The 72,089-nt window shown below is 38.3% G+C and overlaps 1 protein-coding gene across 1 annotated transcript; it reads right to left on the reverse strand.

Annotated features, from left to right (window-relative positions):
* Positions 1–17,778: 17,778 nt before the first annotated feature.
* LOC141586539 (uncharacterized) lies at positions 17,779–24,613 on the reverse strand. Its single transcript, XM_074407802.1, has 3 exons — positions 24,481–24,613; positions 19,930–20,027; positions 17,779–18,375 (listed from the first exon to the last, which is right to left on the reverse strand). Exons 1-3 carry the CDS (start codon positions 24,611–24,613, stop codon positions 17,779–17,781), a joined length of 828 nt encoding a protein of 275 aa, XP_074263903.1.
* Positions 24,614–72,089: the final 47,476 nt, after the last annotated feature.

Below are 72,089 nucleotides of genomic sequence, written 5' to 3' on the forward strand. Positions count from 1 at the left end.
AATCTAGTTAATTGGTTAGTAGTTTTAAGAGGGTTATCTTGATACAAATCCTTGAGAAGTAGATTCCAATATTGAATCTAAGTTCATCCTTGGAGCACTAGGATTTTCTTAAGAAGACTAATTTGGAAGGTGTCCAATTAGTATAACCATTCTGCCCTTTATGTAAGTTGATCGATTTCTTCTTACTTTATGTTATTTTGTTATGCATGCATAAGATCTAGTTAGTTTATGACTAAAATAAATTTTTATAGTTATTAAAAATATCTAATAAGAGATTAATGAATCTTACAATTGGTATCAGAGCAATGGTTGTTGAATGCATAATCGGTTATTGTTTTTCCGAGTTAAAATGTTAACATATAAAACTAATATTTTGTGATTTATGATGATAAAGGCCATGAAATTTTTGCATGAATAACATTCTGGTCCTAAATTGATTTTAGGTCATTTAGATAATTTATTGTATAAATATTGCTCTTTAATTTATTTTTAGTATTTTTATTACATTTTATTTGGTAAAATAACTTTTAAAATACTAAAATAAGTTAGACTATGATTCTGACCTTGAAATTTTTACACGACTGCACATGCATATTTTACTTATTGTATGTAAAATTTCGTATAAAAGTGTTTTATATTGCATGATTTGTGATTTTTACATGATAAAAATGGATTAAATGGAGGTATTTTGGTTAAAATTAGTTAGGCTTCGTCTCTACCCATAAAATTTTAGTATGTTGTCACATGCAATATTTACACACGGTATGTAAATTTTGAGGTAAAATGGTTTTATTTTGCATGATTTATAATTTTTAGATGTAAAAATCAATTAAATAGTGACTATTTTAGCAAAAATAGCTAAAATGAATTTTATGGCATGAAAATTTTTCCCAATGTTGTATATATGATATGAACATCAGATCTAAAGTTGCATGTCAAATTTCATTTGATTTGGATGATTATTGATTTTTATATTGTAAAATTGATAAATAGCAACTTTAAATAGTCATATTTGTAAATTCGATTTTTGAACCTAAAAATTTGTCTTTTCCAGGTTCTAGAAACTTATATAGAATATTCAAAATTTTAATTTTGATTTATTACATAATTTTATGTTTAATTTGGAATTAAAAGGGTTAAAGTTATTGATTTTTTCGAATTTTTGTGACTTTTTGGGAATTATTTCTTTTTATTATGAATAATAGTGTTTAAAGAGCAATAATAAAATATCAAGTTGAATTATTGTCAAATATTTAGTGAAGACTAAATTTTTGAGTCCTAAGAAGGTTGGGGTAATTAACTTGAACATAGATTTGATTTATGTAATATTGTGTGATTTTAATGAGTTAATTGTCACAATTATCCATAAAACCGGACCGAATATACGATATTAGCTTAAATAGGGCGATTTGGCACATCTCATGGCATGTTTCATACATATATGAATGCTGCATTTTTATTATGATTGTCATATTTTAATTTTATATAATTTTGAATTATGTAATTTGTACTTAGTATGGCCTTAGTTTTTTTAATTGATATTTCCCAAAATGAATGGGGATATCGATTCGGTTGTAATTAATGTGATCTCGTATCACTTTTATTTTTATTTTTGTTTTTTCTTTTTATAATGTATAAAGTAGAAAAGCTATGTAATTTATTTATCCCGGAGACCCTTGAAGACGGTGCCATTCGGAAAGGCGTTCCGATAAAGACGGTGTTGCCTTCGAGTGCGTGCCAAATCAAGTTCAAGGGACCAATGGAGTTGGTTTCCGAGTTTGTAAATAGTTTATTAGATTTACTATTTTAGGAAGGCCATACTAGGATTTTATTGTTTTGTTTTGCATTTGTTTTATATGTTTGCATGCATAGCCAAATCGCCATAACTACACATGCATATCATATTTTATCGAATCATCGACCGTATCAATTATAATTATCGCTAGTTCACCGCTTTAGTTCACTTAAAACGAGATAGATAATAAATTGACAAGACCTCTCACTAAATAATAATTGAGAAGTAGCCTTACCAAATAGTAGAACCATGAGTCCCAATTTCATAAGGAAGTAGGCTCGGCTCACCGGGGTGCTAAACTTGTTACATTGGGTAAGTGGGTGGTAAATTGTTACTACATCGAAATTTGGATTGAGCTCAACGGAAGTATTCGTGACCGTAGCCGCATGTATTCCGGGCTTAAGATAAATATTAAAGTAATTTTATCGACCGAGAGTTCTAGAAGTAGAATCGATTAAAAAGTTAATCCACCGAGTTATATTTATTAGGGATGAATCGGCTCACCGTTCCCGAGTTGATATGAATTTGGATCTCGGGATCATTTATTATAGTTGGGTAGAGGTCACTATATAAATGCTAAAACATTCTTAAATGTTTTTATATATAACGATGAATGTTTGATTTTCACACTATTTCGTTGTTTTATGTTCTTTATTATCGCTCCTAAACATATATGATATCAATTCGATTGTAACACGAGTCTCTGCTAAACCACTATTACTTACGACAAATAGAATCTCTTTCTAAAATGAACCGTATCATAGGTTGCAGACTAGATCCATAGGAATCGTTCTATTCCATAGAACTCGATAGGAATAGTCCTATGCAACTATAAGATTAACATCTTAAAATTCCTTACATACCTATATTCTCTTGTGAAGAATATGAATAGAAGTAGTACTTGATCAAAATATGTTTTGATAATATCTTATATGCATCAATGGTTCAAAAGTCTTATTGCTCAAACTAAACACTTGTCATCAAAGCACTTAAGTTGTTAAGCACATGACAATGTAAAATTGGTAAATTAATTTGTTAGAAATTTTGATTAACCAAATACCACAATAGAGTTCATCCTTGTAAAGGATTAACTAGGAATTTATATGAAGATAAGTCTTCATCAAGTAGAAATTCTTGAAGTGATTGAGAGCAGTAAGAACTAAAGTATCTATCTTAATTGTTAAGGATAGAACTAGGCTCGAAAGAGAAGGTGTTAGACACTAAAATAGAGACAAATCCCTAATAAGTAAAAATCAAGGAAGTTGGTCGTGTGACACCAACATATTCCTTCTTGAATATGTATGACATTGACATAGCCTTTTTGCGAATTATCACGTCATGAGTATTTGATACAAATTTGTGAACAATGTTAGGAAATACCACATTTCATGATTATGAAATATGGCAAAAGGATGTCAAAAACCACCTTTCTAAATGGGTATTTAGAGGAGGATGTGTTCATAACACAATCCAAGGGTTTTTTAAATCCTTAGAATCCTAACATTGAATTATCGTACGACGACTAGCAAGAATAAATTCAGAAATTTACATGAATTGAACTAGGGTAGTTACCATTTCATCCATGGACATATAAGTGTTATAGTGTATTCATTTTAGTTATGTATTTAGAATTGTACTTCAATAATTGTTATGATGTACACTAAGTCTAAATACGAATATAATTCAAGTTTTTGTAGAAAAACGTAAAGGGTTTCACTATTGTGCAATTAAAACAAGTGTTGTGCCCTTACATATCACGATTAAGGTTATGGTAAAACCATACATATCTAGGTAATTATATTCAAACTAAAATAAATGTCATATATATTGTATAAGACTCAAATTGGTGAACCCCATTATTTCTCGATTCTCGATTGAAATTGCTCAAAGAGACTAGTTTTGACTAGTGTCCCAAACTATTTGATAGGAAATCTCTTGGTATGTGTGAATCTTGTATTCAAAGCAAGATTAATTCATGACTTCTTTCTAGAAAAGAATTATGAATATAGCAAGATATTCGCCCTATTTACACTTTGATGTGTATGGTTGAATACAATTCAATCAGAAAGGGTTATTACTTCTTCATCTCTTTTACCAACGAACTAGGTAGATACTTGGTATCCACTTAATGAGGTAAGAAGAGAAATTCTTTGAATAAGTTCAATGAATGTTTGAAAGTATCAAAACCCAGAGATTACGACCAAAGTATAAGTACTTTGTTAAAATTGGGAACAATAAAGTGAAGACTTTTATGCACCAAAAGAAGTGTGATATGGATTAGAAAGTGACAAAGAATCCTATACGATATGATTGAATCTTTACTATAAAGTCGGAAGTAGACTCTATCACAATTTGTCTAGTATTTATTTATTCCCCTAAAACAAAACATAGTTAAAGCAATCAAGTACAAATCATATATGATATGATTAGGCATGGTACCTAAGTTGTAGCTTATTTCGAAAGAAAGCATGCGGCTTTCTAACCCAACTATCACGAGAACAACATGTTTGTGGCTCCTGATGTTGTCTATCAAAGAAATGAGGATTATTTCTTAAAGACAGAGTGGGAGAAAATGTTCAAGAGCCACAAACTGAGAATAAGACGTAGGAAGACGTTCCTTCCTGGTCAAAATCAGTAAATATTTCTTCGAAATCTAAGTGGACAGGAGTTATGTTATTTTTAATTTAAAAAAAAATAACAAACCTGTAACTTATTGTGATGCTTTATCTAGTTCCAACTCCGGAAAAGTCCGAAGCAAGCATAAACATGAAAATGTTTATTTAGCTTGGTTGGTTGGTGGCAAGGTTTTTGCTTGCAACAATAATGCTTCATTGTATTCGGATATGATTTGATATAGTTGGATTTTAATTGTAACACCCCTGATTTTCGGCTAAATTAAAACTTACATTTACATACAAACTGGCCGAAATACAAGGATATTATAATTAATATACAAAGTCTCTTAATACAAATCTCTTTTAAATATAAAATAATACAAATGGAACCAAAATTTTACAAAGCTTTAATAAAAATCTTCTCTTGAAATAAAAATCCTTTTGAACTGCAGCGGAAGTAACCTGAAATAAAACCAGAAGACAGAAAGGAACTACCCCCATGACGAGTAGCCCAGAAGGGAGAAAACACGTCAGCCGAAAAGCAGAGTAACAGATAATACCTCAATAGAAGCAGCTTAGTTTTTGGTCATGGCGTGGAAACATACACACGTAAAAATAAAAATAAACATAGAGAATAATAAAAACACTCCCCATAAACTAATCTGAACCTCTAACTTATTCCATACTATTCCTTTATAAATCTCTTATCTCATTGCTCCACAATTAACCAAGTTTCGTCTCACTACTCTGTCTCACTCATTACTCCGTCTCATAATATAATACTCCATAGTAACCAGATATCGTATTCTCATCGTCGACCCTAAGACCAGTGACAAGGGGTGAGTGAACTGGCGGATAAAACCGCGAAACAATACTTCCATCTCCATATCGATTTCAAACTCAAATAACTCAATAACCATGGTCACTCTGGACCGTAAACATAACTCGGCACAAAGGCCTCATAACTCAATACCAGTAACCAATATTCATCTCAATTTCAATATCAATATTGTCAAAGGTTCAAAGAACCGTGCTCAACACTTAAAGTACAAGACTTTAAGCTACTCACCCACGAGTCATGATCAAAGGAATTAACAATAAAAACACAATACATTAAACTCGTTCCATTCAATCATAACCAAAAGAGTCGTTGCCAAAATAAATGCCTCAATATAGTATAATGACTCTTATGACTTCGTGCTCACAATCGCATGTACTCTCACATGAGCTCTTATGAAAATAGGAGCATGTTGCGCAATATTCAGTACCACGCCATCACTAACGAAAGCTATATTCTCATATGATCACAAAATCTAAATCTCTCAATTCCATAACCAACACGTTGACTCATAAAATCTATCCTAAACTTTTGAGTGTTAAAAGTCCCACCACACAAACATCTTAATAACATACATAAAATATAGTTAATATAAGTAATGACGGCCAAAGCAATTCACCATGAATTAAATTTGAACACAGCCACACAGATAACACGTAATCAAACAACCCCAAACAATAATATAATAATAGGATCGGTAGAATCGTGTTACCTTCCGACGCAACGAAAATCAATCCATGAGGACAAGAACACTGACTCCATGAGGACAAGGGGCGTGAATTTAGATCAAGCACAAGGTGATTGAAGGCAGGGATATATTGTATGCAGAAGACTAATGGAAAATTAGGCGGAGTCTTTTGACGGAAGCGATAGAGGCTGTGTGTTATATAATAAGAATATGAAAGGGGTTTAATAGGAGTCCCAAGTGATAAGGGTAATTTGCAAAGCTAAACAAACCGACTTAGAAAAAGAGATGACCAACGCTTATGTTCCGAATTTTGGATTTTCTTTCTTTTGTTCTTTTTCCAAAAGACTAAGTATTACATTTATTGTTTTTTTTCAAGACGACTTAAAATTGTACGAATAAGAATATTTGGGATATTACATTAATATCATCTTGCATGAGTTTTGTAAATCGCAACTATCCTAAAGTAGGATGCGAACTTAAGAGGAAGTCTTAAGTAGATGTCAAAGAGTTGAATTGTATGTTTTGATCATGCGATAAACATTTCTCGAATTATCGAGTTGTTCTGTTTATACATGGAGTTTAGTGGGAGTAATGTGGTGTTACTAGTCTTATATGTAAGGGGCATATTGATCATTGTGAATGATGGAAGACTTAGGAGAAGGATAATACATCTCTAAGGTATCCAGACCTATAAAGATAGTTCTGAGAGGATATTAGCGTTAAATGAATATTCATATATTGATAAGAATCTAATCATGTTCAAAGGTATTGAACAGGTAGAAATTGAATCCACTTGCTTCCGCTGCGGGATTAATTCATTACGCTAAGATGTATCACCATTCTTAAATTTCGCATACTTGGAGTATGACGAAAAGTTACAAATCAAATTTTTGAGAAGAAGTCTCTGTATAGCCATATAGTTCATTGGTTAGTACTCTTGGAGCACTAAAGATATGAAGCTAAGCATTTAGAATTGAGATGGATTTATGTTCAAGGAGTTACACATAAAACCATGTTCTAAACTCATAAGGATGGTTAGAGAACCATCTTGGCTATATTATTTAAGGAGCAGAATTGCTGGAAACGTTCTAGGCAGTAGAACAATGAGAGATTTACAACGAAAATTGAGTACACTTGCAATAATGAGATATGCAAGAAGGAAGGGATGATATTAGGATTTGGTTTTATGAATTGGAGGAACCATGATAATTCGTTCCAACAACCGAAGGTCCTATCCCTACACACTGTGAGGACAGTGGGAGTTATTCCAATGCTAAGGAACCTATCTCTAGATTGGATCTGGACATGTACTCAAAAGGTTGTTATAATAAAGATTATACAGAAGGGAATATGGATTATAGATTATGTAGTAATTGATATTGTATCAATTTTACATATGTGATAATGCATTCATCGTTTGAGTTTTATATTAAACTCTATTATTATTTTGTCATATCCAAATGGGTTGTTGAGACAATATTGAACTCCATTAAAGTGAACTAGATTAACATAGTAATCGCCCCTAGTTACTTATATGAGGTGACATCTCGAAGTGACTAGAGTGTGATGCGATTGATGGCAAGTTCAAGTGCCATAAAGTCATAAGAGATGACTAGTCGATCACATAGACAGACTGTATGGGACACTCTGTTGGGCTTATGACCGCTTATAGAGTTCTGGAAATTTTTATAGCCTGGACGTGGCGAGAGCTACTATAGTATTCTTATGAGTCGATTCTTTGACTAAAGACTGTTCGCCTAAGATGGCACAGTTTCAGAGTGACTTTGATTTACGTTCTACGACCTTCATAATTGGGGTCAAATGGGCACATTTTAGGTCATGATGAGCTGTGGCTATTCGAAGGGAAGAGTGCAATAGGAATTGTCCATCCCTGTCAGGGTTATTTTATATCTCAAGGCCACTCGAGGAGTAATGAACTGGAAATGCGTGGCCACGCTCGGAAGGCATCTACGGTAGATAATTCCGGTCAGACAGTTATTCTCTAGGTCGAGAAAACCACTCATGATATGATCAAGTGCAAGTACGGCTTGCAAGACACCTTGCATTGAGTGGGAGATAGTAATAGGACAAGAGAATTGGTGACGCACACTTATCGTGGACAAGTGGGAGATTGTTGGAGTATGTGTCCTCGACAATAATGCGATCACATGTTTAAATCTCATAATAAGAATATATGAGGGAAAGTAATTTTTTATTGTCAACTGATCCACATTAATCGGTAATGATTGGCTGACTAGAGTTTGACATTACTGTCATATGACGGTGGTGATCAGTTGACCCCTTAAGGTCATACCTCTAGCGTAACACTCTTAATTGATTAATTAATTAAATTGTATGTTGATACAGATTAATTAATTCCTTAAAAGGGAACAAATCATGAATGTGACTAAGAATATGAATCTTATTGTAATTCGATTAAATAAGATTCATTTTAGTAATTAAGATGTTATATTACTAAAATTTTGTTTATGATACAATTATATTAAGAATGAACAGATAATGATAATTGCAATATGTTGTAGATTATATTAGCATGGACTATTTTATTTACTTGTAATTGGGAATTACTAGTCAATTATTGTATATAATTAAATTAATATATTTAATGATATTTAATTGTTAACTATGCATTAATATTATTAATTACATGTTATAGTCACATGTCACACATTATATGACAATATGACAAATTGACAAAAATAAAATGGACTCCATATTACATGAAAACCGGCTTTATATGTAGTAAGTGGGCTTTGATGGTTTTGTTATTTAAATAATAAAATAGACATCATGATGACACCTACTACTAGCTAGCTTTTCTTGTGAAGAACAAAAGAAAAATTGGGAAGATTAATTAGTCTACCCCATGCCACTACCACCGGTTTTTCCACCCCCTTGATAGAATAAGAATTGTTCTTATTTTTGTGGGGATTCATTCTTACACCTTACACAATTTACTCTTCCTTCCTTTTCTCAAAAGAACAAGTTTTGAGAAAATAATTTTTGTTCCAAAATCTAATATATTCAAGTTACTAGAAGTAGTAATAGAAAATAATAATTAGATTATTTTTAAGGTTGGCTACTAATGTAATCTAGTTAATTAGTTAGTAGTTTTAAGAGGGTTATCTTGGTACAAATCCTTGAGGAGTAGATTCCAATATTGAATCTAAGTTCATCCTTGGAGCACTAGGATTTTCTTAAGAAGTCTAATTTAAAAGGCGTCCAATTAGTATAACCATTCGGCCCTTTATGTAAGTTGATCGATTTCTTCTTACTTTATGTTATTTTGTTATGCATGCATAAGATCTAGTTAGTTTATGACTAAACTAAATTTATATAGTTATTAGAAATGTCTAATAAGAGATTTACGAATCTTACAAAGCGGTCACTCACGGTAGCTTGTGAGGCTGTGTACATGGCCCACAGATCAACACAGGTCCTTTCCAGCGCATTCTGTCCTCACTCATGCGCATCCTGGGAACCTTCCCAGGAGGTCACTCATCCTAAGACTACTCTCAGCCAAGCACGCTTAACTGTGGAGTTCTTTCGCATGGATAATCAGTAAGTAAAGTGCACTTTGTTCATATGAGTAGTACTTTTAATCCCATTCAGCCCTAGTCAGATTTTCAGCCTATCAATGGACCTCTTCAAGGGGGTACCTCACCCGAATAACGTCTTCGGTTTAGTAGAGTATTACACACCCCCACTTGAAGAACACAATGTCCTCATTGCGCCTGGAAGCATCTGACCGCAGCCGAGCCAAACCCAAAATCCTCCCCCGCTAGGTTGGTGACCCGGGTACTCCAGACTATAAGCTCACCAGACGGTCGCAGGGTTGCTCTGATACCACTTGTAACACCCAGGCTCAAACCTAAGGTCGGGAGCGGTCATTCACGGTAGCTTGACAGGCTGTGTACATGGCCCATAGATCAACACAGGTCCGTTCCAGCCCATTTTATCCTCACTCATGCGCATCCTAGGAACCTTCCTAGGAGGTCACCCATCCTAAGACTACTCTCAGCCAAGCACGCTAAACTGTGGACTTCTTTCGCATGGATAACCAGAAAAGAAAGTGCAGTTTGTTGATATGAGTAGTACTTTCAATCCCTTTAAGCACTAGTCAGATTTTAAGCCTATCAATGGACCTCTTAAAGGAGGTACCCCACCCGAATAACGTCTTCGGTTCAGTAGAGTATTACATAGAATATTCCTAATATTATAATATTATACTATTCCCATCTCAACTTATTATTATTATTATTATTATTATTATTATTATTATTATTATTATTTTATTTTTTTCTTTATTATGAAGGGATGCGCGCAGCTTTCATTAAAATAAAAATAAAAGTTTACATGAAATTGGTGGGGAGCCGAGAGACAATCTGGGCTCCCACACCCTTATCAATAGCAAAGCTAAGTCTAGTAAAAATGTAAGCGGCCACCCGAGCCCCCGCATCCTGAGATACCGAGAATTTCTGGATCCGCTTGAGCAAGGCAACAGCATCCGAACCTAGCTCCCCAAGTGAAGAGAAAGAGAAAGGTAGGAAACCATAACCCGCTACCGCGCACAAATCCCCATACATAGCACACTTTCGCTGAGCAAAGATCGGCCGACAACCCGCCCGCACAAAAATCGCAAACCCAGTCTGAGTTAAAGGTGAAGAACCTGTCAGGTCGACGCACACATCACGCCCCCTGTCCCAAGAATAAAGCAATAAGTCCGCAGGACGAAGAGAGCCACCATGCCCATCAACCAAACCGATATCAACCTCCTTCCCCGCAGTAATACCAGATCTATAGCAGATGTCGAAAAGAGTGTCCCGGACAAGGTTATGCCGATGTTTAATGCCCACAAGATGCAAAGATAAGAAACAACGTGGTCCCCAAAAACATCCCCAAAGAAAAAACCCGAGAGCAAGCGGACGGGGCCTAGATACCGTGAATAACGGAACACCCGGCGATACCCCAAAGACACTACTACGGTAAGTCCTCCCGTTCATAGTCTGACCCAACCCCGAGATAGGAACCGCACGTAACCAATCAGAGGAGTGAGAACCCTGCTGAGACTGCCATAAAGCAAGTTGGCGTGGTGTCAAAGAGAAAACAGACTCTGAGGCGGCAAGAAAGAACCGTCGTGAAATAAATATCCGCCAATTTCTTCATAAGTTTGGGGGCGCAATTTCACTAGGGTGACCTAATATACGAACCTCGTAGTCGCAGAAAAACACACCAACGGCATCATCAAAAGCGGGGCCAGCCACTACAATACCGGAAGGGCCGAGGAGCTTAGCCTCGCAAACCAAATGATCGCAAGCGGGACGCAATAAAAGCATAAAATAAAACATCTCCCGCCGCATAGACACCAAGACCACCAAGATGAAAAGGGAATGTAGCAAGGCGCCACTGCCAATCCCCAAAACCCGGCCCCGACGCGGTGACAATACGTTCCAAGCTAGAACGAAGAGCGGCATCAAAAGGAAGATGGACAGACCCAAAAACACCAGGGGAGCAAGTACGAAGGGAGAAGTAAAGCTTAGAAATACCAGTACAAGCTCGAAGAAGAAGCAACTCACATTGCGGGTAACCGGCTACCTATTTATTATTATTATTATTATTATTATTATTATTATTATTATTATTATTATTATTATTATTATTATTATTATTATTATTATTATTATTATTATTATTATTATTATTATTATTATTATTATTATTATTATTATTTTATTATTATACTCTGAACATTAATTTAACTCAGAATAAACTATAGTATTAGCCCATTCTTCTCGGATTATACTCGGGTAACCGGCTACCTATTTAGCAAGTCACCTAATTATAATCCTTACAAAGTACAAACCCACCTTTATTATCCTTACTAACCAGCCCTACCACTATCATTAACAACTCGCCAACACCACAATTAGCAACTCACCAACACCACAACCGCCGCTGTCCTCCCACACCCAGGTACGCACAAATCACGGACCGTCTAAGCCCAATCCCAACCGTCATAGTGATACCACCCACGACCTCCCAAACAACCCCAATTTAATATTTACCCCCAATTGATTTAGGGATCTAGGGTTTCATAATTTTATCTCAACGGTGAAGATAGTGGTGGTCGAAGCTGGAGATGGCGGTTTCTCTTTTTTCTCTCTATCTTGTTATGCTTTGTCGATCTCACTGCCATATATCTCCTCTCAGAAGCAACCAACAATATAGCTCAACACACCCTTACCCAACTCTCTTCATTTTTACTCTGAATTTGAAAAAGCAAATAGAAAACTAAGTAAAAAAAGAAATGTCTTCGTCAAATCCCAAAAGTGTTCAAGAGATCTTCAAGGATTTCAGTTCTCGTCGTTCTGCTATTGTTCGTGCATTCACCGCAATACGAGTGGCCACGGTGAATGATGGTCGACGGCTGAAGATGGCTACAAAATGTGTGTGGCCGCAGTGAATGGTGGTCGGCGGCTGAAGATGGCAATAAAATGTCGGTGGCCGCAGTGAATGATGGTTGAAAATGTTATAAATAATGGGTAGTGGATGATTGTGGATGGTGGTTGGGAATTGGGGGAGTGAAGTATGGGTGGTAATAGGGCCCATTTAGCCTTATGACATGATATTACAAGTTGAAAATAAGCCAAGTATAATACACGAAGGGACTAATAGTATGGTTTATTCTTAGTTAAATTAATGTTTGAAGTATTTTGAGAAGGGGGGTCATAGTTTGGAGTATTGTTTTTAAATAACCCTTATTATTATTATTATTATTATTATTATTATTATTATTATTATTATTATTATTATTATTATTATTATTATTATTATTATTATTATTATTATTATTATTATTATTATTATTATTTATTCCACCTACCTTAGATATTTTATTATTTTATTATTATATCTTATAACCTAGAAACTTCCTAAAACCTTCCCTTGTCACTATATATATACTCCCTTCACCTATCACCTTATATTTTAGTGCTCACAATTACAAATCACAAAATATATATAGAGAGAGAGAGTTTAAGAGGAAGAAAGAAAGCTAAGGAGGGGTTGTTCATGTTTTCATCATCTTAGGATCTAAAGGTAAGTAAGTCACAAAACCATTTTATAATCAATTAATCTTATTTATTTAACACCATTGATCAACCCCTTAACCATCGTGACCACCGTTGACCGGTCAGTTTGACCACCATTTGACCGTCATGAAATGGGGTTCTTATGGAGCGGTTGTGGGGTATTTGTTGGGTAGTTTTTACATCTTAATTTAAGTAATATTATTATATTGTAATTATATGTAATTTATATTGATTAGGAGAAGATTTGGTGGAGGAACACTTGTAATTCCTTAAATTCTTAAGTTACTTGATTATTTAAGATTTGCTTAAAAAGTAGGATTTCTACTCAGCTAGACCATCATAATGTGTTGCATTTATGTTATGAGTAATATATGGTGGTTGAGAAATAGCTTTTGGATGCATTGCGGTGTGAATTATATTCTGTATTCAATTATATTGAATTGTGAGTGTTTAACAGGTTTATTAAATGAATATGATTGAGTATTGTTGGAAGCCTCCAGGCTTAGTCTCTTGTGGATAATGTGAGTGTTGGAAGGCCCCGGGCTTAGTCTCCGGTGAATAATGTGAGTATGGGAAGGCCCCAAGCTGTGAGTCTCTGGTTGATAATATGGGTATTGGAAGGCCCCAAGCTGTGAGTCTCTAATGAATAATGTGAATATTGATTGGAAGGCCCCAAGGTGTGAGTCTCTGGTCGATAATGTGATTGAGCTCAGTGGTTGTGATATTTACATTTGTGGTTATATACATGTGGTGCTTGTTATTTCTACTGTTTATATATCCTACTCGACCATTGGTTGACGTGTGTTGTGTCTTGTCAAATAAAATTGATGCCTTCTTTAATTGATGGCGTCCTGTGGTGAACCAATTAATATTTCCGGTTAATTAAGGAGCAGATTTAAAAAGCAGGTAGTTGAGACTATCTGATTGAGAGCTTTGGGACGTGAGGACGGATGACGAACTACATAGTTGTCTATTTTTTTTTGGGGAAATGTAAGTAAATATCATTAATCAGAAAAATTGTCCCATTACAACATTTTTAATAAGACCTAAACTAGGTAAGGAAGCTATGAAGCTGGGAACCTCATAACTCCTTCACCCACTCAATGACAGTCCTATTTTTACATTGTAATTCAATCAATTGCAGCCGAACTCTAACATCTTGCTTCAACCTCTGAACAAGTAACGCAGGTTTCAGAACAACTTGGTCTATCCTACAAGTATTACGGTGTTGCCAAAGATGATACATGAGACTTGCTAGAATGACCCCAATAACCTTCTTTTTAGTAGCAGAATGAGTCCTCCATGTGATCCACCAGGGTATACAATCTTGTGCAGGCAAAAGTACCTTGCACCAGAGTTGTACCAATAATAGACATTGCTTACTGAATGCACAGCCAAAAAAGAGGTGACTGTGATCCTCAGCCATAACTCCACAGACTTCACAACAATTATTATCCAGAATGCCCATCTTTACCAATCTATCCTGCGTAAGTAGCTTGTTCTGTGCTACTAACCAACATAATAAAGAGTGCTTGGGACAAATCCAATTGTTTAATATCAAAGGATACTAGGTAACCTTATCAGTGAGAGGTTTCAGAAATCCATACCCTTTCTGAATTGTATAAGGCTCACCCGTGGACATTAAAGGCTTGAGCTTGTTCTTGACCTGGCAGATTTTCCTCCAAGCCCAGCTAGCTCCACTATGAGGTTCATACTCCATCCAATGAGCAGATTTGATATAGACTGCATGCACCCAACGAACCCAGAGATGATCAGTTTTTTGTTGCACCCACCAGACATACATTCCTATGGTAGCTATGTTCCATGTATGAAGGTCCCTGAAACCAAGCCCCCCCTGCTTCTTAGGTCTTCAAATCTTCTCCCAAGCAACCAGGGCAGGATTCTCCTTGGGATCCTTTCCATACCAGAGATATTGTCTACAAATCTTCTCAATTGCATCAATGACAGTCTTAGGCAAGATAAAAATGCGAGCCCAATAACAGTGCAACGTGCTGAGAACAGATTGGATCAACATAACTCTACCAGCATAAGACAGTTTTCTGGACCCCAGGGCTCTAATTTTTGCAACCACATTATCAATCAAACAGTTGCAGTCCATGACAGACAGCCGTTTAGGGGAGACAGTAACACCTAAATATCTGAAAGGGACTGCATTTCTTTTCATTCCAGTGATCTGCTCAATCTCCTGGACTAGACTAGCAGGAACTCCCTTAGTGTAGAAATTGGACTTACCACTATTCATCACCAACCCAGAAGCCTTAGAGAAATATTTGAAGGCTTGAAGCAAGAGCTCAATAGAACCTCTCTCTCCCTTACAAAACATGATAAGATCATCAGCAAAGCATAGATGAGTGAGATTAATCCTCTTACACAAAGGATGGTGCCTGAAATTTTTATGTTTCTGTACTATCATCAAAACTCTACTAAGATAGTCCAAGCAAAGAGTGAATAAGAGGGCGGAGAGAGGATCCCCCTGTCTTAGTCCCCTTTGTCCTTTAAAGAATCCAAAAGTTTCTCCATTGAGGGATAGAGAATATGAAGGAGATGTAACACAATTCATCAACACCTCAGTGAATTTCTTAGGAAAACCAGTAGCCTCAAGCATCTCAGAAACAAAAGACCACTCAATGGAGTCATATGCTTTTTGAAGGTCAAGTTTCAGTAACACTCTAGGAGAACAGCTCTTCCTATTGTACAATCTAATAAGATCCTGGCATATCAGAATGTTGCCAACAATGTCTCTCCCTTTGATAAATGCCCCCTGAGAAGGACTAATAATATCAGGAAGAATACGGCTCATTCTAGCACAGATCACTTTAGAAAGACACTTATAAATAGTGTTACAACACGCAATAGGTCTGAAGTGCATCACAGTTTCAGGCATCTCCATCTTTGGGATCAAGGTGATGATAGTATTATTAACTTGCTTCAAGAGCTTTCCAGTTTCATAAGCATTCTTAACAGCAGTAATCACATCACCACCTACAATAGGCCAATTGTCCTTGAAAAATTGGCTACTGTAACCATCTGGGCCAGGGGCTTTGTTTCCTGGAATGGCAAACATAGCAGCCCTGACCTCTTTTCCAGTAATCTCAGCATTCAGAATAGCACAATGCTCTTGTGTGAGACAGGCACCCTGCTGAACAATCTTTCTATTAATTGGTTTGACAGGAGTAGAGGTCCCCAGTAGGTGCATATAATATTCCTCAAAAGCCTGTTGTATCACCTTGGAGTCAGAACAAAGGCTTCCCCTCATGTCCTTGACCTGAAAAACCCTATTCCTTGCCCTTCTCTTCTTGATGGCTGCATGAAAAAAAGCAGTATTCTCATCCCCAGACTTCATCCACTCACATTTAGCCTTTTGTTTCAAGAACTGATCCCTAGATTTTACCATATCAGTAAGCTCCTGAGCACAAGCTCTCTCATTCTCAATCCACTCCTTGTTATAGGGATCAGAAACAAGGAGGGACTGAAAATGCTTCAGGGAAAGTTCAGTCAAATTTGTTAAGTTTTCAATATCCTCAAAATTATCCTTATTAAGATTCAGCAATCCCTTCTTCAATCCTTTTAATTTACTAACAATTCTGAACATGGGTGTGCCTTGCACATCCCTGCTCCAACCATCAATCACCACCTCCTTGTAATCCTTGGCCATAGACCACATATTGTAATATTTGAATGAGCTACCCCTCCTTTGCCTCTCTTCCTCAAAGTGAACCAGACCAGGACAATGGTCAAACAGTCCCTCAGGGAGAAAATGAGCAAAACTATCAGGATATTGCTCAAGCCACTCCTCATTGATGAAAACCCTATCAATTCTGCTATAAATCAAAGAGTCAGTCCCTTGTTTGTTATTCCAAGTGTAAAACGCCCCTCTAGCCTTCATATCAGTCAACTGACAGTCCCTTATAGCATCAGCCATAGGTCTAATTTCAGCATTTGTGATCTCAGCACCCCCAATCCTCTCATTTCTCTCCATGATGGCATTGAAATCACCACACAAGAGCCAAGGAGCATTAAGTTGCAGATGGTAAGATCTAATACTTTGCCACAGAGGCTCTCTGTCCCCCAGAGAGTTTAAACCATATACCACAGTATAATAGAAATCCTTCCTCCTAGCTTTATCAAACACTTTTGTGTGAATACACTGAATAGTGACATCCAATATATCAACCTCAAACAAAACAGGGTCCCAAATGATCCAAATCCTACCTCCAGAATGAAGATGAGAATTAGTACAGATGGCCCAATTAGAGCAAATATTATTAGTAACCTTATTCCAGTTCCTACTTTTTATTTTTGTTTCTAAAATTCCAAACAAGCCAACTTTATTCATAGCTAAGAATCTTTTTATTTCATTTTGCTTGCTTGGATTATTCATCCCTCTAATGTTCCAAGTACCACAGCTACCCATGATCAGCTATAGCAGTACTGGGACCCCGTTTTTCAAACAACTTGCTATCCAACAATCCCCTTCCAGTCTTCTGTAATGAGTGAGACAAGGAGTCCATGAAGGAGAGCCCTCCTGGAGTAAACTTCCTTCGTTCTCCATTGTCCTGCCTCATCAATTTTGTTATTATCCTCCTAGGAAAAGAATTCTCAACAACAGGAGTTTTTGGCACCATAACTGGAGTGACCACCAGATTCCTGGGAGTCTGCATCACATCGATCTTTGCACCACAAAGTTGTTGTGCCCCCGCACCGCTTCCTCACGGTGGTTGCTTTGCAGGTTCCTTCAGTTTAGGATCATTGTTCCTAGGTTTCCAGACTTTTTTTGTAACAGGTTGTTTTTCCACTCCCTTCCTACATTTTTCAGCTGTATGTCCCACCCCTTTACAGGCAGTACAGGACACAGGTAACCAATCATACTCAATTCTAACAGACTGATTCTTCCCATTCTCATCTAAGAATTCCACTACAGAAGGAAACTGTTGGTCGACATCAACTTCAACCATGATACGGGCAAATCCAAGGAACTGTTTATGAAGAGTAGGGTCATCACATTTTATGAATTTCCCAACTCCACCACTGAGCTTCCTGAGACTCTCACCGCCCCAGTATTTGACATCTAGACCAAAAATTTTCATCCAAATAGGGACCCTAGTGACTTCATGTTTCACAAGTTCCATATCCGGTGTCCATTCTTTTATAATAATAGGTTTATTATCAAAAAGAAGGTGACCATTACTAAGAACAGATTGTTGTTGAGCTTTGGTCTTAAACCTTACTAAAAACAAACCATTGGGAAGGAAAGCAACCTTATCAACACCATTCGCTTGCCATACTCTCTTGACAAACCCTAGGAGCTACATAGTTGTCTAGCTGACTTAGTTCAGACAGTTTATTTATATTCTTCACTTATTTAATTTCCGCCGCGAGATTGTAATTTAATAATCTTTATTCAGTTGTTTAGTTAAGTAATTTGCAATAAGGTGTTGTGATAAATCTTAAAACATATTTCCTCATAAGTGTAAGAGGGTGTCGTGTGTATATGTGAGGGTCGAACCCAAAGGACGAAGATTATGGTTCTAGGATTGTTTGTCTAGACACTAGTTTAGTTCAATTTAATGTGATGGATTGATTTTAGGACTAACTAAGGAGATTAAGACTAAAGTGATTAAAAGACTAGTGATTACTAAAACGATAAGAGACAATGATAGAGAAAACAAGGATGTTCGGGTTCACTTTTATAGATAAGGAGGAAGTACACATAGATTAACAACATCCAAAAGCAAATGCAAAGGAAAGACCCAATCTCTCGACGTAAGACTAACCCTAGGCTAAGATCGATTAAGTTCTCACTCAATTAACCAAACCCATAGTTTTATCATGTAATTCCTAGATACTAGTCAAGCTCTCACCCAATAAGTAGAAAAGATAGTGTAAACACCTAAACTCTCATTCAAGCATTTTCACAAACACCTTATGTGGATGATAGAACTAACAAGCATATACTCAAGGATTGTAGTTTTCCTATGTCATAATCCAACCTTATAACTCTATATAAGATTCCCCTCCCCCCCCCCCCCCCCCCAATCCTAGTATGAAACTACTCACACATGTTCACACTAACAAAGATGAAAAATGAAGACTTTAGCATGAAACAAGTAAGGGAAATCATGTTTGCAAGATAACTAATTAAGCAACTTGAAATGTAAACAAATGAAAGATGAAAAATAGTAAGAAAGGAATTATACCAATATTGAAGACAAAGTTGCAATCTTTGATTAAATAGAAGAATAATCTTTACCTATCTTCAATTAACCACCCAATACTAAATGTAAACAATTGATAACAACTAAATCTAAGCTAATTTATGAAGTACTTAAGATTTGATTAAGGAAATATTAAAGCTTGCTTAAGAGAGTTTTCATAAGATTAAGGAAATAATTTCAGATCTAGACTTGTGTGTACAATTGATTAAGGAAGGGGGTATATATAGTTTACACGGAATTAGGGTGAGGATTACAAGTAAAGTTAAAGTGCGGAAATGAGGTCCCAGCCGGTAGACCGGCCGCCGGTGGTCCGACCGGTTGGGAGTTCTCTGTAAGAATTAAGTTTGAAAATGTCATCAGGTGTGTCTGGCCGGTGGTCCACCGGCTGGGAGTCCTCTTTGACTTTTCCTTCTTTTCTTGACTTTTGTGCTTCAACACGGATTCCCAGCCGGACGGCCGGCTGCCGGTGCCTTGCCCGGCTGGGAGTTCCCTATAAGTTTGTCAAGTTCTTCCTTCTTCCTGTGCTCCCATCCGGGTGACCGGCTGCCGTGCCTGACCGACTGGGAGTTCTCTATAACTCCTTCCCTTTTTCCTTGGTGCTAAGTGTTGGGGGAGTCCCAGCCGGGTGACCGGCTGTCGGCCTACCGGCTGGGAGCTCCTCTCAGCATCCCTTCCTCCTATCTTCATACTTAGCCTGTCAAATTGTCTCTCTTGCTCTGATTCCTCCATTTCTGCCTCAAAAACTACAAGATGGACATAATATCATAGACTAGGGAATTGGGGTACAAAATGTAAAGCAAGACACATAAAACCGACTAAAATGGAGTCGGAATGCATGAAAATAGGGACGAAAGTTGGGGTAAATGAACACTATATAAAACCTTCCCACACTTGATCATTACTCGTCCCCGAGTAAGTGGGTGAGTCAAAACGAGAGCCTTATTCAACTATAGCCTAACTACACTAATAATATCCGATGGAAGGCAATTAACGGGCCTCCTCCGTCCCTTCAACTCATAATGAAGTGCAATGAGGTATGCACTCCTTTGCAAGGCAAGTGGGGGCTTGCGGAAAATCCAGACACATCCACCATTTAAGCACGTAATCAAGCATAGGATGCATGAATAAAAAAGTCAACCGTTTTCCTGATCTAAGCGGAGGGTTTTCTTTTGAGAAAAACAACGGTTTTGATCGGGAGATACCGTCTCATAGTCTTAGCGGGGTGTCAACTCCTTAGTGATGGCTCAAGCAACCTACATGTGACGACCAAATGCCTAGGATACAAATTCAAAGGCGGGGAAAGGGGGAAACGAAGCCTAACCTTCAAGATTGACATGAAACACACGAGATTCGACCAAGTTGACCCATGACTAAGAGGACCTAGACTACCGACTTCCTCACATTTTTCAATAGTCGCTCATTTTTGAAGGGCAGGTGATTTATGTGCCAACAAGTAACCAAAATCACTCAACTACTCGACTCGTGAGACATGCCCACAATCTAACGTGGAATCTCCTCCTACATGACCATACATGAGATGCAAAAAGGAAAATGTGTATAAAGAGAAACAAGGGTTGTAACGGGGCTAGGTGACAGGTCGAAACGGCGTTGGTGCAAGCGCCATTTTGGAAAAATGTGGAGGTACACATCAAGAAGTTGCCAAAATTCTATTTCTTCCACTTTATTACAACAAAAGAGCAACATCTACATCCTATCAAAAATTGGTTTCCCAAATTTATGCAAAAATTGTGCAAACCCGACACATTTTGGAAAAACATGAAAATCATCACCTTATTGCAACAATTGAGTAACGTCTACACCCTAACATGAACTAGGCTTGCCAAATTCAAGAAAACATTGTGTAAACCCGACTCACATTGGAAAAAAATCATATGCCCCTTTTATTTTGCAACGCCCTTTTCTACTCCTTGATGACGAATGAGGAGTGTTGCATGGCTTTTTCACATCAAACAAAGTACAAGTAGTAAATTTTTTTTCTTTTTGTTTCACATTTTCTTCTTTTCTATTTTCTTTTCTTTTCTTTATCAAAACCTCTTTATTCAAACGAACCAAATGAAACCATTATTCCGACTCAACTCATCAACTAGGACTCAAATACCCATCTACATACAACTGACAACAAGTAGAGAACTTTCTTGATCAAGGAAGGTTGTTTATGGTATGTAGTTGGTTTTGTAGGTGCCAAATGAAAGGCTAAAGCTTAAAAGGGGTAAACAAAATAGGCTCTAGTCTAAGGCTTATTTGGCAATGTGAGGTTCAAAAATGATATGCAACGAATTGTTTCAAGTTATGCACACAAATGAACATCTCATGGTCAAAAAGCAAAAGATGCCACGCTTATGCGTAGTGATGTGACATGCCACGCAAGGAGCCTACTTACAACCTAAGGGGGACCGGGTATGGATGCACCGGTCCCAAGGAGGCTCTAAATCTCACATGTAAGTACCTATGTCGAAATCTAAGCCTAGACTATGGTCTATGGTCTCACAAGGTGGTCAATACTCTTCGGTCAAGCCTCATTTCCCGGGTATTTGCAAGCAAACACCCTAACAAGGAGGTCACAAGGTGCAAGCCACTAAGAGGGGAAAGACATGGCTAAGGCAATATCATCATAGAGGGTATCATGCTCCCTTCCTATACCACATTTTGTTCCAATGTACAAACTAGATGCAAACGGAATTTTAAAACACAAACAAACATTTACAAGTTACGAGATGCAATTCTAAACTAGCAACAAGAGTAAACATGCAAACAGTTTTTCTAACCTAGCAGCACATAAGCACACAAACCAAGTTCTAAAATGGAACATCCTCATCAACATTGCCCATTCTCTTTCAAAATTACAAAAATGTAAAAGAAGAGGAATGAAAAAGGAGAAAGGGATCGAAAAGATTATAGCAATCGGTCTTCTAGTCTCCTAATGCTTCAAATGTTCCACGTGTACCTGCGCCACTTGTTAGACAAACATATATATACACAATGCAATATTTTTTATTTTTGAAGGTTTATTTATTTATTTATTTTTTGAAAATTTTGAAATTTTATCAAATATACAAACTTATTTACAAATATATACAAAGTAGATATTTCCCTCCTCACACTTAAGATTTACATCATCCTCGATAGAACGAAATTTAGGGAGGAAATAGGAAAAATGAAAGACATATTTTTGTATTTTTGAGTTTTTTTGATTGGAAAGCATATTTTTGGTGTTTTTTAAAATTATTGGAATCAAACAACTTTTTTTTTGTTTTTTTGGGCCTCCTCCCCACACTTATTATATACAATATCCGATGACGCGTGGAGTGTGTGAAGGAGGCATGGTGAAAATAAAAGCATGTTTTTGTGAGATTTTCGATTTCATGCTCTAACTAAGTGCATAAATTGAAATACGATGCAAGCTAGCATGTATGAATGCAATCCTGTATGTGACGTATTTTATAAATATTTGAATCTAATGCAACTATTTGAAATACAACTATATGTCATACATTCTACATATTTTACAACTAACTAAATGCATACAAAAATTAAATATGAATGGGAAATTTGGATTAAGGGATCATACTTGTCATTTGGATTGAAAGGGAGTGAGGATGGCCATCATTACTAGGCCTCCTGGGTCTCGGTGTCCGCACCGTCATCATCATCATCATCATCATCATCATCATCATCATCGTCATTATTCCCGGCCCCAAACTCGGATTCACGGATGAAATCATCCGTGCTCATGTGCATCGAGCCACTCATATCAAACCCCTCGACCGTTAGTTTGATATCTACTTCCCGGCCTACCCCTGAGCCGCTGGCGTCACCTCCCTCATTGAAGATGGAAGGGGTCCCCCCAAACCATCGAGTATCATGCCCTTCCCTATCAGTAGAAGCCGTGGTAGGGAAAACGGGAGCACTAAAGTAGCCCGGGCGCATTTTAATGTCGCTGTAGACAAAAATGCCGTCCGTCGGATGCCCACCATCCGCAGCGAGGTAGTAAGAAGGGTGAAGGCCGAAAGGGTGACAGTATTGCCGCCTCATGAAATCGTCATAAACCGAGAATTGGCCCACCGATTGGTCAAAATAGAGGCGGTCCATTCGTTGTTGCAAACGGAGCCTCTCACTTGCGGCCGTTTGCATTCCCAAGTTCATGTTCTCAATGAACATCATTAAGTCGGGGTGAAGGGGGAGTTATTGGGGTTGTTGACTAGAGGACCCTTCCCTTTGTTGGATGGGACCGGGAAAGAAAGAAGAGGCGCGTAGACTAGGTTGGGGTTTTGGGCTTGGGCAGTGGTGGTGTCTTCAGCCGCCTCAATCTCAAGTAACTAGTGCGGTGAATTTGCACTACTCTCATTTTGTCGGGATTGGGGAGTGGAATTGAATTCCTATCCACTCCCTTTACTCGGATTTGCCAATAATTTTGCTTGTCTCAGGGGTTCTTCTTTATCCAATTAAGAGTGTATTGGATGTAGTCTTTGGTTAGCATTGTTTCCCCGGAAATAAAGCGCATTCCATTCAAGTTGAGCTTTCGGATTAGGCGCTTGGCAATGTGGGTGATGAGGCCACCTACCACAATTGGGGTCGATTGCCCCGGAGAATTACTCAAACGGTGAAGATGGAGGGTTATATGGTCAGCCACGTCAATTTTGAAGGTGGTGGGGTTGGAACAAAGGTAAGAGCCGGGAATTTCCAACTCCTCCATTCGGAAGTTGTGATTCTCATCACGGCCATAAACAGTCCACCCCTTATATCGATGTCAAATTCAGATTGCGGCATTGTGACAAGTGTTTGCCGCTCTCTTCAACCGTGGGTTGTCATCAAGGCCGGTAAGGGCCTTCCAAAGTGCACTATGATCAAAGTTGTCGGGGGCTTTCTTAGGTGAGCTCGGGTCTAGCCCAAAGTGCTTTGCAAAGGTCGGCAAGGTCAAAGAATAGTCTTTATTCATAAGACGGAAGTGCAAAAAGGCGACCTTTTGGTTTTGTCGATGCTTATAGATTCTCAAGGAGCTAAGAAATTCCCAAGTGAGATGGGAATAGGTCTTCTCATGGATATCATACATAAACTTCATACCAACTCCGTCAAATAACTCAAGGGTGACTCGGTCTAACCCTAGGTCTCGCATAGATTGGCGGTCAATAAATCTAGTCGGGTTGAGGGGGCGTTGTTTGAACAATACAAACTTACCTTTCATAGTTACGGAACTTAAATGCAGGTCCGGGAATGCCCGATCGGGGCTCATGTCACTAACCGCGGCCGCCACAAGTTCCGCTTGTTGAAGTGCCAAATCCCCTTTGCGGACTCTCTTTTTTGGTGCCATGGTCGATTTTGTGAGAGGTTTTTGAAGGGGAGGGAGTTGGTGGTTGATTGGTGGTGTTTGATGGTGGAATGGTGGTGTTTGGGGGTGTTTTGATGGAGAAAGGAAGGGTTTAGAGGGAGAGTTGTCGAGTGATTGTGTTTGTTTTTGGTGTTTTAAATCCCGCAGTATACTACCAGTCGGTCCAAGTACCGGCCGCCAGTTCCCCGGCTGGGAGTACAAGGTATTTTCGAAAAATCATCAAAAGGATCAAAGAATGCCCAGCCGGTCGAGGGACCGGCTGCTGGTGCCCGGGCTGGGAATACACCCCAAATCACAAATTGCTCTTAGCTGTTCTCCCAACCGGTGGGCCGGCTACCGGCCTGCCGGCAGGGAGTACTCTTCCTCAGTTTCCTCGTGTTTTTCTCAATGGGGGTGTTCCCATCCGGTGGACCGGCTGCCGGCCTACCGGTTCACACCCCCCCCTTCCCCGTCTTTTTCACCGAAGTCTCAATAGATGAACTCCCAGCCGATGGGTCGGATGTCGGCCTGCTATCTGGGAGTACACTCCTCAATAATCCTCCAAATTTGCCTTGAAATTATCAGAAACTTCATAGTCGGTCCATGCACCGGCGGCTGGTGGGCAGGCTGGGAGTATAGGCCTTCCTGTTTTGTTCATTTTCCTTCAAGTCTAAAAACCTCTTCTTCAATTGGCCTTGAGTTGCGTGTTTTCCGCTTTCTTAGCCGACTCATCAAGCCGGGACTTGACCAATTGAAGGTTGTGTCTTTGTTCAACATTAATCCCCAATTCTCCTCATAATGACAACCCGTCATCAATCCAAATTGCCAAGTATCAATGTTCCAAATTCCCATTGCCTATTGAGATGCATGCTATGTACAAATGGTGGTTCTTGTGGAACTCCACCAAACCGTTGCTCGTTCATGTTCGAAATTACTCATCCCCCAAGGATGGGGGGGGGGGGGTCTTCCAACTCAATTTCACCTCGGGTCTCAACAGACTGACCCTCATAAAAGAATTTCACTCGTTGTCCATTCACTTTGAAGCACTCACCTTTGTTATTCTTCAATTCAAAGGAGCTATAGAGAAACACGGTCACTACCTCAAAGGGTCCTGACCATCGGGATATCAACTTTCCGGGAAACAATTGGAACCGGGAGTTGAAGAGTAGGACCTTGTCCCCTAGACCAATTTATTTTCTTGTAATCTTTGAATGGTGCCATTGCTTAGTCCGCTCCTTGTAAAGTTTGGCATTCTCATAAGCATCCAACCTCAACTCATCAAGCTCATTAAGTTGAAGGAACCGCTTATTTCCCGCAACATCTAAGTCATAGTTGAGGTCCTTATGAGCCCATCTTGCCCGGTGTTCGAAATCAAGAGGTAGATGACAAGACTTGCCAAAGACCAAGCGATAGGGAGTAGTGCCTATCGAGGTCTTGTAGGCGGTCCTTAAAGCCCATAGCACATCATTTAGTTTGGTGCTCCAATCCTTTCTAGACCTATTCACCAAGCGCTCTAGAATAGCCTTAATTCGCCGATTTGACACCTCCACTTACCCATTGGTTTGGGGGTAGTAGACAAGAGCCACTTTATGTCGGACACCGTATTTCTTGAGTAGAGCATAGATGATGCGGTTAATGAAGTGTGACCCACCATCGCTTATAACGGCCCGAGGTACTCCAAAGCGGGGAAATATGTACTCCTTGAAAAGCTTAGAAACCACTCTTGAATCATTAGTAGGGGCGGCGATTGCTTCTATCAATTTAGACACGTAGTCCACCGCGACCAATATGTATTGGTTGGTAAATGATGACGGAAACGGTCCCATAAAGTCCACACCCCATACATCAAAGAGTTCCACTTCCAAGATATTGTTCAAAAGCATCTCATCACGCCTTCCAATGTTGCATCTTTTTTGGCAAAAATCACATGAATGGACCAAGGCATAAGCATCCTTAAATAGAGAATGCCAATAAAATCCACAATGAAGAACCCGAGCTTGGGTCCTACAGGTAGACAAATGGCCTCCATATGTCGTAGCATGGCAAGCTTGAAGGATTGCTTTCCCTTCCTCATGAGTGACACATCTTCTATAAATCCCATCATTGCATCTCTTATATAGGAAAAGAGCTTCCCATACATACCGCCTAGACTCATATCTCAACTTCTTCCTAGCTTGGTTGTCAAATTCCTCCGGAATAAAGCTAGAGCTCAAATAGTTAGCAATATCCGCATACCAAGGGTCGGAGTGGGTGGTAGCTAAAATAGAGTCATCGGGCAACCACTCATCAATATGAATCCCATTATCAACATCTCCGCGGGCTTCTTTAGTCAACCTTGATAAGTGGTCCACAACAAGGTTTTCGGAACCCGGTTTATCTTTGATTGTGACATCGAATTCTTACAATAACAATACCCAATGGATTAATCTCGGCTTGGCATCCTTCTTGACCATAAGTTCCTTTATGGCGGTGTGATCCGTGTAGACAACGACTTTGGAACATAAAAGGTAAGGCCGGAACTTCTCAAAAGCATACACCATCGCCAACATTTCTTTCTCCGTGGTGGTGTAATTGCATTGAGAATTATCCAAGGTTTTGCTTGAATAGGCTATCACATGGAGTTTCTTGTCTTGTTTGTGACCCAATACCGCCCCCAATGCAAAGTCACTTGCATCACACATCAATTAGAAGGGGAGGTCCCAATTGGGTGGTTGTACTATTGGAGCCGATATCAAGGCTTGCTTTAGCCTACAAAAGCTTTCAACACAAGATTCATCAAATATGAAGGGAATGTCCTTAGCCAAAAGTAAGGTGAGGGGTTTAGCGATTTTTGCAAAATCTTTGATAAACCTTCGGTAAAACCCCGCATTACCTAAGAAACTCCTCACACCCTTGACATTTGTGGGTGGGGGAAGTTTCTCAATCACCTCTACCTTTTCTTTGTCCACTTGGATACCCTCCTTAGAAATAACATGTCCTAGAACCAGTCCCTTTTGCACCATGAAATGGCATTTCTCCCAATTCAATTTTAAATTGTATTGGATGCACGTTTGGAGCACAAGGTAGAGATTCTTTAAGCAATCATCGAATGAGGTGCCATGGATACTAAAATAGTCCATGAACACCTCCACAGACTTCTCAGTGTACTCGGAAAAGATAGACATCATGGCCCAGTGAAATGTCCCGGGAGCGTTGCAAAGGCCGAACGACATTCTTCGATATGCGAAGACTCCTTAGGGACAAGTAAAGCTAGTCTTTGCTTGATCATCCGGGTGGATGGGTATTTGAAAAACCCGGAGTACCCGTCAAGGAAGCAAAAATACTCGTGGTTTGCAAGTCTTTCGAGCATTTGGTCGATGAATGGTAAGGGAAAGTGATCTTTGATTGAGGCGGAATTAAGCTTTCTATAATCAATGCACATCCTCCATCTCGTGACCGGTCGAGTGGAGGTAAGTTCACCTTCCTCATTCTCAACCACGGTCATACCGTCCTTTTGGGGACGATTTGAACCCGGCTCACCCAATCACTCCCAGAGATAGAGTAGATAATTCCAGCCTCAAGAAACTTATCAACGTCCTTCCTTAACACCTCCTTCAATTTCTCATTTAACCTTCTCAAAGATTGGGCGGAAGGAGTGAATCCATCCTCAAGTGTGATGCGGTGCATGCATACTCGAGGATCGATTCCCGTGAGATTATCAAGGCTATACCCAATGGCTTTCTTGTTGTCTTTAAGGACTTTTAAAAGTTTTTCCTTTTAAGATGCCATTAGGTCCATATTGATGATCACGGGGAAGGAGTTTGCCTCATCAAGATAGGCATACTCAAGGGAAGGGGGGGGGGGGGGATAAAGGTTTAGGGTCTACCTTTAGAGGGTTCTTAACCTCAACTTCATCAATGATCGGTGGTAGAGTTTCATAATCTTCCTCCAAATGCTCCCCCGAGTATTTATCCTTAGCATCTTCAATAGCCTCTTCTAACATGTCTATGGAGTAGACATTCTCAAACATAGGTTGTGACATTGCCCCGGTCAACGAAAATTCGACCGCATTTCCTCCCACTTTGAAAGTGAGCTTCCCTTCCTTGACACTTATGTTGACATCCCCGGTTGCCAAGAAGGGTCTTCCGAGTATAATAGGAGTTTGTTGGTCTTCCGGAATGTCAAGAACCACAAAGTCCGCCGGGATATAAAAATTGCCCTCTTTGACCGGCACATCTTCAATAACACCCATTGGTCTTTGTACCGACCTATCGGCTAGTTGTAGGGTTATGGAAGTAGGAATAATGTCATGCAACCCAACTTTCCTTGCAATAGGGAGCGGAAGTATGCTAACACTAGCACCAAGATCACAAAGTGCCTTCTTGATACTCACATTACCCACCATGCATGGAATAGAAAAACTACCTGGATCTTGTAGTTTCTCCGGCATAGGATTGAGTAAGACCGCGCTACATTTCCCCCTAAGAGCCACTAGAACATCTCCTCCAATGCTTCTCTTCTTTGTCAACACATCCTTCAAGAATTTTGTGTAGAGTGGCATTTGTGTCACTACCTCATTGAAAGGTAGTGAAACTTCGAAGTTCTTCAACATATCCAAGAATTTGGAGAATTTCCTCTCCTCATTCATTACTCTACTTCTATTAGGAAATGGTATTGGAGGGTTGTTGGCCTTTTCGGAAGTTGAGGGTTGCTTGGTGATAACCACTTCATTTGTTTCTTTTCCTTTCCCTTGGTCTCTTTCAACCATATTTTCTTGGTCTCTTTCAACCACTAGTTCTTCCAAAACAAATTTCTCATCATCTTCAATATAGTCACTCACCTTCCCCTTCTTAGTGTTGTCAACTCTACTTGTGGGTGAGAGAGGTGGACTCTCCTCACTGTCTCTCATCACATCTCTCTTTCTCTTTGGTTTATAGTCCTTGTAAGGGTCATCTAAGTCTTTCCCGCTCCTCAAGGTCACCACATGAGCTTGTTCGTGTGGTGGTGGTCCATCCCTAGGGTGAGAATCTTGAGGAGTCAATGAATGTGGAGCTCTTTGTGAGGAAGAGGGGCTTTGGTTGGCCATATATGAGTTAAATGTCCTTTGATGTGCTTGGACATTTGAGAGCTCAGTCTTCAAACTTTTGAATTGTTGGTCTACTTGAGCCTCCCTTCTCTTGGCCTTGGCATCCATTTCCCTTAACAATTTCTCAAGAGAGGAGGTGAGGTTGGGTGGTTCTATGTATTGTTATTGATTTTGTAGAGGTAGGTAGGAGTTTTGTTGTTGTTGATACCCTTGTTGGTATCCTTGTTATTGGTTGAATGGTTGTTGAGATGGTGGGTTTTGTTGATACCCTTGTTGTTGGTATGGAGGGTTTTGGTGTTGGTTGCAGTAGTTGTCTCTTTGATGAGGTGGGATGTAGCTTGTGTTGTCATGTTTTCTTTGACCCCGGTAGTTGGAGCCTTGGCCTTGGTTTTGATTGTATTGCCTAGAATGATCAGGCTTTGGTGGAGGTATGTATTGTGGTTGTTGGTACTTGGGGTACAATGGTTGCCCCGCATAGGAAAGTTTCGGATCTTGGTTAGGAAAGGCATGGTAGAAGGTGTCATGGCATTGGTAAGAGACCCTCGGTGCACCTTGTCCTTGAAGAGCAAAACACTCTTGTTGGTCATCTTGTATAATAGATGAACAATACTCAATGGTATGCCCCACACCGCCACAATAGTCACAATGCATTTGAGGAGAATAATGCCTAGGAGGAGACCTAGGCTCTTGGAAGTAATAGACCTTTGAATGGCTAGGTCCGACTTCATTGACATTCTTTAAGTCCCCATGCTTCTTCTCCATTTTAAACTCTTCAAATTTCTTTGCCAAGTCATCCAATTTTGTCTTGTATTCCACCTCTATCTTAGATGTTCCTTCACTTTTGTAGTCCACGTCTCTAGCATAACTACTCTCCATCTCAGAAATGTTTTGAATCATTTCTGTGATTTGAGCGTTGTTTATACTGTCAAAATTTCCACCGGATGCCGCCACGATCATGTCCCGGAACCTTTGTTCAAGAGTTTGGAAAAAGGTTTAGGTGGTCATCCATTTTGGGATACCAATGTATGGACAAGATGATAGGAGATCTTTAAAACGTTCCCAAGCTTCACTTAGAATTTTCATAGGTTTTTGTTTGAAGGTTTGAATCTCATGGCGAATTCTTGCGGTCTTGGATGGTGGGTAGAACTTGTTGATGAAAGCCTTGGATAAAGCTTCCCAAGTGGTAAATGTACCCGGTTATGAGAGTTCAACCACTTCTTAGCATTGTATTTCAAGGTGATAGGGAAGAGAATCAAGAGTATTTGCTCTTCGGTGACCCCATTGTGCTTGATAGAACCCGCTTTCTCTATGAATGTTTTGAGATGTTGATGAGCATCCTTACTTTTCATCCCATGGTAGACATCTTGTTGCATGTAATTTATCACATGGTGTCGAAGGTCAAAGGTGTTGGGAGCAAGAGCTCCATAATCAATTGCCGAACAAGCACGGTTGGGATCCGGCCTATTATAATATCCCATAGGTTGATACGCCATATCGTCGTTTATGAGGTTGTTTCATGGTCACTCGGTATCGTTGGTATGTGTGTAATGTTGTGAGTGTGTTGGTGAATTTTGTGGAGAGTTGGTTGGAGAGTTATGTGGAATGTGAAGAGGTCATAGGGTGGAGGAAGAGGGTAGTTGGTTTGGATTCTCAATTGTGGAAATTTGGGTGGTTGGAGGGCTCGCAATGGGTGGAGATCCTCGAATTGCCGAAAGAGCTAATCTTCTTCTTGCCCGGAATGTTTTGTCGATCTCACGATCAAGTGGGAGAAGAGGTCCGATGTAGCACCTATTCATGCACTTAACAAAAGTTCAAATAGTCCTAATGCAAAAATTGCACTAGGACAAAGGGCAGAAAACAAACAAACAACAAATAAAGGAACTAAGCCTAGATAAAAAGAAATAATCCTATCCAATATTGCCGTCCCCGGCAATGGCGCCAAAAAATTGTTATGATAAATCTTAATACTTATTTCCTCACAAGTGTATGAGGGTGTCGTGTGTATGTGAGGGTCGAACCCAAAGGACGGTGATTATGGTTCTAGGATTGTATGTCTAGACACTAGTTTAGTTCAATCTAATGTGATGGATTGTGTTGTAACAGAAGCAAGAAAGAACAAATAAAGAACAATAAAGAACAATAACGTACAGATTTACGTGGTTCACTAACGGTGTATTAGCTACGTCCACAGGGCAGAAGGGAAAGAGTTTTATTGATATGTGAAGAGTTTTCAGATTACAGATTCAGACGGTATGATAAGCATGACTACTAGGTAGAGGCTTAGAGGGTTTATATAATACTCTCTAAGACCTAATACAGACTTGTTGACCGGGCAGCGAGACCCCCGCATAGTCGTTCGAAGCGGCGACTAACAGAATCAAGGCACAAACCCAACAGATTGATTTTAGGACTAATTAAGAAGATTAAGACTAAAGTGATTAAAAGACGAGTGATTACTAAAACGATAAGAGAAAATGATAGAGAAAACTTGGATGTTCGGGTTCACTTATATAGATAAGGAGGAAGTACACATAGATTAAAAAAATCTAAAAGCAAATTCAAAGGAAAGACCCAATCTCTCGACGTAAGACTAACCCTAGGCTAAGATCGATTAAGTTCTCACCCAATTAACCAAACCCATAGTTTCATCATGTAATTCCTAGATACTAGTCATGCTCTCACACAATAAGTAGAAAAGATAGTGTAAACACCTAAACTCTCATTCAAGCATTTTCACAAACACCTTATGTGCATGATAAAACTAACAAGCATATACTCAAGGATTGTAGTTTTCCTATGTCATAATCCAACCTTATATCTCTATATAAGATCCCCCTCCATCCTAGTATGAAACTACTCACACATGTTCGCAATAACAAAGATGATAGATGAAGACTTTAGCATGAAACAAGTAAGGGAAATCATGTTTGCAAGTTAACTAATTAAGCAACTTGAAATGTAAACAAATGAAAGATGAACAATAGTAAGAAAGGAATTATACCAATATTGAAGACAAAGTTGCAATCTTTGATTAAATAGAAGAATAATCTTCGCCAATCTTCAATTAACAACCCAATACTAAATGTAAACAATTGATAACAACTAAATCTAACCTAATTTATAAAGTACTTAAGGTTTGATTAAGGAAAGATTAAAGCTTGCTTAAGAGGGTTTGCATAAGATTAAGGAAATAATTTCAGATCTAGGTTTGTGTGTACAAATGATTAAGGAAGGGGGTATATATAGTTTACACGGAATTAGGGTGAGGATTACAAGTAAAGTTAAAGTGCGGAAATGAGGTCCCAGCCGGTGGAACGGCCGCCGGTGGTCTGACCGGCCACTGGTGGTATGACCGTATGGGAGTTCTCTGTAAGAATTAAGTTGGAAAATGTCATCAGGTGTGTCTGGCCGGTGGACCAGCTGCCGGTGGTCCACCGTTGGGAGTCCTCTTTAACTTTTCCTTCTTTTCTTGACTTTTGTGCTTCAACACGCATTCCCAGCCGGCCGGCCGGCTGCTGTACCTTGCCCGGTTGGGAGTTCCCTGTAAGTTTGTCAAGTTCTTCCTTTTTCTTGTGCTCCCAGCCGGCTGACCCGCTGCCGGTGGCCTAACCGGCTGGGAGTTCTCTGTAACTCCTTCCCTTTTTCCTTGGTTCTAAGTGTTGGGGGAGTCCCAGCCGGCTGACGGGCTGCTGGCCTACCGGCTGGGAGATCCTCTTAGCATCCCTTCCTCCTATCTTCATGCTTAGCTTATCAAATCGTCTCTCTTGCTCCGATTCCTCCATTTCCGCCTCAAAACCTGCAAGACGGACATAATATCATAGACTAGGGAATCGGGGTACAAAATGCAAGGCAAGACACATAAAACCGACTCAAATGGAGTTGGAATGCATGAAAATAGGGAGGAAAGTTGGTGTAAATGAATACTATATCATAAAACCGACTTCTAGTGGCTAGCTTGAGGATTTGGCAAGATAAGCTTGAGTTAGAGTTTTCCCTACTTAGCTATAATGATATGGGTGTTTAATTGTGCATTTATTGTCATTAATTACATTTGTCTCATGGTAGTTGCATTATAACATCTTCTTGATAATTAGGGTTTCTCACATAATATGGCTTTATGATAATTATGTGAAGGTAAATATGGTGATCAATGGTCACTAGGTCGGGTACATTGCATTATAACATGCTAAGGAGCAATTAAATAAGAAGAAATGAATTAATGAAGAATTGAGCATGATTATATTTGTTGTGTTAATATGGTTGCATTATTGCCTTGGTTGGACTTGTTTGGCTTGATTGTGGTTTGGTTAACAAAGGAAGATGTTGGAGGATCCTTGGTTACAATTTTGGAGACGGAAGGCGGTTGGGAAACCGTCTTCCGCTCAAGTCACCCTTGGAGCTTTCCGTTGCAAGGGGGATGTGCACATTTAGTACTTCGGTTATAGAGGGACTCGTGTGGTTAAGGCACGACGTCTAGCAGGGGACTCGAGTCGCTCTCCGGCCCGGTAACCACGGACGTGTTCCAAGTATCTTGTGTTGGTTGTGGCGTCTTGAGCGTGTCCCAGCCGCCGGTTTATGGAGTTGTGTGTAGGAGGATGATTGTCATGCATTTTCATACCTTGTTGGAATGATGGTTATTGTATTTACATTGTCATATGAGTAAGTAGGCCTAGTTATTGCATTTATTGAACATTTATGTTGTTAAGCTAACACTTGGGTTTAAATGTGTGTGGTGAACCATATGGTGATTTATGTAACACCCCCATATACCAAGGTGCCTTACCAAGACTACCTAATGCATGGAAGTGCTACCATCTCGGTTACCCGAGGCATAGTAATCAAAAGTGAGCATCAAGAAACGTACTTTAACTAAATAGTGTAAAGTGTTACATCAAAACCAAACTGAGAAATACGATAAAATTGTTCCACACCAAAATCCAACTAAAGTAAACAAAATGCTATGACACTACAGCAGAAGTCTACTACTTGGACTCGTGGTGACTCATCCCTAGCTAACCCGCGCGCATCCAAGCCATACCTGCTAAAAACTGCTCACCATCCCCGAATGGATCACCACAGCTTTCAAAATATTTAACGGGGTCAGTTACTGCATAAACAATACTCCCTCCTATTCTTAATAACCCTCCCCTTTCACGGAGGGCACATAAATTAAGGGAGGGGAGTATTATATGGTAAAGTATTGTAGTGGGGTAGGAGATTGGAGAGAGGGAAGGTATTGTGTGATTAAAATAAGTATTTTTGTGGGGTAAGGTGATTAAAATAAGTATTATTGTGGGGTAAGGTGATTAAAATAAGATAAAGTATGAGTATTGTGGGGTATTGTTGTGGGGTGGGGTGATTAAAATAAGTATAAAAGATTGCCAAATAAGGAAATAGGGAGAGTATTGTGAATAGACGAAAAAGGAAATAGGGAGAGTTATTTAGAATAGGAGGGAGTATAAGATAATCAACAAACAGAAACACAATCACAATTCCCCAACACTGTCACATCATCAATCATCTGACTACACACTAAAGTGTGTAGCCCTGCCAGTATACCCATCGCAATAGGTATTCCACACCGCCAGTGGGGGACCGCAGCCGTTCCCACCTAAGCGCCGCTGATCTCCATCGAGCGAATAACCCAAGTCCATTAATGTGCACATCCCTCTTGTGATGGGAACCACAAGGGGCGAATCAAGGGCGTGAAGCCACTCCCGCAAGTGACTCCACTCAGCTGAGGGCACTCCTCGCGAACCATAGATAATCAACAGCAACCAATTAAAACATCAACAATTGATGAACGTGTCGTTGTACGCTCTCAAACACATTTATACCCAACTACTAGCATAGCAAGCAAGTCGGGGTCGAAACCAAAGGATGGGCGTACTCAAATTATTCAATCTAATTGTAGTTGTACTAGGTTTGTCACAATTGGTTGACTTGGTGATTCTAAACTAATTAAAGTAATAAAAAGCAATGAAAGGTAAAACAAGCAATAAGAACAAGGATGTGAACAAATGATTAACAATACTAGGGAATCATGGGATCATAGAGGAATCATGGTGAGACCAAACAAAAAAGTTTCATAGATGCAAGAAATTATTATTGTTGGAATCCAATTAGTGTATATCTTACAATTCCTAGGGAAACTTAGATTTCGGAGCCGAGTCGGTCAAAACTTTACAATACCTACAAGTCGACTTGGTTTTCCCTATTCATGGTGAGATAACATAAATGAGTCCTAGGAAGGTTTGGGTCCCGGAGCCGAGTCGGTCAAGACATTACAACACCTACAATCGACTTAATTCTTCCTAATCAACTATATGCATGGTCTAACAAGCCTTGAGTTGATTTATGTATTACAAGTCTTGTTGAAAGGATAAGAGAATCAAGCTAGGTTGTCAATCAAGCAATTCATCAAACATGACATGTGCATAAGTTGAGAATACAATAAGCAAGCATTCATATGAACTCATAAATCATAAATCTTCCCCATGATTAACTCCCCTAATCCCCCACTAATCCCTAATTAGGAAACTACTCACTCATTGTCATGGAAAACATGTTAACAATGGTGTCAATCATCTTAACAAGCCTAAACATGATGGAAGAGTAAAATACTTAAACAAGGATTAAGTAAAGAGTTAGGCAATTGTCTTAGGATGATCAGAATAGAATGCAAAGGATAATAGAAGAAAACTTGATTGATGATAAAGAGTTGTCAATTCTCCAATAATCCCAAAATAATATTCAAATTACCCAACTAGATCTAAAGTTCTTGAACAATAATTAAGGAAGGATTAAAATGTAATTAAGCTAATTGATCTCTAATCTACTCTAATGACGTGATGCTAATCTTCTATTACAAGAGGGTATTTATACTGTGTACAAGTATTAGGTTAACTATGTTAGAATTCATTAAACTCATAAGTTTACATATTCATATATGAATTAATTTATTTGGTCATAAAATAAATACAAGATCTTATGCATGCAAACAAAACAAGATTAGAGAAGAAATCGTCACTTCTTACATTTGTGTTTCGGATTTTGGGCACCAACAAGATCTCATTCTTGTTAGTTCTTGAGCTTTCCAACAATGGATGAACAAAGGTTCAAATTAGAACCTCTCCCAAAAGCTTATACCCAAGGAACACCCTTAATAACTAATATTATTATGAGCTAGTAATAATACTAATCTTACTTAAAATTAGGACACAAAATATTAATTTTGTTCTCTCTTATTTCGGTCAAGAGAGAAGAGTTTTGTGAGGTTTTATTTCTCTAAAATGTTTCACAAATTGTAGAGAGAATAATATGATTTTCTTACACTAGAAAAATAGAATAGTAGTGAATGAATAATTAGAGAAATCCATTTGGTTCCTCATAGTGAAAAAACCGGTGGGAGGGTGGTCTAAGGGGAGCCAATGCATGGTCTTGTTCTTCTCAAGGTGAGACTAGGCATGCAAGGCTAGTCATTAGGGTTAATCATCATGTTTCCATTTAAAATAAAACACAATATTAATCCTAACCCCTCCATAATTTCTGTACACTTAGGATAAAATGGGTAGTCCATTTTATTTTGTCATTTGTCAATTTTGTCACATGTTACATGTTACAAGACATGTTACAATGCAATGTATTTTTAACATATTAAAAATCAACATATTAATAAAATATGTCTCATACAAAATTAACTAGTAATTCTTAATTACATGTACCAAAATGGTTTATCATTATAAATTACAACAACTTGTATTTATAATAAATTATTCATTCTGTTTCAATTGTTTCGCAAACAATATTTTAATCTAAGTAATAAAACAATTCGATTACTTAGACCGTATCTAATTTAATCGAATTACAATAACACGTTAACTTTACTCACAAAATCATCCGTCAATTTTAAGCAGTTTAATTAACACGTATCGGCATACGATTAATTAAATAATCAATTAAGCGTATTTCCCTATAGGTATGACCTAAGGGGATCAACTGATCACCAACGTCGCACGACAGTAATGTCAAACTCTAGTCAGCCAATCATTACCGATATGTGTGGACCAGTTGACTGTAAATATTACTTCCCACATATATTCTTAAAATGAGATTTAAACATATGATCATTATGATCGACAGTTGTGATCGCATTATTGTCGGAGGACACTTATTCCAACAATTTCCCACTTGTCCTCGACAAGTGTGCGTCACCAATTCCCTTGTCCTATTACTATCTCCCACTCAATGCAAGGTGTATTTCGGGTCGTACTTGCAAGTGATCATATCGAGAGTGGTTTCCTCGATCGGGAGAATAACTGATTGACCGGAGTTATCTACCATAGATACCTTCCGAGCGTGGCCACGCACTTCCAGTTCATTACTCCTCGAGTGTCCCTGAGATATTGTTTTAACCCTGACAAGGGGTGGACAATTCCTATCGCACTATTCCCTTCGATTAGCCACATCCATCATAACCCAAAATATGCCTATTTGACCCCATTTACGAAGGTCGTAGTAACATAAATCAAAGTTAATCTGAAACTGTGCCACCTTAGGCGAACAGTCTTTAGTGAAAGAATTGACTCATTAGAATACTATAGTAGCTCTCGCCACGACCAGGCTATATAAATTTGCATGAACTCTATAAGCGGTCATTAGCCCGACAAAGTGTTCCTAACAGTCTGCCTATGTGATCGACTAGTCATCTCATATGACTCTATGGCACTTGAACTCGCCATCAATCGCATCACACTCTAGTCACTTCGAGACGTCACCTCATACAAGTGACTATGGGCGATTACTATGTCAATTTAGTTCACTTTAATGGGGTTCAATCTTGTCTCCACAACCCATTTGAATATGACAAAGTAATGAAAAATAAAAGACAAATGTGATTATGCATATGAGCAAATAAAACAACTCTTTTATTTCATATCAAAATCTAACATAAAACTGGCATGCGTTTAAGTCCCATGGACGCAACATGTCCATCATGCTTAGCCTGCCATAAAGGCTTGGTGAGCGGATCAGCTATGTTATCATCCGTCCCAACCTTACATATCGCAATTTCCTTTCTTTCAATGAAATCTCTAATTACATGATATTTTCTAAGTACATGTCTAGATCTATTACTAGACTTTGGCTCTTTGGCTTGGAAGATCGTCCCACTATTATCAAAATAGAGAGTGATGGGATCATTGGCGGTAGGTACTACTCTTAGACCTTCCGTGAATTGCCTGATCCATACAGCTTCCTTGGCGACTTTCCGATCTTTGCAATGTACTCAACCTCCGTTGTTGAATCCATGATCACGCCTTCCTTGAAGCTTCTCCATAACAAAGACACCACCATTGAGCATGAAAACAAAACCAACTTGTGATTTCATGTCATCTCTATCCGTTTGAAAACTTGAGTCCGTGTAACCATTAACACGGAGCTCGGTGTCTCCTCCAAACACTAAGATAGAATCCTTAGTTCTTCTCAAGTACTTAAGGATGTTCTTGACGGCTATCCAGTGACTCTCACCTGGATTTCCTTTATATCTACTCGTCATGCTCAAGGCATACGAGACATCATGACGTGTGCATATCATAGCATACATGATTGATCCAACATCGGATGCATAAGGGATCAACTTCATGAGTTCAACATCATGGGGTTCGGTGGGCGATTGAGACTTGCTCAATATTGTCCCACTTACCATAGGTACCAATCCCCTTTTGGATTTATCCATGCTTTGAACGCGTCGAAGAATCTTATCAACATAAGATTCTTGACTTAGTGCCAATATCCTCTTGGATCTATCTCTATGGATCCGGATACCTAATATGCGTTGTGCCTCTCCTAAATCCTTCATTTGGAAGTGGTTACCTAACCACTTCTTAACAGAAGACAACATCGGAATGTCATTTCCAATGAGTAGTATGTCATCGACATACAAGATTAGGAACACAACATTGCTCCCACTAAATTTCATGTATAAACATGGTTCCTCAATACTTCGAGTGAAACCATTCTATTTTATCACATGATCGAATCGATGATTCCAACTTCTTGATGCTTGCTTAAGTCCATAAATAGATCTCTTAAGTTTGCATACTTTGTTAGGATTTTTAGAATCAACAAAACCTTCGGGTTGTATCATGTACACCTCCTCTTCTAAATGCCCATTTAGAAAAGCGGTTTTGACATCCATTTGCCATATTTCATAATCATGAAATGCGGCAATCGCTAACAAAATCTATATGGATCTTAGCATGGCTACGGGGGCAAATGTTACATCATAATGAAGACCTTGGACTTGGATAAATCCTTTTGCCACTAGCCTAGCTTTGTAGACATCATCATGTCCTTCTATGCCATTCTTGACCTTGAAAATCCATTTGCATTGAAGAGGTCTTGCCCCTTCAGGCAAATCCACCAAGTTCCAAACTTGGTTTTCATGCATAGAATCCATCTCGAACTTCATGGCTTCAAGCCATAAGGAGGAATTGGGACTAGAGATTGCGGCTTTGTAGGTGGCGGGCTCGTCACTTTCTAAAAGCAACACATCGAGTGCTCCATCTTCTTCGATAAGTCCAACATATCGATCGGGATGGCGAGAAACTCGGCCCGTTCTTCTAAGTGGATGAGGGACAACCGCGCTAGACGACGAAGGAACATCTTCTTGCGTCTCTACCTCGGTTTGTGGCTCTTGAACTTCATCAAGTTCAAAATTTCTCCCACTCTGTCGCTTAGAAATAAATTCTCTTTCTAAGAAGACAGCCTCGCAAGACACAAACACTTTGTTTTCTTGAGGTTTATAGAAGTGATAACCTCTTGAGGCGGTAGAATATCCTACAAAGATGCATTTTTCAGATCGTGGGGCTAGCTTGTTGTCACTTTTAACTTTGACATAAGCATCACAACCCCAAATTTTCAAATAGGATAGAACTGGAACTTTTCCTCTCCATATCTCATATGGAGTCTTTTCGGTTGCTTTGGTAGGACTAATGTTCAAAGATTTCATTGCGGTTTGGATCGCAAATCCCCAAAACGAGTTTGGTAGCTCGGTTTGACTCATCATTGATCGAACCATATCAAGTAGGGTTCGATTTCTCCTTTCGGCAACACCATTGAGTTGTGGTGTTCCGGGTGGAGATAGTTGTGATATTATGCCACAACCTTTCAGGTGTGAATCGAATTCATGGCTAAGATATTCTCCACCACGATCGGATCGATGTGCTTTTATCCTTTTGTTCAATTGGTTCTCTACTTCATTTTGAAATTCCTTGAATTTCTCAAAAGCTTCACTCTTATGCTTCATTAAATAGATATACCCATATCTACTCAAGTCGTCGGTGAAGGTTATGAAGTAGTCATAATTTCCTCGAGCGGTGATACTCATTGGTCCACACACATCGGTATGTATGAGTCCCAATAGTTCACTAGCTCGTGTTCCTTTACCGCTAAAAGGATTACAAGTCATCTTGCCAAGAACGCAATATTCGCATGTTCCATATGATTGATAATCAAATGGTGTAATCACATTAGTCGAAATTAATCTTTTGATGCGATTCTCGTTTATGTGACCTAATCGACAATGCCAAATGAACGATTCATTTGGATCACTTGATTTGAGTTTCTTTGATTGAATTTTGTAGATGTCATTAGTTGGATTCGAGGTTTCTAAAATGTAAATGCCATTAATGGAAGGAGCTTGGCCTATAACCAAGTCGTTCCTTGAAATAATACAATGATTGTTTTTAATGACAAAACAAAAACCGTCCATGTCTAACATGGCGATTGAAATAATGTTTTTAGAAAGTGTAGGCACATAAAAAACAATTATGTAAATACAACTCAAATCCATTAGGCAAAGCCAATACATAAGTTCCTTTGGATTCGGCCGCTACTCGAGCTCCATTTCTAAGGCGTAGATCCACATCTCCTTTTCTAAGCCTCTTCACGTCTCTTAGCCCCTGTAAATGATTACAAAGGTGAGAACCACAACCGGTACCCAGTACCCATGTCGTAGTGGAAGTATAATTTACATCAATAACATAAATTTCCTTAGGAATTTTACCTTTTGGAACGATGATTCATTCTCTTATATTTCGCAAATATATAGGACAATTCCTAAGCCAATGTCCCATGCCATAGCAATAATGACATTCATCTTCAACTTGCTTGAAGTTTTTCCCTTTCTTTCCCTTCTTCTTGAACCTTTTGCCCCTATAAGCAAGAGCTTGATTGCTTGAGCTCCCACTAGTTTCGGCATCTTTCTCTTCCAAAGATAAAGATCCTATAGATTTTATGAGGCGGTCTTCCTGAGACCGGCTCACAAGAGATCTTGTAGTAGTAGGTGGTCTAGAAGAAGTGATGAAGTTTAGGTTTCCATCCGAACCTATCTCAAAATGAAGTTCTCTAGTAGTGTCGAAATCATTGTTGAAGCAAACGTCGTCAAAAACATTGTGGCAAGACTCAATAGTTATCGATGTAGTAGCGTATGTTGGATTCATTGTAATGAACTACAAGTATGGAGGAAAAGGAAATACTAACATTTGTCTTTTTAATCATACTTGTAAATTAATTTAACAAGATATGAGCATTTATATAGTGACCTCTACCCAACTATAATAAATGATTCCAAGATCCAAATTCATATTAACTTGGGCACGCTTTGGCGATACAACCCACATCAATATAACTCGGTGGATTAACTCTTTAATCGATTCTACTTTTAGAACTCTTGGTCGATAAAATTACATTAATATTTATCTTTAGCCCAAAACACATCCGGCTATGGTCGAGAATACTTTTGTTGAGTTTAAACCAAATTTCGAATAAATGTGTCCATGATCCAATCCACATCAACTTGGGCACGCTTTGGCGATACAACTCTCATCAACATGAATTCGGTGGATAGACATTTATCACCCACTTCCCCTACGTAACAAGGTTTGTACCCCGGTTTGGCCGAGCGCACTCCCTCATGAAATAGGTTTTCATGGTTTCTAATTTTTGGTAAGGCTAAGTCTCAATTGTTTATTTAGCGAGAGGTCATGTCAATTTATTATCTATCACGTTTTAAGTGAACTAAAGCGGTGAACTACGATAATTGTAATTGACACGGTCGATAAACTCGATTTAAAATGCATGTTTAGTTATGGCGATTTAGCGATGCATGCAACATATAAATAAAATGCAAAGAATAAAATAAAATCCTAGTATGGCCTTCCTAAAATAGTAAATCTAATAAACTATTACAAATTCGGAACCCAACTCCTTTGGTCCCTTGAACTTCGGTCTTGGCACTCATCTCGAGGTAACACCGTCTTCATGGAAACTCCGGGAAATTACAAATAATAAATAAAATTACATAATTTTCTATTATACATTTGTAATAAAAATAAATCTATTAAATTACAAAACGGTGATACGAGATCACAATAATTACAACCGAATCGATATTCCCATACATTTCGGGTAATACCAATTAAAAACTAAGGCCATACTAAGTAAAATTACATAATTCAAAAAAAAAATTACATAAAATTAAAATATGAAAATCATAAATAAAATGCAGCATTATAATATGTATGAACATGCTTAATTTTATGCTAAATCGCCTTTTAAGAGCCAATATCGTATATTTATCGGTTTTTATGGATTTGCGTGATTATAACTTGTTAAAATCACAATAATTACATAAATTCATATTTATGTACAAGTTAATTACCCTAACCATCATAGGACTCAAAACTTAGTCTCCACCAATATTTTGACAATAATTAAACTTGATTTCTTAACATTGTTCATTATGGACCAAAAAATACAAAATTATGCTATAAACTTCAAATTAAATTCTAAAAATTTCAAATAATTTCAAAATTTAAAATTTAAACTCATGAACATTCTGGAAAAATACCATGATACTCATAATGTTCAAAACTTAGGTTAAAAATTTCGAAAAATTATCGAGAAAAACAATGTTGCGATTTTAACAAATATGACCATAAAAATATGAGAAAATTTATTTTCATCAACTTTTCACTTTTAGATCTGAAATATATGATAAAATGCAACATGTGACGTTTTTCTTTAGTCATGAAGTATGTTTTAGCATTATTACTAATTATAGTCACTATTTATGTGATTTTTCATCAAAAATTCATTAATCATGCAAAAAGACTTCACTATAGCCAAATATTTTACACACATCTTGTAAAATTGCATGTGACAACATACTAAATTTCCATGACCAGATTCGAAATATAACTCATATTAACCTATTTACCCATTTAAATACGATTTTAACTTATAAAATTCATATTTCGAGCAAAACAATTTATTTAACATGAAAATTTACAGGCCATCAGTAGATAATATATGTGAAAACATATCCAAAAACCACTGAAAAATTCGAAGTTTAGCTATTTTTCGTCCAAAAATGACATTTTTCTCATAAAAATCACATTTTAATGCCAATAATATGTAAAATGAACAATAAAATCCATAAATGAACCAAATATCCCAAATACATTTTAGGACCAAAAACTTTAACATGCAAAGTGATTTCGTGATATATCATAATAAACACAAAATTACAAGTTTTATTTGTTAATAAGATTAACTCGGAAAAACAATAAACCGATTTGCATGCAAACAACCTAAGGCTCATGATACCGCTTGTTAGAATTCATTAAACTCATAAGTTTAAATATTCATATATGAATTAATTTCTTTGGTCATAAAATAAATACAAGATCTTATGCATGCAAACAAAACAAGATTAGAGAAGAAATCGTCACTTCTTACATTTGTGTTTCGGATTTTGGGCACCAACAAGATCTCATTCTTGTTAGTTCTTGAGCTTTCCAACAATGGATGAACAAAGGTTCAAATTAGAACCTCTCCCAAAAGCTTATACCCAAGGAACACCCTTAATAACTAATATTATTATGAGCTAGTAATAATACTAATCTTACTTAAAATTAGGACACAAAATATTAATTTTGTTCTCTCTTATTTCGGTCAAGAGAGAAGAGTTTTGTGAGGTTTTTATTTCTCTAAAATGTTTCACAAATTGTAGAGAGAATAATATGATTTTCTTACACTAGAAAAATAGAATAGTAGTGAATGAATAATTAGAGGAATCCATTTGGTTCCTCATAGTGGAAAAACCGGTGGAGGGTGGTCTAAGGGGAGCCAATGCATGGTCTTGTTCTTCTCAAGGTGAGACTAGGCATGCAAGGCTAGTCATTAGGGTTAATCATCATGTTTCCATGTAAAATAAAACACAATATTAATCCTAACCCCTCCATAATTTCGGTACACTTAGGATAAAATGGGTAGTCCATTTTATTTTGTCATTTGTCAATTTTGTCACATGTTACATGTTACATGACATGTTACAATGCAATGTATTTTTAACATATTAAAAATCAACATATTAATAAAATATGTCACATACAAAATTAACTAGTAATTCTTAATTACATGTACCAAAATGGTTTATCAAATTATAAATTACAACAACTTGTATTTATAATAAATTATTCATTCTGTTTCAATTGTTTCGTAAACAATATTTTAATCTAAGTAATAAAACAATTCGATTACTTAGACCGTATTTAATTTAATCGAATTACAATAAGACACGTTAACTTTACTCACAAAATCATCCGTCAATTTTAAGCAGTTTAATTAACTCGTATCGGCATACGATTAATTAAATAATCAATTAAGAGTATTTCCCTATAGGTATGACCTAAGGGGATCAACAGATCACCACCGTCGCACGACAGTAATGGCAAACTCTAATCAGCCAATCATTACCGATATGTGTGGACCAGTTGACTGTAAAATATTATTTCCCACATGTATTCTTAAAATGAGATTTAAACATCTGATCATTATGATCGACAGTTGTGATCGCATTATTGTCGGAGGACACTTATTCCAACAAACTAAGGGCTTAAAAGACGATTAAGTCCCTAAAATGAAGATTAACGCCTTGCAAGTCCTCCATGGAGACGCTCGACCTACCCATGTTGGACGCCCATGCTGGAAAGGAATACGCCCGTCCTACTTGTGGGGCGCACGAGCCGAATCTTGGGACGCCCGTCTTGCTCTTCAGGACACTCGGGTCGTGCTAGCGATGCCCGTCTCATTGGTCATTTTGGCTTCTTCTTTAATTAGCTGCCTCAAGATCCGTGGGGATCATTGAGGAGCCTTGGGGGTCCTTCATCATTGCCCATTTATTTGTTCTATCTACTTAGGCCTTTAGTATTGGTCTCCTCTTTAATTCTTGGTCATTAGATGCAATCAATTTAGCTCCGTTTTGCTCCATACACGCAAGGCTAGTGCTCCTTCCCTACCAAGGGCACAAAACCTCATAGAATATGCAAATTAGGAAGCTTAAGATAGAAACGACCCTAATACATGGAAGAAAGCATAGGAACGAGGCTAGTTCAGGGACTAAATGTGTGCAAATATGAGTCACATCATATATCCCCAAACTGAACCTTTGCTTGTCCCGAGTAAAGAGGTGACTAAACTATGACCTTTATTAATACTACCAGCCAATGTGAGAAAATTAGCGGGTCTCACTCCACCCCTTCAACTCATAACAAGACACCTATGAGGTAAGATGCCTTCTTGCAAGGCAAGGTGGGGCTTGTCAAATGGCGATGCATCCTAACATTTAAGCACACAAAAACAAGTAAAGGATTCATCGACAAAAAGAATAGCCATTTTCCTCATCTAAGTGGCGGAAATCACCTATAAGGGAATCAATTCAAGGGCACACACTCCACTATAGATATTAGTTCTCCTAGTTACTAAGTCCAAGAGAATACAAACAAGTCACCTCCAAGTTGTGTTAAACTAGGCTACCTTTGTCCAGAATCGCTAAATGCTTTTGTCAAGAGCCAATTCCTTATGGTGTTAGAAGACACTGTAGGATCGCGGAATTCCCCCTCTTGCCTAGACAAGAAGAAGGGTCGTCCCATTTCCACCATGCAACAAGGATAGGATTCATAAAGGAATTTCAAAGTGTATGAGTGTCATTGATAGTAGTTTGCTTTTGGGTTTATTTTCCCCCCATTTTTGTATCATTTGACGATTAAGAAAATGCCATTTTTTTTTTATGTTTGGCATTTTCAGCTTTTGCATTTCTTTGAACATTTTTCAAAGTAACCCCATTTGTAGCAAGGGTACTTCTATTATAAGCATAGGTGATACCTGTCATCTAGTACCAAAAATAAATACCTAAGTCAACTAACAGAATCTAGTGGAAGTAGGGTCGATCTCCACAGGGAAGTTATTATATCTATCTGCTAGTCTAAGTTCGTCACGGTAACAAATGGGTGATTGAATTTGTTTTCTAAACTAAAAAGGATTAAGGGAAAGAGAAAAAGAGCAGTAAGAGTAGAGAGAAATAAAGTATGTGATCAGATAAAGAGAAGTATGCTAGGATGTCGGTTCACCATGGCAATTAATCAATCCAGTCATAATAGCTCAAACGGTATAATGTGAGAAGGGTATAGGAAAGGTCCTCTCGATCCACTTTCTGCCCAAAGATACAACTAACTTAACTCTCGCCCTCATTAGTGTAGTGTTACTGTTCATAACAGGTCTATTCATTCCAATCTCTCGATCTAGATCTGAATTTAACCGAATTAACTGGTTTAGAAGCGTGCACTCAACTAAATGATTACAATTAATATTATATTATCATAAAACAGTTCTCACAATTCAACCATCTAATCTATTCATAACTTCATTTATTCACTACCATGGCTCCCCTAATCCTAACATAAAGGGGTTTAGCTACTCATGCTTTTGATGTAATTAACAACAACAATGCATGAATAGCAAGAGACATAATAAAAGGATTAAAAGAGTGATATTGCATAAATTAATGACAACAATAAATTAAACAGAAATTAAGAACAAGAGATTAAGATGCAAAGAAAGATTAAATAGAATTAAAGGGGAAAGAATGATTAAAAAGTTCGAGATCCGGAGGTAAGAGCAAAACAACGCAGCGAAAAAGGAGAAGATTATCTAAGCCCTAATTAAGTTTCTGAGATTAGAGTAATTAAGAGAGTAAAACAGAATTGAAAGATTGTTTTTAACCTAATGACGTCTTCACCTTATATAGGGAAGATTTTTATTAACTAAACTAAGATATTAATTAAGTTACACGAAATAGAAATCCTGTGTAATATAGCAAACTTCTCGATCGAGGAATTTCATTCCACTCGATCGAGCAGATCTTCAGCCAAGTCCTTCGATCGAACAAAAAGCACATTCGATCGAGGACCTTCAAATCAGCCTATTTCGACAGAGTTCAGCAGGGACTCGATCGAACACTAGCAACCACCAAAACCACTCGATCGAACAAAGAAACCTTCGATCGAGTGCCCAGCTACTGAAACAGCTCGTGTTCTTCACTTGGTTAGTATCCAAAGACTCCTTCACGCTTCCCGACGCATAGCATTTCCACTTCAAATCTTCGATATCCATAAATGCATCCTAAGGGGACTGAATAAGGCACGATTTCACTACTTTTGGGTCCGATCCTATAATTAAGGCAAACCAAACCAAACTAGCCTATTCGGGGCATTTTACAATACAAAACTATGAGAATGACATGAAAATGCATGCAATAAGAGGCCAAAAAGGACTATATAAATTCCACGTATCAAATCTCCCCAAACCGAACCTTTACTCGTCCTCGAGTAAACTAAATGCAAACTAGTGGAACGGAAAAGAAAACTCAGAGCCAACTATAACTTGTCCACTCAAACCAGTTTAATGCAAACAAAACTGACACTTATAGCCACAACAGTCAAGTGCAAACGAGTTGTATGATGTCTATAAATAAGCTGAAATGTCGACCTTGCAAGACCTTTAAAAATGGACTCTCACGGGTCACTCTTCTCTCATGAAGCAAAGGGTAAGTATGTAAATGTAAGAGAAGAAGGGAAATAGTCACTCACCTAAACTACAACACACATAAACATGCTTGCAACTAAAATGATAGACAATTCTAAACGCCATACATACATTCCAACCAAACAAGGTCCGTCACAGCCGAGGGCTTACAAAATATGGGAAGTGAGGTAATGGGTAAGAAGGCGTAAAACGATTTGGGATATGTGGAGGTAAAGCGTCAAGCTAGCACCTAAACAATACCAATACAACAACATCCACTTCTTAACTAATTATAAAATTAATCACAAATGCCCTTCATTTGGCACAAAAACTCACTAACCAACACAATAACTCCTCAATAGATATAAATAGAACATAGGAGCGAAACCGTCAACAATCAAACCGACTCTTTTTTTTTTCTTTCACACGGTTTCTTCTTCTTTCACGTTTTTTTTTTCTTTTTTCTTTTCTCATTTTCTTGCTCACATTCTTTTTTTTCATTTTTCAACTCTTTTTTTAAATTTCTTTTTCAAACACATCCTCCTTTTCTCTTTTCTACCAACTCCAGGCAATAAAACATAAACCTAACTCGTATCAAAGTACCGAATACCGCGTTAACACACTAAACTAGCTTGACAGGCATGCTTAATTTGGGTGTAGTTAAGGGTAAAAAAGGCTAAGTTTGGCTAATAGTGGAGTTAAACGGGAAAAATGAAAGAAAGGGGAAAATTGTAAGCACCTCCTTGCATGTGACTCCAACCACAAACCCGAATGTATGCGAGCAAAAAGAAATTGAATTTGATAAAAGTGCAAATTAGTGAACATGTTATGCAAGGAGTATACTACTCTCAATTCCTACATGAACTGGTCATAAATGACACCAGTTATTAGGCTCTAAAACTTAGAAATTTTAAGTAGGCTGCCAAATTTATCAGGTCAAATCTATATGTTCAGCTGTATTTTCAACATTAACTCGTAAATTATGCAAATGAAAAGACTAATAAAATGACATTTTGATGCAAGGCTTAAGTGAAATGACAAATTATAGTGCAATATCATCATGCAAATCTACCGTTCCGACTAGACCTAAATGCAAAAATAAACGTGAAATATTTTTGAATTTTTTGATTTTTTTTTCATTATTTATTGAAATTGAAATACGATGCAAGCAGAAAATAAACGTGAATGCAAAACAAATGCAAATGCAGACTCAAAGGATGCAATACCCTCCCCAAACCAAAACGGACAACGCCCTCGTTGTCCTCCAGGATACACCAGCAGAATTTATATGGGGAACGGGAAAAAATACAACCAATAAATGAATAAATGAAATAAATAAATAAAAGGAGATGAAAAAAAAATAAAAGCAGAAATACTTACAATATATACGAACTCCCCCAAACCAGCCAGAAAACTGGGGAAGTGAGTAGACCAGCAGCTACTCGTCAGCATCCTCCTCCTCGTCAGCCACCGTAAAGGTGGGGTCACGCTCCTCCTCAGCTCTCCTCCTTTGGTCAGCGCTGACCCTCTCCTCCTCCTCATCTGTGTCCGCCTCACTCTCCGGCTGTGGGTAACCCTCCGCCGGGTACCGGTAGAAAGAAGGGTGTGGCCAGCCGTATGGAACGGGACGCCCTCTCATCATGTGGTACTCATATAGAGGGAACAAGGCAAGTGCCTGCTCCCGCTCTATACGAGCCACTCTACTGCACATCTCAAGAAGAAGAGCGTCATGACGCCCTTGGTCCATGACCTCGGGCGCCTCAAAGGGTGGAGGAGGAACAAAATTGGCCGGTAAGGCCGTCTGAGGGATAGAAGGAGTAGGAATGGGGGTCGGGATAGGCGTAGGCGTGGACGTGGACGTCTGCCTAGCCTGAGTCGGTGTGGACCCCTCTCCGGTCTCTCTGACAGCAGTGTCAGGTGTAAGGAGGTAAGAAGGTGGAGGTGGAGACAACCTACCCGACGCATTGGTCAAAGATGAAAGACGGGGTAGCTCGGGTGAAGGTAAGGTCACGGACGTGGAACCACAAAAATTACACGTCCGCTGGTCCTTGGCCAACCAAAACATGGCCAGCATAGCATTAATGTCAATGAATGCATCCCAATCAACATGTGTCAGGCCGCGGGGAAAGTCAGTGAAGAGCCTACGGGCAATGTGGGTCGCCAACCCACCACAAGAAATCGGGCCCTTCCTCTTTTGCCCGACAACGTTAAAATGTTGAGCTGTCAAGTAAGCAATGTTAAGAACAAAGGGGTCACCGCAGTCAATGTTTAGGTAACCCGCTATGATCGACATGTCAACGTTATTAACGTTGTTAGGCTCGTGGCATCCAAAGATCATCTCTCCTAGGAGACACAAGAAGTAACGGGCTGGGGCAAGATGGACGTGAGCCACCTTCCTCTGGTCAAAGGGAGTCTGCGCAAGAGTGGGTTAAAGTAAAGCCAGGAGCTTCCTAGGAGCATCCTTAGCACCATCACTAGTCAAACCTAACCTCCTCCCAAACTCAACTAAGGTCCAAGTGAAGGTCTGGTTAAACAGTCGAAATAAAATACAAGAACTCCCCGGGTCAGTCTTATAAGCAGCGGATGAGAAAGTGAAAGAGCTAAAAAATTCGAGGGTCACTTGTTCATATGTTAGCTCTCTCATCGAGGTCAAACCCGTCATCCCAGTCCCGTTTAATAACTCAGGCACGAGTTCTAAAATCCCCAATTTGTCTAATGAAGAACGACAACAAAAACGAGTAGAAGTAACGTCACAGCCCATCAAATGCATGAAATGAATACGGTGAAGCGGGTTAATGAAGCATACCTCAGAAAACTCGGGTAGAGAATCCAAGTAATCGTCAGCTGCGAACCTGGTGGCGGCACGTGCAGCGGGACTCGCACCCCTTCCCCATCCCAGTGAACCTGAGGCAGCGGCAGCAGCGAGCCCAAGAGCATTGACAGAGGGTGGTCTCAGTACCAAGGCAGAGGGTGTGCCAGAAACAGCGGGTGTCGACACAGCAGGGGTCGACATCGCTATAGGGACAGCGGCACTAGCAGTAGTAACGGCAGCTGTAACAGAGGCGGTGGTGATGGTGGTGGCAGCAGGGACCGCCGTCTCAGAGGTAGACGAAACAGTAGAACTAAAGGTGGCGGAAATAGTACTGCTATCCATCCTAACAATCAAAGTAAGTCCCTTAATCAGAAAACAACCAAACAACATCGAATTTTCCCCCAAATTTAAAATTTCGAAATCCTAAATTCGAAATTCAAACACAAAACGCAATTAAACAACAAAGAATAGGGGAAGGAATTTACTTGACTTGATTACCCAAAATAAATGCAATTAAAATCAACCAAAAGGCACAAAATCGATCGAAATGAGTTCGATTTTTCGAACCCTAATCCCTCAGAAAACCCGGTATTAACACGAAATTTCAATGGGGAAATAAGGGGCAATGGTCGAAATGATTGCAAGGTTTAATTTTGGATAATTAACTTGATAATTAAGGGAAGAAAAAGGAGGATTTGGGGATTAAAATAGGGGTTTATCGAAATAAGGGGAAGAGAAAGAAGTTGAAATGAAAATAGAATAGGGAATTAGAAACTCCCTCGCGTATTATCAGTTGCTGTCACTCGATCGAGTGATTTGAAACCACTCTATTCTGGTCGATCGAGAGCTTTGGAATTTGCTCGATCGAACACTTCTTCCTTCTCCTTGGATGCTACTCGATCGAGAACATTGAGTTGTTCGATCGAGTACTTTTGTTCTTCAATTCTTCTCGATCGAGTACAGGACAACTCGATCGAGGGCCCCTAAATTTGGACATTTCGATCGAGTACTGTGGTTCACTCGATCGAGGGATTTACCTGGGCAATCTACTCGATCGAGTACAAAAACTACTCGATCGAGGCCTTTTTCTTTGGCACGCATCCCAATGGTAGCATATCTTCCCAAAACCTGCATAAAAACACAGAAAATACTTCCCGAAAATACCAAATTCACAATACGCAGTCTTTATTCGGTTTTACGCTATTTAAAACTAACTACGCTAATGTCTAAAAAGCAATTAAAAGTGTCTAACAAAATAATCAAATTACAAAATGTTTTTACAATGGGACAGCTCCCCGTTTATCTTCCAAAACACTTCAATAGCCCACAGGAGGGCTTCTGATTGGAGGAGGTCCCTTCAGCATCACGGGCCGTCCTTCTTGATCTCCATGAACTTGAATTAACTGAAGAAGAATAGTTTGGGTCCACATACGCCTTCACTTTCTTCTTTTCCTTGTTCCAGCCTTTCTCCCTGGCATCTTCTTTGGCATCATTCCCATCAGTGAGCTTGACTTTCATTGTACCCTTATCGACAGGATCTCTAATTTCCACTCCGTTTATACCTGTAACAATAGAAACAACAGAATGGTCCTCCATATTGCTCTCAATATGTGGCAGAGGTGTTAGAATCGCAGCACATGACTTGATATCGATTGGAGAATCCGTGTCAGGGTTAGTAGAGGGTATTGCATTACAGGGACGGACTTGCATAGGAGCCCTGCGAACGCTAGACTGATGAAAAGTTAACTCTTCATCGCCTACCTGAAAGGTTAGAGTCTTTCCCCCGACATCTATTACTGCGCTAGCGGTAAATAGAAATGGTCGTCCTTATATAATAGGAGTGTAAGAGTCTTCGGGGATGTCCAAGACTACAAAGTCAACGGGAATACAGAATTTCCCGATCTTTACAGCTATGTCCTCTAAGACACCTAGGGGCCGTGATAAAGTACGGTCGGCCATTTGCATAGTCATGTTAGTACAACGAAATTTTGTCAAACTGAGTCTCTTAGAGAGAGACAACGGTTGGACGCTCACACTAGCTCCCAGATCACATAACGCATTATCAATTAAATGGGTCCCTATATGGCATGGAATATAAAAGCTACCCGGGTCAGACAATTTAGGTGGAGTCTTATTTTAAATTAGGACAGTGCCCACTTCAGTCAAAGCCACCATTTGATGATCATTAATGTGCCTCTTACGAGTTAAAATATCTTTCATAAATTTCATATAAGAGGGTACCTGGGTTAGCAATTCGGCGAAAGGAACGTTAACGTGAAGGCTCTTTAAAATATCAGCAAATTTACCGAACTGTTGTTCAGCCTTCCTATTCTGCAATCGCCTCGGGAATGGGACCGTGATGGGAATAGCTAGTCCTTCATTTCTTTTTGCCAACGAATTCTCATAATCATCATCAGTTTTATTCGATCGACCACCATTTCCCTTCGATCGAGTACAATTCTCAGCAACTTCACTCGATCGAACACTCTCAGTCACTCGATCGAAATCTCCTTTTTCAACAGTACTCAATCGAACATCATTACCATTCGATCGAGTAACTTCCACAGCATTTTCCCTCGATCGACCACCTGAGATCAGTCGATCGAGGACTTTCCTCGGATTCACCAAATTTTATTCAGAGGACGACTGTTCACGTACAACAACATCTATTCCCGGGTCTGATTTATCACCTTCAGTCGGCATTTTGGGTCCCTCATAAGAAAGACCGCTTCTCAGATTAATTAAATTTACCGTCTCATGATGTTTCTTATCAGGTTGGGACGGTAAATGACCCGGCTGCCTCGAAGCTTGATTGGTGGCTAGTTGAGCTATTTTTGATTCAAGTGACTTAATTGATGCATCGTTTTGTTGGTCACTTTTCTGCAATTGAATAGTCAACGACTGTATCATTGACTTCAACTCAGCCACATCACTTATACCACTAGAAGAAGCACCTTGTTGTGGCGGTGGGCAAGATGGAGGCTTTTGAAAGACTTGTTGAGCTTTATGAGGTGGCAGGTAAGGTTGTTGCTGCTGCGGTGGAGGTGTAGGATTCAACACATTTTGACTTGTCCATCTCAAGTTAGGATGGACACCATTTTGATTATTGTAGTAGGAGCCTCCTTGCCTAGATTGTTGTAAGGCAAAAACCTGCTCCTTCTCAGCTAGACAGTCTACCGCAGTGTGACCATCATTACTACCACATCTCTCACATGAAACGGTCTCTTGTCTAGTCAACAAGTGGACCGTCTGTTGATCCCCAGCAGCCTGCAACTCAAATTTATCAAACCTGGCATTCATGGCTTCCAGCTGGGCCACAAGTGCACTATCAACAGAAGAAACCGTTCTAATTCCTCCTCTTGGGTTCCCATATTCAGCACAATGGGTAGCCATCTCCTCAATGATTCCCCAACCCTTATCATCATCATAATTCTTTTTGAACCGACCATTTGATTCACCATCCAAAATAGCACGGTGGTCGTCATACAACCCATTATAGAATTTGTTGCACAAAAACCACTGATCGAAACTATGATGAGGGATGGACCGCACCAGTTTCTTGAACCGACCCCACGCCTCGTACAAGTTTTCATCCGGTGTTTGCTTGAAACTTGTAATATTTCCTCTCAATTGATTAGTTCTTTGCGGAGGAAAGTACCTTTTGTAAAAGGCTAGGGCCAGGGTCTCCCAGTTGGTAATCCCAGCTGCAGTTCTATCGAGATCAGTGAGCCACTCTCGGGCTCCATTAGTCGGAGAGAAAGGAAACATGACTTCCTTAATCTTGTCCTGCGTCACTCCCTTAGTAGCGGGAATGGTAGAACAGTAATCGGTGAAGACTTCCATGTGCTTTCGCGGATCCTCACCAGCTACTCCACGATACAGGTTCCTCTCAACTAAGTTGATATAAGATGGCCTAATATCAAATGTATTGCCATCCTCTGTTGTAAGGTTGAAACCTTTAGGAATGGAAGCAGTTGTAGGCTCAGAATGACTCGCGATGTTAGGCATCTTCACAGAATTGGCTGCAGAAATAAAAGTATCTTCTTCAAAAGACTGGTCTTCTGCAAATAAAAAGTGTTCAAGATCAGGTTCAAAAGTACTCAAGGCTTCCTTTTTACGATTCTTTCTCAGCAAGCTTTGTCTATAGCGAAAACTCTGCTCCTGTTCAGGATCAGCTGGCACTAATTCTGACCTGTTAGACCTGGGCATAAACAAAACTAGAGAAAATAAATAAGAACTGTCTCAAGGAATTAAAGAATTCCCTGAGACGAAGACAAACGAAAATAAACAGATAAATAGGCTAATTGCTTCCCCGGCAACGGCGCCAAAATTTGATACCTGTCGTCTAGTACCAAAAATAAATACCTAAGTCAACTAACAGAAGCTAGTGGAAGTAGGGTCGGTCTCCACAGGGAAGCTATTATATCTATCTACTAGTCTAAGTTCGTCACAGTAACAAATGGGTGATTGAATTTGTTTTCTAAACTAAAAAGGATTAAGGGAAAGAGAAAAAAAGCAGTAAGAGTAGAGAGAAATAAAGTATGTGATTAGATAAAGAGAAGTATGCTAGGATGTCGGTTCACCATGGTAATTAATCAATTCAGTCATAAATAGCTCAGACGGTCTAATGTGAGAAGGGTATAGGAAAGGTCCTCTCGATCCACTTTCTGCCCTAAGATACAAGTAACTTAACTCTCGCCCTCATTAGTGTAGTGTTACTGATCATAACAGGTCTATTCAGTCCAATCTCTCGATCTAGGTTTGAACTTAACCGAATTAACTGGTTTAGAAGCGTGCACTCAACTAAACGATTACAATTATATTGTCATAAAACAGTTCTCACAATTCAACCATCTAATCTATTCATAACTTCATTTATTCACTACTATGGCTCCCCTAATCCTAACATAAAGGGGTTTAGCTACTCATGCTTTTGATGTAATTAACAACAACAATGGATGAAATAGCAAGAGACATAATAAAAGGATTAAAAGAGTGATATTGCATAAATTAATGACAACAATAAATTAAACAGAAATTAAGAACAAGAGATTAAGATGCAAAGAAAGATTAAATAGAATTAAAGGGGAAAGGATGATTACAAAGTTCGAAATCCGGAGGTAAGAGCAAAACAACGCAGCGAAAAAGGAGAAGATTATCTAAGCCCTAATTAAGTTTCTGAGATTAGAGTAATTAAGAGAGTAAAACAGAATTGAAAAATTGTTTTTAACCTAATGACGTCATCACCTTATATAGGGAAGATTTTTATTAACTAAACTAAGATATTAATTAAGTTACACGAAATAGAAATCCTGTGTAATATAGCAAACTTCTCGATCGAGGAATTTCATTCCACTCGATCGAGCAGATCTTCAGCCAAGTCCTTCGATCGAACAAAAAGCACATTCGATCGAGGACCTTCTAATCAGCCAATTTCGACCGAGTTCAGAAGGGATTCGATCGAACACTAGCAACCACCAAAACCACTCGATCGAACAAAGAAGCCTTCGATCGAGTGCCCAGCTACTGAAACAACTCGTGTTCTTCACTTGGTTAGCATCCAAAGACTCCTTTACGCTTTCCGAGGCATAGCATTTCCACTTTAAACCTTATATCTCCATAAATGCATGCTAAGGGGACTGAATAAGGCACGATTTCACTACTTTCGGGTCCGATCCTGCAAATAAGGCAAACCAAACCAAAGTAGCCTATTCGGGGCATTTTGCAATACAAAACTATGAGAATGACATGAAAATGCGTTCAATAAGAGGCCAAAAAGGACTATATAAATTGCACTTCTCAATAGGAGTCTATTTTTGCTCCTCATTTCGTTGATGCAATTGCAAACATTTGACATTTGATAACTTGAACTCAATTTGACATTTTTGTGCCCGTTCCCTTTTTATTGACACAACATGATGATAGAAGTGTAAGGATGATTGCATGGCATCAAAGGTCATCTTGAAATAAACAGTAGCCAAGGATTCATCACACCACAAGGCACTCTTGACTAGGCCTTAGCCCATGGGTAAAAGGATATTAGTATGACACATCCTAGGGTATCTTGAGAGCATTCTAGTAAACAAAGTCTCAAGGAGAAAAATTATCTACTAGGGCCTTATATACACTTGTCAAGCTTTCCCAAATAGGTATTTTCACAAAACATTTCTACCATGCAAACTACATGCCATGATGCAACTAACATATATAAAACTCTAATGCATATGCTTCTATCAACTAAGATGTCATATAAACTAGATGCAAACTCTTAACACATAGGTTTGTACCGCATCAATCAAAATATAGCCACATTGTCATTAACATATTGAAGGAGAAAGGAGGTTTGGAAAGATCGTACCATGCGGTCATCTATTTCCCTCATGCTTCGAATGTGGCATAATCGACCCAATGTGATAAGAGTGACAAACAAACAAACAAATATATACAATTCTACACCACAAAGGGAAGAACATGTTTTTGAAATTTTAAAATTTTTCAAATTTTTATCAATTTTTTGAAATAAAGTTAGATGTTAGATTGTTAGAATTTCCCATCCCCAAACTTTGTATGGACATTATCCTCAATGGACAAAACAATAGGAAAATATGCAAATGCAATGATATGAAATGCATGTATCTACACTAAATGCATACTACATGGAATATATTACAAAATGATGCAAGCTAAACTATTCTAAATGATGCATGCTTTCTATTGTTCAGAGATCTAATTTAGATTAACTCGGGATGCTTGTGATCAAACTTCCCCAAACCGGTTGAAGTTATGGAGGGAGTTTGGCTACAAGGCCATGCATGCTATGCTATGCAAATTGTCGTTTTGGATTTTTCTAGTGGGAGCAAAAATTGTCATCACCTTGATGTGGCTAAGATTGGAAAAGTCCTTTGGTGTTGCTAGGACACTCACTAGGCAAAAGCCAAAACAACATTGATTATTCAAGCTAAATTAAAATGCAAACAAATTTTTGACAATGAAATGAGAGGGGACGAAAGAACTCACATAAGTCATGGTGGGTGCCTCTTTCCCTCTCCACCAAGCCAAAGAACTCTTCACTTATCATCATCATATCCTCCAAGCTCATCACTCCAATTCCCTCTAGACCCATCACTTTCATAGAAGTCCATAAATTCATCCACGTCGCTATTCACCTCCACGGTGTCGCCATCACTCTCCCTTCCCTCACCTTTTCCACTTGCTCCGCCATTCCCATGGGCCGAATTTGGGAAAAGTATGTCAACTTGAGCCCAAGAGGGAAGCACTTCTTCTTCATTAATGCGCCCTTGGCGGGCCATTTGATGGAAACTAGGATATAGAGCATAGTAGGCATCCACCCTATCATCATATTGTTGTCGATGCATAGCTTGAAGTAGACCCGTAGCAAAGTCATCTTTAGGGAGAATGAACGGGTTAGGGTGGTTGTAGGGTTGGTAAGGGAAGGGGTATGGAGGAATAATGATCTTTTCCCCTTCATTCTTTTGCTCATGCTCTTATTGTTGTTGAGTAGGGAGTGGGGCTTGGTTCTCTTGCCTTGTGTTTCCGGACACTAGGTAGGACGGTAATTGGTCGGACTCACTTGGAGCTTAGATTTCGGTTACTTGTCGTTAGGAGCACCTAAACCAAAACAATATTTATAACTGCACAAACAACTCTACTATTAGTAAAGAGGCAAGTAAAGGTCGAATCCCAAGGGACGGGTGTTGATGTAGGATTTTCGATTGCAAGTAGCGGTGTCTAGGGGTGTCACAATTTGGGTTGAGATAAGAAGATCACTAAACTAAATAGCAATAAAAGTAAACAAGCAAGATGATTAGAATGAGATGTAAACAATTGATTAAAAGCACTAGGGTGTCATGGGGTCATAGGGGATTCATGGGAATTGATCATACAAACATATTCTCAAATTATAAGCAAGCAATTATTGTTGTGATGGATCGAGTTGGTTTATATCTTACAATCCTAGGAAGGTTTGGGTCCCGGAGCCGAATCGATTAGATTGTAAAATACCTACAAGTCGACTTAATCCTCCCTACTCAACTATATACATGGTCTAATGACACTCGAGTTGGTTTATGTCTTACAAGTCTCATTGAAAAGGTAAGTGATGGGTAAAAAATGCAAGGATTCATAGGCTCACATTTCATCAAACATAACATGTGCATAAGTTGAGATCACAACAAGCAAGCAAATAAATTATGAAAGCATATTAAATTAAGCATAAATCATCCCCCATGTTGGTTTCCCCTAATTACCCATTAACCCTAGTTAAGGAAACTACTCACTCATTATCAAGTTTAACATGTTAACAAGGTTGTCAATCATATTAACAAAGCAAAACATGATGAATAAATGAAGATGATTAACAATAATTAAAAAGGGATTAAGAGAGTTATACCTAATGATGATTCCAAAATAATAATGCAAAGAATAATAGAATTACTTGATGATTGATGGAAGGTTGTCAATCTCCCAATAAAGCCAAATAATCTTCAATTACCCAAAATAAAAGATGAACAAAAGAGAAATTAAGGAAATGAGATTTGTATTAAGACTTGATTAGAAGTTGATTACAAGATTAATGAGAGATTAGAATGATATAAACTACACTAGAGATTGATAAGAAGAATATGATTAATCTAATTAGACTAATGGGGTATTTATAGTGGGGATTAGGTACACAAATTAGGGTTTACTAAGGGCTTAAATGACGATTAAGTCCTTGAGGAATCGCTCCTCTCAGAAAAGATGCGAGTCTCCTTTTAGCCGGTCTTTCAAAAATATGCGCATCTTTCATGGAGCAAGAAGAGGACGTGTGGAGCTGTAACACAATCCGAGCATCCGAGGGTCGGGACGAGCGGATTCTCAGGTGGCTGGACGAGCGGCCTTCAAGGTTGGACGAGCGTCCTGGGAGGCTTCTGGACGGGCGTCCTGCCTGGTTGGACGAGCGGATTCTCAGGTGGCTGGACGAGCGGCCTTCAAGGTTGGACGAGCGGCCTTCAAGGTTGGACGAGCGTCCTGGGAGGCTTCTGGACGGGCGTCCCTATGGTAAAGACGCTCGGATTCTGGCAGTCTTGGACGGGCGTCCTGCCTGGTTGGACGAGCGGATCTCGTCCCAGCCTTCCTTTTCTTCTTTTCTTCTTCTCTTCTTCCAATAATCCTCCGGGATTTTGTCAGGGATGCAAGGATTTCTTCATCATTGCCCATCTACTATAATATGTAGAAAGGCCTTCTAGTCTTGTCTTCTCTTTGATGCTTGGTCATTAAATTCGATCAATTTAGCTCTATTTTGCCATGAAAATGCAAGGTTTGCACTCCTCTCCTACCAAGGAAATAAAACCTCAAATAATATGCAAAACAAAGAACTAAAGATAGTAAATGACCCAAATATGCACTAAAAAGCATAGGAACGAGGCTAATTCGGGGACTAAATATGCTCAAATATTGATCACATCAGTAATCGGGAAAGATCGAGGACCCCTCCTTGGTGAAATTCTTGTCAAACCTTCCATTGGAAGGGTTAGGGGGGCGCTTCCCTTTGTCAACCATTTGATTTTCCTTTCATATCCTTCATAGGCTATCCAATGATGTTGTTGGAAAAGAAGCCTTTCATTGGGCCTAGTGTTGCCCGGAAGATGCACATAAGAGTTATCATTGTTGAAGTTTGGGTTAAACAACTTTGCAATTCTTGTTATTAAGCCTCCATTCACAATATGCTTCATCCCATTGTCACATCCGTTTCGAAAACGTGCCCATCTTTCAAGTAATACCAAAGGAGCATTGAAATGGTAGCCACTTTTACCTTGAATATACAAGTATGATTCCATGAAGGTAAAATCAAGCTCATTAACAATGGCTGGGTCACGTCGAGCAAGTAGGGTGCTCGTGATAAAATGGTAAGTGAATCGAATAATGGGTTTTAGATGTAGGAGGCCGAACAATCTTTAATTTTTGTCATATCACAGCCCGTTAGGGCTGTCCAAAGAGGTTCCACACTATAGTTTCTAGGCTTGGATGATCGAGAGGTTGATATATCTAAGCCCAAAATATCCGCAAACTCAACTAATTTCATCATTCTTGTGACATTTTCCAACCGGAATTCTATGCATATGGTGTTGTTAAGGGTGGAGATCTTTAAGAAGCTTAGGAATTCAAGCACAAGTGATTTATATGTAAGCTCACGCATATAAAACATGGTAGAGAGTCCAAACAAGTCGAACAATGCTTCGGTTTGATGATATATCCCTAGCTTTCTTAATGTATCATGACAAACGAACTTAGTTGGAAGGATGTTCTTGCCCAATAGTCGGTGGAAGACGACTCTCTGTGCATCATTAACAAATTCGATGTGGGGGAACCGATCAAGTCTTGAAAGACCAATAATTTCTTCATTTTCCCTCCTTCTTTTATTGAGATGTGATGTACAAGAACTCTCAGTTACCCTTGTTCTCCTTTGTTCCTTTGTCATGAACCTTCTTTGTGTTTTCATTTTGATTTGAGTTACAGAACTTTGATTGTGATTGTGTGAGAGTGAAATCAAACCTTCTAAATTAGATCTCTTTGCTTTGTGAAAAACCCTAGATTTGGGTGAACTAAAGTTTAGAGAGGTTTATTTGTTTGTTTGGAGATGAGGTGGGGTGGGGTGATTTTGTGTTTTTGTGAGGGAGATTTGGGTTTACTAAAAGAGAGAAGTTGATGTGTCTTAATATGTGTGGTAGAAATTAGGAAAAGAAAGGAGGGTTTGTAGTAAATAGAAGAGCGGCACGGGAGGTAGATGCGCGGTTCGGTGAGGGAGTCGGGCGTCCTTTGCTTCAGGAAATTTTATAGAATCAAAGGGGGACGCATCCAAAGACACCTTCACGCTTCCCGAGGCATAGCATTTCAACTTCAAATCTCCTATCTCCATAAATGCATGCTAAGGGGACTGAATAAGGCACGATTTCACTACTTTCGGGTCCGATCCTGCAATTAAGGCAAACCAAAGCAAAGTAGCCTATTCGGGGCATTTTGCAATACAAAACTATGAGAATGACATAAAAATGCGTGCAATAAGAGGCCAAAAAGGACTATATAAATTGGACATCTCAATAGGAGTCTATTTTTGCTCCTCATTTCATTGATGCAATTGCAAACATTTGACACTTGATAACTTGAACTCAATTTGACATTTTTGTGCCCATTCCCTTTTTATTGACACAACATGATGATAGAAGTGTAAGGATGATTGCATGGCATCAAGGGTCACCTTGGAATAAACAGTAGCCAAGGAGTTCTGATGTGACTCATAATTACGCACATTTAGTCCCCTAATTAAGCCTATTTTGCATACTATTATAACATTCCATAGCCATTTTATCCGTCAAATGCTTTCTATTTTGCTTTCCTAGTGCATTTCGTATGTTTTGTAGGAAGGAAGATAATTAGGCGGAAATTCCCGCCTCCCGTGCATATTCGGAAGCTTTTTGATGATATTGGATGGACTAGTATGAAGAGGAGGCAAGAATGATGACCAAGGATGTAGGAATAAAGAGTATATAGAAAGATCATAGGCTTAAAAGCAAGGATGACGAGAAGGAAGACATTGCAAGAAGAAATTGCTCGAAACCCAAACCAAGAGTTTCTCCTTTGGCTCTAAAATTATGCTAGATGAAACGGCGTCGAAAAATCAAGTAGGCTTTTGAATCACTCCAATAGGAGTCCGGATGAGGAAATGACGTCCGTTTTACAATCCGAGCTCAAATAGACAAGCTGTCCGCCAAGACGCTCGTCCCGAGACCACTCCGCTCGTCCCAAGATGCAGTGCCATTTTCAGAATAGTCTGCTCGTGGATATGCGCATCCCGAGCTCAGGATGAGCATCTCAGTCGTAGGATATGCGCATCTCCTTGGAGAGGAGCACTTCCTCAACTCAACACTTAGCATTGTTATTTACTAATCTACCCTTGCTTAACCTAATGATGTACCACTATATATACACCATTTGTAATAATCAAACCATGAAGCTTTCTTAGATTAAATCAACTTTCCTTAGATTAGATTAGAAGTAGATTAGAATAGATTATCCTTTAATCTTTCCACAAAATTACACATTAATCTTTCCTTAATTATTGTTCAAGTTTATCATTGAGTAATTCAAGTTTATTATTGGGTAATTAGAAGATCATTTGGGTTTATTGGGAGATTGACAACCTTCCATCAATCATCAAGTACTACTTCTATTATTCTTTGCATTATTATTTTGGAATCTCCATAGGTACAATTCTCTTAATCCTTGTTTTAATTATTGTTAATCTTTCTTACTTGTTCATCATGTTTTGCCTTGTTAATATGATTGACAACCTTGTTAGCATGTTAAACTTGATAATGAGTGAGTAGTCTCTTAGCTAGGATTAATGGGTAATTAGGGGAAACCAACATGGCGATTGATTCATGCTTAATCTAATATGTTCACATAATTAATTTGCTTGCTAGTTGTGATTTCAACTTATGCACATGTTATGTTTGATGAAATGCGAGCCTATGAATCCTTGCATTTTTTACCCATCACTTACCTTTTCAATGAGACTTGTACGACATAAACCAACTCGAGTCTCATTAGACCATGCATATAGTTGAATAGGAAGGACTAAGTCGACTTGTAGGTGTTGTACAATCTAATCGATTCGGCTCCGGGACCCAAACCTTCTTAGGGATTGTAAGATATACACTAACTCGATCCCATCACAACAATAATTGCTTGCTTATAATTGAGAACATGTTTGTATGATCAACTCCCATGATTTCCTTATGAACCCATGATATCCTAGCATTTTTAGTCATTTGTTTACATCCTTCCTTTAATTGCTTGTTTTACTCCATTGCTTTCATTAGACTAGAATCTTCAACCCATTACAATTGTGACAACCCCTAGCACAACCATAATTAGATTGAACAATTTGTGTACCCACCATCCCATGGATCGACCTCGACTTAACCACTAACTAGTTGTTTTGTTAAGAATATAAATGTGTTTGATTGAGAGCCCTAACGACACTCTCATCAAAATGGCGCCGTTGCCGGGGACGGTGTTGTGTATTTGAATTGTTCTTTTGTCTCGTTTTAGTTGTGCTTCTTTTCTTGAGTTTTATTATACTTGTTTTATTTCATTTGATTAACATGTCTACATTCACCTTTTGGCAATATGAAAATGAGCCTTTTGATAAGTATATTACAGGGTTTGAAGATTATATGGCTCATGCTTGGCATCATGGTTTTACTCTTTCAAATTATGAAGCATATTGTGTTGTTTATAATGGCATGAACCTTGAAACCCGCAACTTGGCATTTCACATGAGTGGTGGTAGGATATGTGAGATGAGTTGTAAGGAATTTTGGGAATTTGTTAAGTTCATGACCATCCAATGTCTCAAGCAAACTATACATGACATATTTGAAAGTGCCAAGGAAGATATGGAAGCGATAAAAACCACATTTCAAAAATTCATTGAGCAAAAATATGATGAAAATGAGATTTGTGAGAATGAGAAACCTTCCTATAACCTTGAGCCAACCAACTATGTTCGCAAATTTTCCCCTCCTTGGGATGATGGTGTGATAGATGAAGAGAGTGATGATGAGGAGGAGTACATTCTTAATTTTGAAACCAATGCTTGGATACCGTCACCTTACTCTTCTTGTGTACCAATGAACCCAACTTCCATGGAATTTGATGTTAATGAGCAAAATGAGAGTGATATAGATGTCAGCTTGAGTGAAAACTCACCCTTTGAGGATGACATACTAGAGGGAGACAATTGAGTTGAACTTGGTGAGCCTTGTTATGACAACCCCTTTGATAATGTTCCTTGTTGGGATGAGGAATATGAGGACATTTGGGAACCCCAAATAGACACCCTTAAAATCACAGTAGATGATAATGAGAGTACTTGCATTGAATGTGGTGATTTTGACTATTTGGAGGAAGAGTTGAGTGAATTGCCAACCAACTACCCATTTCATGTTCCTACCATCCATCACATCTCTTATGATTTTTGTCATAACATTCTTCATATGCTTGTTCGGTCTTTTACTTGGGCATTTTTCAATTGTATAATCTTGTGTTGCTATGCATGCCTATTTATATCTCACTCCCAAGAATTTGACCGACTTCTACGTGCTTTGAGTGCTAGTGATAATTTTCTATGAAATTGTCAATTGAAAATCTTTGGTTTGATGAAGTTCCTCAATAACCATTACTTTGTATATATGCATTTAGTGTAATTTTGCATTCATTCATTTAATAAATTGCATGAGAGATGAAAGTGAGGGATCTGATATTTTAATTGAGCTTTTTGAAGGAAATTAATGAAATTGAGAAGATGGAAAATGTAAAGAAATGAAGAAAATGGAGAATTTGGGCTTGTGAGCAACTTTGTTATCATTAAAAAGGTGTTGGGTCGAAATTTCTCGAAATATGCTCATCCCGAGTCCAATCCGCGTGGATTGAAAGACAAGAAAAAATAAAAGCTCCCTGCCTGAGAATCCGAGCGGATTATGAAGAAACCGAGCGTCCCCGGAAGGAATCCGCTCGAGCTGAGCTTGATCCACGCGTCCTGGTACGGGTTGGCAAATTCAGGATGCATTGTGTGAGAATCCGAGCGTCCCGTGTTGAATCCGAGTGTCCGTGCATCAACTCGAGCGGATCAGACTTGATCCGAGCGGATTAATGCTAAAATCTCACCTTTTCTCATTTGGCTCATGACATGGCTATGTACGCATCCTATCTACCATCTTCATCTCCTACAAGGATTGTAAGAACCCTTTCTTTCTTTATCTCTCAAAGTATACTTGCATTTATTAAGTTACCTCATGATTAAACCCCTTTCTTCCTACATTAGCAATAGTGTTTAAAATCGGTTTAGGGAGGTTAAACCATGAAGCGACATACATATATCATATAGTTTAGGCTTGCATTTGTATTATATTTCATATTACATTTACATTAGTTAGTTCATTTAGTATAGTTTGCATTGTAATATATCTCACATGTCTCATATAGTTACTTGCATTCATACATAGTCACTAATGACCCAACCTCATTTCTCCTACATTAGAAATAGTGCTTAAATCGGTTTGGGGAGGTTTGATCATAGGTGACCTAAGCATTTACATAGACAACATGCATCATATAATATAGTTTAGATTGCATTTAGTTAGAGCGAGCATTCATTCATATCATATCATTGCATTTGTACTTCAATTTCCATAAAATCAAAAAATCCAAAAACATGTTTTTCTTTTTCATTCCTACTCCTACATGTACATTGAGGACAATGTCCAAAATAAAATGGGGGATGGGAATTTATCTTCCAAAATGCATAAAAATTGAAATTTTTTGAAAAATACAAAAACATGTCTTTTTGTTTCATAAACATAAAACCCATAAAAATTTGGAAAATTGAAAAACCAAAAACATGTTCATTCCTTTTTAGTATAGAATTGTATATATTGTATATACTTGTTTGTTTGTCCTTTTTCACATTGATCGACTACGCCACATCCGAGACATGAGGCTTATGAAGACCGCGTGGTATGATCTTTCCAATCTCCTTTTTCCTCTCTATGTTAATGACTATGTGGCTTTATTTTGATTGATGCGGTATACACCAATGTGATTTTAGGAGTTGCACTTAGCTTATATGGCATAATAGTTGGTAGAAGCATATGCATTAGGTCGTATAAATGTTAGTTGCATCATGGCATATAGTTGCATTTTAGGAAAATTTTATGAAAACATCTATTTGGGAAGCTTGACAAGTGTATATAAGGCCCTTGTAGATACTTTTTCTTCTTAAGACTTTGCTCACTAGAATGCTTCTAAAACACCCTAGGATGTGTCATGCTAGTAACCTTTGACCCATGGATTAAGGCATAGTCAAGAGTACCTTGTGGTGTGATAACTCCTTGGCTACCGTTTATTCCAAGGTGACCCTTAAAACCATGCAACCATCATCTATATTCTACTACATTTTTGTCATCAAAGGGAATGGGCACAAAAATTGTTCAAAAATTTGAGTTCAAGAATTGAAATGAAAGTGAAAAAGTTTGCAAATTGCATCAAATGAAAAGAGGAGCAAAAATAGACTCCTAAAGCTTCAAAAATAAGCACCCTGCCTACAAATAGGGTGACTTTGAAAATGTTCAAAAGAAAATGCAAAGTTAAAAATTGTCAAGTGTTGAAAATGCCAAACATCAAAAGAAATGGCAAAGAAAGTGTTCTCAAAGTGTTAATGCCACAAGAAATTGGATGTAAACTCTTAACGCATACGTTTGTACCGCATCAATCAAAATATAGCCACATTGTCATTAACATATTGAAGGAGAAAGGAGGTTTGGAAAGATCATACCATGCGGTCTTCTATTTCCCTCATGCTTCGAATGTGGCGTAATCGACCCAATGTGATAAGAGTGACAAACAAACAAACAAATGTATACAATTCTACACCATAAAGGGAAGAACACGTTTTTGAAATTTTAAAATTTTTCAAATTTTTATCATTTTTTTGAAATAAGGTTAGATGTTAGATTGTTATAATTTCCCATCCCCAAACTTTGTATGGACATTGTCCTCAATGGACAAAACAATAGGAAAATATGCAAATGCAATGATATGAAATGCATGTATCTACACTAAATGCATACTACATGGAATATATTACAAAATGATGCATGCTTTCTATTGTTCGGAGATCTAATTTAGATTAACTCCGGATGCTTGTGATCAAACTTCCCCAAACCGGTTGAAGTTATGGAGGGAGTTTGGCTACAAGGCCATGCATGCTATGCTATGCAAATTGTCGTTTTGGATTTTTCTAGTGGGAGCAAAATTTGTCATCACCTTGATGTGGCTAAGATTGGAAAAGTCCTTTGGTGTTGCTAGGACACTCACTAGGCAAAAGCCAAAACAACAACGATTATTCAAGCTAAATTAAAATGCAAACAAATTTTTGACAATGAAACGAGAGGGGACGAAAGAACTCACATAAGCCATGGTGGGTGCCTCTTTCCCTCTCCACCAAGCCAAAGAACTCTTCACTTATCATCATCATCTCCTCCAAGTTCATCACTCCAATTCACTCTAGACCCATCACTTTCATAGAAGTCCATAAATTCATTCACGTCGCTATTCACCTCCAAGGTGTCGCCATCACTCTCCCTCCCCTCAACTTTTCCACTTGCTCCGCCATTCCCATAGGCCCAATTTTGGAAGAGTATGTCAACTTGAGCCCAAGAGGGAAGCACTCCTTCTTCATTAATGCGCCCTTGGCGGGCCATTTGATGGAAACTAGGATATAGAGCATAGTAGGTATCCACCCTATCATCATATTGTTGTCGATGCATAGCTTGAAGTAGACCCGTAGCAAAGTCATCTTTAGGGAGAATGAACGGGTTAGGGTGGTTGTAGGGTTGCTAAGGGAAGGGGTATGGAGGAATAGTGAACTTTTCCCCTTCATTCTTTTGCTCATGCTCTTATTGTTGTTGAGTAGGGAGTGGGGCTTGGTTCTCTTGTCTTGTGTTTTCGGACACTAGGTAGGACGGTAATTGGGAAAGACACTAGTAGAAAAAACACCTATTGCGTCTATCAATTTACGTCGGTTCTACTAAAACTGACGCAAAAAGCACTTAGTTTTGGCGGGAATCCATTTTCGCCCTATAGTCAAGCTTTTCGCGTCTGTTTTTAGACAGAACTGACGTATATAATACGTCGGTTTATTTAGAAACTGACGTATTTGATCAAATACATCAGTTGTCTAACATAACCGACTTATTTAGCATTGTGTTTTTACATCGGTTCTATTTTAAACCGATATAAATTATAATAATTAAAAAAAAAAAGCAAACTCTCGATACTTTGCTATTACGTATCAGATCATTTCCAATTATACTCAAAACCCTCATTCCCAAATTACATTCAAATAAAACCCTTATTCTTCCTCACATAACCAAACCCCACCACCACCACTGTGCTGCTCAGTCATCGCACCACCACCACCGGCCACCAAATCGGTCCTCCCGTGTCGTGCTTCTGACGTCGCCACCGTCGGGAATCATTTATTTATTGTCGTGCTTCTGCTGTCATCGCCGTCGTTCTGCCATCGCCACCCAGCTTCTTCACTTCCCTTTAACACCATCATCGTGCTACTGTTCGTCGGGTATCAAGTTTATAGCGTTGATAATTGTTCGATCGTCTGTATTAGGTATGCTTTGTCCGTCTTACATCTTTTTATTTTGTTGTTCATTGAGTTTAGCTATTATTGATTGTCTTCTGTATGTGGTAAAAACTAGCTATTATTATCTACATGCTTAAATAAATTGGAATTGTATTCTTAATTGACATCATCAGGCTGTTAGATCACCTGTTACAAAAAAATTCATGCCTGCCCAAATCCGTTACGTGGTGGCGTGTATATGTTTTTTCAGATTTAAATTTCTTTATTTATGTAATTTTTAAACTGTGAATTGAGAGGTACGTCTATACTGGTTAGGAAAGTAGTACTGGCTGCTTTAGTTGGGGTCAGTTATGGTATTTGGAGAAGGAGAAATATGAAATGTGGGTAGTAGGGAAAACAACTTATAAAGTGAAGAATCAAGGGTATTATTGTTGGAGTAAGTGTCCCCGACAATAATGCGATCACAATTGTTGATCATATTGATCACATATTTAAATCTCATACCAAGAATACGAAAGGGATGATACATTACATATATAGTCAACTGGTCCACACATATCGGTAATGATTGGCTGGCTAGAGTTTGACATTACTGTCGTGCGACGGTGGTGATCAGTTGATCCCTTGAGGTCACACCTAAAGGACGATTCCCTTAATTGAACAGGTTAATTAATTGTATGCCGATACAGATTAATTAATTCCTTAAAATTGAACAAATTATTATCATAAGAGAGAAAATGACATCTTATTATAATGTGATTAAATGAGATTTTATTTAGTAATTTAAGAAGTTATATTACTAAAATTAATCGGTGTTTGTGAAACACGCGAGATGAGAATGATAAGTCAGTTATAATTACAAGATGTTGTGAATTATACTAACTAGTAATTAAATGACCATTTTATGAGAAAGTAATTTTAAATTACTAGTCAATTTGTTAAATATGATTTATTTAATTTGTAAATGATATTTAATTTGTTAAATATGCATTTTAAATTAAAAAATGACATAAGACATGTCACATGTCACATGACATACAATTGTACAATTGACAAAAATAAAATGGACTCCATATTACACTATAGAAACCGAAAATTGGTGGGCTATATGAGAAGTTTTGTCTTTTTCCATTTGTCTTATTCATTTGTCCATAACACTTGATAGTGACATGACCATGGAAAAAGACTTACACATTTGTCTTGTGAAGACAAAAAGAAAAAGGAAAATGGTCTATAATGATGATATGCCAACCGGTTTTGATATAGAATAATAGAGAGTTTTTCCTCTAAAAATTTATCATTCTCTTATGTTCATAAAAACTACTTTCTCTCTCTTGTTCTTCATAAAAATTCATTTTTATGAATCTAATTTGTATAAATCAATTGCTAATAATACTAGTAGTAATATATGAGTATTAGTAATCAATTTTAAGGTAAACCACATTACAAATATCTAGTACATGTTAGTTTGTGGGATTAAAGGATAGTCTTGGGTGCTACTAATTGGAGGGCTTCTATTTTGAAGTCATGAATGTTCATCCATTATTGGAAAGCTCAAGAACTAACAAGAAGGAAATCTTGTTGGTGCCCATTTGACCGAAAATTAGATGGTGAGAAATTGATTTTCTTATCTCTTCTTATTTAGTTTGCATGCATAAGATTTGTAATTAATTTTATGACTAAATTAATTTGAAACATATATTAATATGTTAAATAATGAGATATAGATTTCTAACAAGCGGTATCGAGAGCACAAGGTTGTTTGCATGCAAATCGGTTATAGTTTTTCCGAGTTATATGATTAACATATAAAACTTATAAATTTGTGTTATTATGATATATCACGAAATAAATTATGCATGTTAAAGTTTCTGATCCTAAAATGTATTTAGGATATTTTGGTTAATTTATGGATTTTTTATTGTTCATTTTCTATAATATTGGCATTAAAATGTGATTTTTATGATAAAAATGTCATTTTTTGGACGAAAATTAGCTAAACTTCGAATTTTCCAGTGGTTTTTGGATATGTTTTCACATATATTATTTTTAGATGATCTAGAAATTTTCAGAATTTTTGAATTTTTTATGCTTGAAATATGGATTTTTCATGATAAAAATCGAATTTAAATGAAAAATAGGTTAATATGAGAAATATTTCGAATCTGGTCATAGAAATTTAGTATATTGTCACATGCAATTTTACAAGATGTGTGTAAAATAATAGGCTATAATGAAATCTTCATGCATGATTTATGAATTTTTGATGAAAAATAGCATAAATAGTGACTTAATTAGTGAATAATTGCTAAAACATACTTCATGACTAAGGAAAAACGTCACATGTTGCATTTTATTATCCTTTTCAGATCTAAAATTGAAAAGTTGATAAATATAATTTTTCTCATGTTTTTATGATTATAATTGATAAATCCGATAAACCGCAACATTGTTT

This window comes from Silene latifolia, chromosome 1, assembly GCF_048544455.1.
Source record: "Silene latifolia isolate original U9 population chromosome 1, ASM4854445v1, whole genome shotgun sequence".
Lineage (NCBI taxonomy): Eukaryota > Viridiplantae > Streptophyta > Magnoliopsida > Caryophyllales > Caryophyllaceae > Silene > Silene latifolia.

Coding starts and splice junctions, on each gene's coding strand:
- LOC141586539 (XM_074407802.1), bottom strand. CDS start 24,613: ATGGCACCAAAAAAGAGAGTCCGCAAAGGGGATTTGGCACTTCAACAA. Junction 20,028..24,480: donor AAGTTCCGTAACTATGAAAG/GTAAGTTTGTAT, acceptor TCCATCTTGTAG/TTTTTGAGGCAGAAATGGAG. Junction 18,376..19,929: donor CTGAGAGGAGCTCCCAGCCG/GTAGGCCGACAG, acceptor ACAACTATGTAG/CTCCTAGGGTTTGTCAAGAG.